Raw genomic sequence first — 72,089 nt, 5'->3', positions numbered from 1 at the left:
TTTGTTTGTTTTGTCTAAACATAGCAGAAATTGAGGTTTGCAATCCAAGCCAGAAGATGATTATGGAGTGACTTTGGAATTTTTTGGTCTTCATGTAATGAAATCCATTTGCACAACAGTGAAGCATGTGCTCTTTCATCTTAACCTGTAATTTTGTTTATTTTGATATTTTTCCAAATGGGAATTGTATTCCAAGGTTACATATGTGTAGATTATATTTAATATGAATCTTATATAGAACATAACTGTAGATCTTATTGGTATATATAGGTGTTTAGTGTATGATTGTCAATACAATTAGTACATTAGGAAGTGTCACTTGCAGACAGTGTCTCGTACTTACAGCAGGATACCCCTAATCAGTTACAAGTTGTACTGTGTTTTCCCTTTACTTTTGTTGTTTTCAGCTGTTGATAATATGATCAGTTCTCTTGTGGGTTTTTGCTTTAAGGAAATGCTTTATAACACATTGCTAGGTCTTAAAGAGTATTGTTCATATTGATCAGGATTCAAATCTGTACAGAGCAAAATGTTTTCAAACTGATTGTAAATAGAACTAATGCTTTCCCCTTCCAACTACAAATGGAGAATCTCTATAAACAGAATAAAAGAATTATTGAAGTGGATCATTGCTATATTTTCTTTTGTGTTTTGTTTTCACAGTTGATGCCTCAGTGAGATCAATTAATACATTTACCTGACCAATTTTCCAAAAGGGTAAAAAAAAGAGCAAGAAAGTGAAATGTCCTGGAAAATCTTGGTTATGTTGTGGAAACACTGAACTCACGTAGCACATGCAGGTTGAAAGACCAACTTGACTTGAACATACACAACTTGTATGTGGCCATGTGCGATATTGTAAATGTTTACCAGTTTGCAAATTATCTATGAAATTTGGTCTTGATATGGTCCAAAAAGTAGTGTTCACTATATTGTCAGCGAGGACATGTTGTTTGCATCCTTAAATATTTTTTTGTCTTGTGAGATCAAGGAAAAATAATTGTTTTGTCGCAAGAGAAGAATGAGTAATGAGAATTGGCAGTAATGAGAATTGTATTGATGTGGAGACAGCATGCACCCAGCCTGGCCCTTTGGATACAGTATTATTACTTCAGAGGCCTGGGTTTGAGACCAGGAGGGATGACTGCTCTACCCCCCCTCCCCCCCGGCCATCCGAGGCATGCCCTAGAAAGCAACACACTACATGGCACTGACCCTGTCTGTAATACAGGCTGGATTATCACAGAAATATCTAGAAAGAGTGACGTTATAGTGATGTCTGACTTGCTTGAGTTGCCTGTAGAACAGCATGTACATTTCCTGAGCATGTGTGCCCACTGGGCTAAGCTAAAATGATTTTCCATTACTGTTATTGTTGTTCTTCTTGTATAGTGTTCAAATCCTTTAAGTAATCATATACAACACAATAAAACCATTTACCTCACAGGTGTAGTCACAGACGCTTGCACTGTTCCCCCAATCTGTGCCTTGAAGTTCCTTGTTCCTCTTCCTTGTTTATCCAGAGCCTGTCCCATAAACCACTTCAGTGACTGGAAAGCTTGGATTTCCTGCCATAAATATTTACTTGACAAAAATTCCTTGTGTTTTTCCCACAGTGTTTTATCTGATGTACTTTATGCATGGCTCAAAATTCAACATGGATGACTACCACAGAATGACAAACCTATGGGTTTTTGCTATGAGATGCAAGGTTGTGGGTAAAGTCTATGAAAAGAGAGGTGCTTCTGTGGAAATGTCTGTGACCATGACCTCTCACTCTGAATGACATTGAATGTCTGATTCTATTTGAGTGTTTGCCTCCATCTTGTGGCCACATATTGTTCACACACGTTCTAAAGAAAGAAAGAAGAATTTCGAAAGAAATTTTATAGTATCATAGGCCTATGTTTTTTTTTTACCTGATTATCACCAGAAAAGCAAAAAATAAGCACAGAAGACAAATGAAAGAAAAAAATGGAAGACGAAAACAAGTAGGCCTACTGTTAACACATCTGTTAACCAAGGAACATGAACTTGCCGTCAATGGTGCAGCTGATAAACTACAGGTGCAAAATGCTGTAGATTATACATTCCATAACATCAGCGTAAGTAGAGTTGCCTCCGCCAAGGAGGTTATTTTTTCATCGGGGTTTGTTTGACTGTCTTGTTTTTTTCGCTTGGCGGTGTAATGGCATGGTATGGCCACATGGTGGCGATCTGAATAGTTTAGGGTTCAAATGTATGACAACCAAGGAAGAACAATACAGGCGGAGGTCTGCGCTGCCGCTCTCTGAGTGCTTTTCAAGTTACACTCTGCTACATCTTGTGTCAATACCAACTTACAAAGAAACAGCTGTACAGGGTTTAATTTGAAAGGAACCGTGTTATGGCCTTAATGAGCATGCGGAAGTCACATACTAACCTAATGGCAGTAGATTGTGTTCACTGGCACTGCAAGCATAGATGCATGTACAAAAAGCAGGGCCTATGATGCACTCACTTGACATAGATTGGTTAGGACACCTGTCTTAGCAACGTTATACTGAATGTGTTTTGCCTGTTTGAAGAAAGTAAAGAAGTAGGCCTATAAACAAAAAACAGTTGTGTTTTGTGTAAAGTACATCATTGCTGCACATCAAATGGTGCGTATGTCTAACATTTATGTGCATTTATTTTTCATGGCCTGTATTTGAGATGAATTTGGACAATGTTGATCTTTTATTTTCCATAAGTTTATTGGGTGTGGGTAAGTTGACCGTTCAACCAAGACATGCTGCAGCAAGACTAAGAGTACAGTGAATGGGGGGAAAAGAGAGAGATGAAGGGAGCGATCGGCTAGTCACACATCTCCAGGTGTAGCCAAAATAAAAAACTATGGATCTGAGACTGAACGATAATCGTCACCCTGGTCTTACTGCGGATGACGCCATCCTGGCACCTGCCTCGAGACCACAATATCAACAAAGCCACACGACTGATGGGAAACTGGTCCCGCAGCATATTGCTCACCTGGGAACATGCCTCTCTCTCTTGCCTGGAATGCCTTGATCCATTCAAAGTGACAAGAAATGGTGACAGGCATTGTTCAGTCTCATAAATGCATAGTTATTTACATAACTTAAGAAAGGTTTAGAGCAAATCTCGTCCCACGTTCCAGACAGGCATGTGTTTAGGTTGCAGCTGAATATAGATGGATTGGCCTTTGTTTAAGAGTTATTTGGTTCAGTTTTGGGCAATCCTTGGCTTGCTGCAGGGCGTTGTGAAAAAGCCTGTTGTCATTGCGTTGTTTTGTGGTAACTCAAAGCCCAAAAGTCTGAGTATTTGAGAGATTTGGTTAGTGAACTACAAGAGCTGAACAGAGGATTTGTTATCCATGGGAAGCAGTGCTTCATAAAGGTGACCTCTGTTATCTGTGATGCCCCAGCCAGAGCTTTTATTAAAGGAACGAAAGGTCACTGGCTACTCTGGTTGATAAGTGTGTCCAAAAAGGCCTTTATATGAAACATAGGATGATTTTTCCAGATGTCAACAGTCAACGCCGCTCTGATTTGACTTTTGAGCTGATGTCTGATGAGGACCATCATGTCATGAGTTGTCCGTTAAAGGATATAGGTATTGGCATGGTGTCATGCTTTCCTCATGACTATATGCATCTAGTCTGTCTTGGGGTAGTACGTAGACTGTTGGATTTATGGTTTAAAACAGGACCTTTGTCTTGCCACTTGTCGGCTCGTCAGATGGAACAAATTTTAAGGGAACTCATCTGCACAAGAGAGTTCATTCCGATGGATTTTGCTCGGAAACCTAGGGGGCTATCAGAGAGGCTGAGGTGGAAAGCAACAGAGTTGTGTCAGTTTTTACTGTACACAGGGCCAGTGGTTCTCTGCAATATGTTGTCAACTCCTGTTTATAATAACTTTATGTTGTTATCTGTTGCCATTTTCATTCTCGCCAGTCCTTCATTGTCTGCAGCTCTTCATGATTTTTTTCAGATAAGCTACTTGTGTCATTTGTAACACACTTCAGTGAAATGTATGGTCCTGAATTTGTTAGTTACAATGTGCATGGCCTAACCCATCTTTCTGAGGATGCTAAACTTCATGGACATCTGGACTTAATTTCCGGATTTCCATTTGAAGATTACTTGGGTAAAATGAAAAAGATGATTAAAACGCCACACCATCCACTGGCTCAGGTTATTCGGCGAATCTCTGAGATGGATCGTTTTGCAGAGAATTACCCTTTAGAGGGAAAGATAAGAGTTGCTAAAAGAACATAGCCATGGACCTGTTCCATCCTCTATGATGGACTCTCAAGTAGTTCAGTTTGAAGAGCTTGTCATTAGTGGTACCAAAATCAAAGAATCAGGTACGGACGACCGATGTGTAAAGACTGGTGACCGCATTGCTTTCAGTGTTGCCAGATTGGGTTGACTGATTTCCGCCCAATCACCCCGCCGTCTTCAGCAAAAAACCGCCCGATGACGTTTTTCTCATAGAGAACCATTGAACTCAAAATTTTATTTACCCGCCTGCAGCTTATTTTCCCCCGCCGAACGATATAAAAGAAGCCCAATTGGGCGGGCACCCGCCAAATCTGGCAACACGAATTGCTTTGATTGAAAACATCCTTCAGTCTCTGGGGAGAATTTACATTGTCTTCAGAGAATATCAATTAATGGAACCTTTTTTTGAGTATCCTCTGAATTCACAGGAGTTGGGTATACATGTGGTAGGGAAAATCTCATCACGGCTCAGTCATTGAGATCAAGGAGCATATTGAGAAATATGTGAGACTACCACATTATGATAATTTTGTTGCAGTGCCACTACTGCACACAAAGCAGTGATGCAATATAGCTTAGCTTAGAGCCTGCTCTGTTGGTGTTGTCTTTGCTGTTTTGATGGTTGAGCATTCAAGCTACTGGCTTTGCTTGGAGTCTGCTTTATTATGGGGCCTAAGCACGATGCCTTTGCTCATATAGACTGCTCTGAAAATAGAAAGAATGTCCAGCTAGGATCTCTGGGGGGGTTGGAAGAGGGGGACTCCGAGAAGGACGTTCCCCAATCCTCCTCCAAAAACCTTACCCCTGCCCCTTTTATCCCCCCCACGTACACAACATTGAATCCCCCTGCACACCCTCCTACCACTCCTCACACCACTGCCACACTCCCTCCTCTCTCCACTACCCCACTCCCTAATTTTGATGATTGGGAACCAGACACCCAAATGGCATGTGAGTGCATTGCTCTGCTGTGTCACCGATTCATATACTTCATATACATACATATCATGTTACATTTTCCTTGTTAACATTGTATATATCACCCTGTAGCAACTTCCCAGACCTATAGATGGGCCCCCCAGCACGTCGATACTGGTAAGGTCAAGTGATTTGTACTTGATTACTGTATAGGGCTAGTCACACCAAAACTGGGCTTTGGCTCTGTGTTCTCACTTGTTCCCCAGGAATGTACTAACATTTATTTTAAGGGATGCAATATATTTTGTCTAGTAATATTTTGTCTGGAAAATGACATGTATGTGTACAGCTATACTGTTCTAGGACTGTCTCTATAAAAAGCTTACGTATTTGCCTCTATCCACTTTTAATGTCTGTTCAATCATAACCGCCACAATCTGCCATGTGCTCAGGAGTGGTGAGGAGTGTGTATGTGTGTACTGTAAGACCATTTTGTACTGTACACAATGTACTGTAATGTACAATGTACTGTAAGACCATTTTCTCATTTTCTAGACATTACTGTTTTGGCTGTACCTTAGAATTTGTTGGCGGCAATGATTAAGAGCAGTGACGTGCGGTCAGGGTAGGCAGGGTAGGCAGTGCCTACCCTGAGTAAATTTCATATTTTAAAAATATATTATTAAAAGCTCACACTGAAGTCACAAACAATACAATTAGAATACAATTTCAATTCTAAAAAGTAAATTTACGTCTTATTTAAGATCAAAAACGCAAACGTGAAGGCTTACACAAACAGCGATTCACAACACTGAACTACGCAGCAAAGCAAACATGCTTGGTTACCGTGGGAACGCCCAAGCAAGCAGTCCCGAAGCTTGCTTGTATTCCAAAGGCCAGGGTAGGCTTTCAAGGTCTCTGCCTATCCTCACCATTCATTTCAATGCTGAGAATTTCGGAGGTTGCGCATGCGTATTACATGATTCATGCGAAAGTGTATGGGGAGCATAAGCATGCTTATTGCCACCAAATATGGGCAAGTCATAGGCCTACTGAGAAAGCCTCTGCCTTGTGGCGGGAGTGCGAGCCAATCACACCCGCCAAGATGCAAAATTGTTACATTGTCAGATTTAGCGCCTTAGGCACCACAATCATCATCACACTGGAGATAAACCATTTTAGCTTTGAGTCAAAGCGAAATTCTGAAAGATATAATGTCGATTATTGTGCGTTTGAAAGGTTTTAACAAACTGGATTACCAGCAGAAGTTGCTTATCATCAGGCAAGGCAGACCAACACCTCCTCTTCGTGACCTCCATCAACGCAAGGGGCAGAAAATCGTCCGTTCATTCCAGCCGGATTGGTACACCAGAGTGGCTTTGCGGGTGTGATGTTAGCAACAGTCTCTTTTGCTTCAGTTGTCTGCTGTTTTCCAAAGATCGGGATAACGTGTGGGTACGTGCCGGCTACACCGACTTAAACAACCTGCCCGGTGCCAAGCATGAACGATCCAGTGCACACATCCAAAATGAAATTTCTTTGAAAACCTTTGGAAAATCCACTCCGATCAACCTAGCTTTGAACGAGGCTAGTCGTCTGCAAGTGTCCGTGCATAATGCAAAGGTTCGGGAAAACCGTGAGATCCTGAAGGACTTGATTCGTGCCACTTGCTACCTCGCAAGGCAGGAGCTAGCCTTCAGGGGGAACGATGAAACCACCGAGTCATCTAACCGAGGGAAATATGTGGAGCTGCTGGACACCTTTGCAGAGAAGGATGAGCGCCTGGAGACGCATCTGAACACCTCCTCGGTGTTTAGTGTATAGGTGACCAGACGTCCCGGTTTTCCTGGGACAGTCCCGATTTTGAGTGGCGTGTCCCGAGTCCCGACAAAAGCCTGTCGGGACGCTAATATGTCCCGGTTTTCACCAACCACTATTGAAGTGTGGTTTTAATATAGCCCGATCACTACCTAAACCCATGTAGAAACTAGAATAAAGCGTCCGACGTATGATTTGTGTGGTTATGTGTGTGTGTGTGTGTGTGATCGTGTGCCAGTCAATCGCAACAGTCTGCACAATCTTTGCAGTCAACGTTACATTGTTTCATTGCCTCGTTTTAATGGCTAGCAGGTCACGCTATGACAATGCTGAAGAGAAAGTCATCATTCTCAATAACCTTTTAGTCCGTGAGCCAGAGGGGTTGGTCTTTACCAAAAAGGTGGCTAACCACACCTTTTCTGAAAGCCTGGAATCTCAGCTTTTCAATTATGTATAATGGCCATCTGACAAGAGTTTCGTTTTCAAAAAATGTTTTCATGGATAGCTATCTGGATAATAGGTGAGGAATGTTTAGGAGTCAGACAGTGCAGGACCTAATCTCTGACTGGAAGTGCACAGAATTTGTGCATTTGCACAGCAATATATAAGACATTTTAAGACATTTTCTCGGGGGTGACACCCCCGAACCCCCAGTACCGTTTGGGCTTAAGGACGGCTATGGAAAAAAGTTTCACCTGTCACATGTTGACGTTACATTTGATCACGCACTAAGTGTCCCGGTTTTAGTTCAGAGATATCTGGTCACCCTAGATATCTGGTTTAGTGGTACATCCAACCGGATTCAGAACGACCTCATCTTGGCTGTAAGCGACATCGTCTGTCAAGACATTCGAGCTGAGGTAAATGCAGCCCCTTTTGTGTCTGTTCAAGTGGATGAGACAACTGATGTAGCCAACAAGGCTCAGCTTTCGGTCATACTGCGGTACGTTTGCCAAAGTAAGGTGAAAGAGGCATTTTTGGGGTTTACTGATGTAAGCAATGATCGAAGAGCTGCTGCTGTAACTGAACACGTTTTGGCTGTGTTGGGATCTTACAACTGCACTGCGAAGCTAGTTGCGCAGACATATGACGGGGCTGCGGTGATGGCATCCGACCTGAATGGAGTAGAGGCAAAAGTCAGAGAAAAAATTCCCGAGGCGATGTTCATATACTGCTATGCGCACAAATTAAACCTTGTGCTTTCACAGTCTGCCAAATCCACCACAGAGTGCAGGGTGTTTTTTAAAACTGTGGAGGGACTGGCATCGTTTTTTAGCAAGTCTGTTAAACGAACGAGGTTCTTGGATGACGTTGTGAAGCTGTTCTACAAAACAAGTCGCTAGATATCGGATTCTGCTGCCAGAGCATCAGTGACACCATGGCCGTTGTGTGTCATCTGACAGAGGACTTCGACTCATTTCACGTCAGATTTGAAGAGAGATGCCAACAGTTGGGCCTACGTGAGGCATCCACGCGGGGTGATCAACCAATCAGAGACAGGAGAAGTGTTCTGTTTCACAACATCTTGGACAACATCTGCACTCTGCATGAAAACAAGGTTCGATCATTATGGGAAGCTGTCGTTCATTGGATTGGTGGACACGTGCAAATTCGAGTACATGTCAAGATGTTTTGATGATGGATTACTGAAGAGCCTGGCCGAGGCATATTCCAAATACTTTGATTTTGTCAGGCTTAAAGCCGATTTGACCGGGCTGTACTGCTCACAGATGATTCGTCAGACGTGCTCAACACCTGCACAACTCCTTGATTTTTTGCACTCCAATGATTTGGTGGTGACTGTGCCAGAAGCGTCCAAGCTCCTCTCTCTTGTCCTGACACTTCCCGCGACAACGGCCTCAGTGGAGTATGGAAGCCCGTTTCCGCCACTTGGTGGAAAAAAACTGGCAGATACTAAGTCATAATTATGAGATGCAAAGTCGTAATTATGAGATAGAAAGTCATAATTATGAGATAAAAAGTCATAATTATGAGATGCAAAGTCATAATTATGAGATAAAAAGTCGAAATTATGAGATAGAAAGTCATAATTATGAGATAAAAAGTCATAATTATGAGATAGGAAAGTCGAAATTATGAGATAAAAAGTCATAATTGTGAGATAAAAAGTCGAAATTATGAGATAGAAAGTCATAATTATGAGATAAAAAGTCGAAATTATGAGATAAAAAGTCATAATTATGAGATAAAAAGTCGAAATTATGAGATAGAAAGTCATAATTATGAGATAAAAAGTCGAAATTATGAGATAAAAAGTCATAATTATGAGATAAAAAGTCATAATTATGAGATAAAAAGTCGAAATTATGAGATACTTTCTCATAATTATGAGATGGTAAGTCATAATTATGAGATTATAATAAAGTCGTAATTAAGATTATAAAGTCAAAATTTTGACTTTATTGGTTGGTAGCCTGCCTTGACCTCGCATCACTTCCTTCCCGTTCAAAACTGTTGCCGGCAGTGTTGCGCACGTTCACACTCTTCAGTAGCCGGCCTACCTAAATCTAACAAGTTAGGATTATTAAAACAATATTTGAGATGGGAAAGTGGTGCTAAATTTCTATAAACTTTATTCAGTGAACGGGTAAAGCCGTCCGTTTGTAAGCAAAATCAAGAAATACGATCTTTTAGTTCTGTTTACCGTTACCTAGCAACCCCAACAACAAGTGACTAAATAATTAGTATTCTTCCATTTCATTACAGTAGGGCGTAGTGCAGCGGGATAATGACCGGTTCACCATGCCTGAGATGTGGGGTTCGACTCCCAGTAGACCTGCTGTTTTTTGCATATCAAAGTATGATCGATTACTTCTTTTTTCTTAGATGACGTTGCCTCGCGGCAAATAAGAGTTTGTGCTTTTTGAACCTATAATATATGACAGGTTCAAAAAGCACAAACTCTTATTTGCCGCGAGGTAAAGTCATCTAAGAAAAAAGAAGTAATCGATCGTACTTTGACATGCAAAAAGCAACAGGTCTACTGGGAGTCGAACCGTACATCTCCGGCATGGTAAACCGACCATTAACCCGCTGCACTACGCCCTGCTGAACTGGAAAAGAAGAATACTAATTATTCATTCACTTGTTGTTGGGGTTGCTAGGTAACGGTAAACAGAACTAAAAGATCGTATTTCTTGATTTTGCTTACAAACGGACGGCTTTACCCGTTCACTGAATAAAGTTTATGGAAATTTAGCACCACTTTCCCATCTCAAATATTGTTTTAATAATCCTAACTTGTTAGATTTAGGTAGGCCGGCTACTGAAGAGTGTGAACGTGCGCAACACTGCCGGCAACAGTTTTGAACGGGAAGGAAGTGATGCGAGGTCAAGGCAGGCTACCAACCAATAAAGTCAAAATTTTGACTTTATAATCTTAATTACGACTTTATTATAATCTCATAATTATGACTTACCATCTCATAATTATGAGAAAGTATCTCATAATTTCGACTTTTTATCTCATAATTATGACTTTTTATCTCATAATTATGACTTTTTATCTCATAATTTCGACTTTTTATCTCATAATTATGACTTTCTATCTCATAATTTCGACTTTTTATCTCATAATTTCGACTTTTTATCTCATAATTATGACTTTTTATCTCATAATTTCGACTTTCCTATCTCATAATTATGACTTTTTATCTCATAATTATGACTTTTTATCTCATAATTATGACTTTCTATCTCATAATTACGACTTTGCATCTCATAATTATGACTTAGTATCTGCCAGTTTTTTTCCAGCAAGTGGCGGAAACGGGCTTCCATAGTGGAGAGATCATTCTCAGCCCTGAAAAGAATCAAGACCTACAGCCGAAACCGAACTGGAGAAGAGCGCCTGTCATCCTTGGCCATCATTTCCATCGAGTCTGCACGTCTGAAGAGACTGAAGAAGGACCGAGAGACATTCCACAATGACGTCATCGAGAAATTCGTGGAAAAAGACAGGCGCATGGACTTCATCTTCAAATGAAGGTAAGGAACTGATTTTACAAATCTATGTGCCATTTTTCTATGTCATGACACATGTTGTGTATCTACCTAATTCTGTAAATGTTTTATCTTTAAAAAAAAAAAAAAAAAAAAAAAACACAGAATGCTGTTCTGCCAGAGAGATCATCAGGCTACTGCATCAGAGATGGCCAGGCCACTTCCCTCCAGTGTTGCCAGATTGGGCGGGTGCCCGCCCAATTGGGCTTCTTTAATATCGTTCGGCGGGGGGAAATAAGCTGTCGGCGGGTAAATAAAATTTTGAGTTCAATGGTTCTCTATGAGAAAAACGTCATCAGGCGTTTTTTTGCTGAAGGCGGCGGGGTGATTGGGCGGATTTCAGTCAACCCAATCTGGCAACACTGCTTCCCTCTTCCACTTGCCTGAGAAGCCCGAGACCACACACACTGGTGTTTTGTTTTTGTTTGTTTTTTACTCTTAATAGTTCAATATGCAATCAGTTTCATTGTTAATGTTTACAAATCTATACAGCCTGTATTTATAGGCACGTGCTGTTCCTTAATGCACTTTTACAGTAGTGTTGCATAACTTAAGTAGGCCTGTTTTGCAAATTCACAAATGATCATTGTTCATTTTTACAAATCTATACAACGGCAAGTACTATTCCTTAATGCACTTTTGCAGCAGTGTTGCCTGACTTAAGTAGGCCTGTTTTGCAAGTTCACAGTGGTTCATTGTTCATTTTTACAAATCTATACAACGCAAGTACTATTCCTTAATGCACTTTTACAGCAGTGTTGCCCATGACTTAAGTAGGCCTGTTTTGCAAGTTTACAGTGGCTCATTGTTCATTTTTACAAACCTATACAACCTGTATTTATGGGCAAGTACTATTCCTTAATGCACTTTTGCAGCAGTGTTGCCTATGACTTAAGTAGGCCTGTTTTGCAAGTTTACAGTGGTTCATTGTTCATTTTTACAAATCTATACAACCTGTATTTATGGGCAAGTACTATTCATTAATGCACTTTTACAGCAGTGTTGCCTGACTTAAGTAGGCTTGTTTTGCAAGTTTACAGTGGTTCATTGCTCATTTTTACAAATCTATACAACCTGTATTTATGGGCAAGTACTATTCCAAGTTTACAATGGTTCATTGTTCATTTTTACAAATCTATACACTGTATTTATGGGCAAAGTACTATTCCTTAATGCACTTTTGCAGCAGTGTTGCCTGACTTAAGTAGGCCTGTTTTGCAAGTTTACAGTGGTTCATTGTTCATTTATACAAATCTATACAACCTGTATTTATGGGCAAGTACTATTCCTTAATGCACTTTTACAGCAGTGTTGCCCATGGCATGACTTAAAGGTATACTATGCAGGATTGGCGATTTTATCGCCGGTTTCGCTTTCACTTTACATTTTCGCTCGTTTTATGCTTGCATATTTCTCTGCAGAGCTTCCCCTACAGCTTTAGTGTGTATATTTTACAAAACTCCTCAATCGGTCAGTCTGCCGTGCCTCTTCATGAGACTTTACATGACACTTCTATTCCTGGTGTAGAGCATGTGTGCGTGCCCGAGGTCTCCTGAAGTTGCAAGCATGGTTTTACCGCTACAGACCACTAGAGCGGCCAAAAAAGACACCGTTCGACCGGTAATGACTCATTTAATCATATAACAGTATGGAACGAATTGATTAACTAAAAAACGTTGCATAGTATACCTTTAAGTAGGCTTGTTTTGCAAGTTTAAAGTGGTTCATTGTTCAGTTTTACAAATCTATACAACCTGTATTTATGGGCGAAGTACTATTTCTTAATGCACTTTTACAGCAGTGTTGCCTGACTTAAGTAGGCCTGTTTTGCAAGTTTACAGTGGTTCATTGTTCATTTTTACAAATCTATACAACCTGTATTTATGGTAAAGTACTATTCCAAGTTTACAATGGTTCATTGTTCATTTTTACAAATCTATACAACCTGTATTTATGGGCAAAGTACTATTCCTTAATGCACTTTTGCAGCAGTGTTGCCTGACTTAAGGAGGCCTGTTTTGCAAGTTTACAGTGGTTCATTGTTCATTTTCACAAATCTATACAACCTGTGTTTATGGGCAAGTACTATTCCTTAATGCACTTTTACAGCAGTGTTGCCCATGACTTAAGTACAGTAGGCTTGTTTTGCAAGTTTACAGTGGTTCATTGTTAATTTTTACAAATCTATACAACCTGTATTTATGGGCAAAGCACTATTCCTTAATGCACTTTTACAGCAGTGTTGCCCATGACTTAAGTACAGTAGGCTTGTTTTGCAAGTTTACAGTGGTTCATTGTTCATTTTTACAAATCTATACAACTAATGGTCAAATGATACAAATCTATAGAAGCTAATGGTCTAATCCGATTCAATGATCTATGCTAGGCTGAAGCTAAAAGTTGTATCGCCAGACTCACAGAATGGCTGGATGAACGGGAACAAGGTAAATATCGATTGTTTTGCTCGAGGGGAGGTGGAAAATGAGCGTATTTCCAAAAATGGCGGAATATCCCTTTAACCTTCAAAACGATACCTATATCTAATGAATTGAACGTCATATTACTGAAATATAAACATTCAAAGGAGTTGAGTTCATCCTGTCATGCCAAGAGAAAAACAGAGAAATCTGCCTCTGAAGTTAACCGTCGGCACCACACTTACGAACGCTTTGTAAGGTCGCCGCTATTACAAGATTTACGGTACCTGTATCAACGACACAGCACGCGGATGGCTTGGTGGTTGTCAATGAGTACATTTACCGTAAACATTGGAATAGAGCGGCAAAAACGAGATGCCTTTCACTTCCTGCTTCCTCTAACTTTCTCACCTCAAGAAACTCACGTTTATAGACTAGAAAAGGTCAGTTTTTTGGCGAAATATATTCATGACCGTACAGTGTAGACCCCCCACTGTTTCAAAACACACACAAAAAAAATTCCACGATTTTAGCACAAGTGACATAAATGGTCATTTTTCTCAGAAACGCCTGTTGCGACAAGCGACTGGTTTTGCCATGGAGTCACATACAGTATATTGTTTTAAATGTGATGGCGCTCTGCTAGAATGGCTCTGTGCAACTCTGTGCAATTACTTATTGGAATTTACATTACATATGTGAATGGCCACTGCCGACCCTGCCACAGACCTCACCGCACGCCACTGATTAAGAGACTGGACTAGCATGCAATAGCCTGAAAAGCTGTGGGTTCAATCAAGGGGGCAGGCATATTCCCGGAAGTAGAAACACGAAATGAGCTGGTGATCAACGCTCTGCTAACTCCCTTGGCAGTGATGGGCAGTAGCGTCGCTACTTTTGTACTTTTCTGTACTTTTTGCTACTATAACCACATTTTTCAGTAGCTTGACGGTAACGTCGCTATTTACAAAACCAAGTAACTTTTCTGTAGCTAAGCTATTTTATTGATCAAGTAGCGCAGTAGCGTCCTCGAAAGCTATTTTCTCCTGGACATTTCTGATGTTCATACATAACAGCGTCTCCTGCAGCCATCAACACCACAAATTAGGAAGACAGCCAGAATGTTTATGTTTCCACGACAACACGCTGGGTACAAGCGCATGCGGTAGGGTTGCCACACGTTTTCCTGGGATTGTTCTCTTTTTTAAATGTCCCGTTTTTTTTGTTGCATAAGCACTTCTATCTTTTTTTAAGTAGGCCTATTACCTGATGTTCACTTCTAATACAACCCAGTAAGCACAAGAACGTCTGCAAGGCGTCTTGCAGATGTGTCCGAAAGGTCTGGAAGGCGTCTTGCAGATGTATTCTAGAGAGCGTTTGCTCATCTGGCAGACGTATCTGATACGTCTTGCTAAGTTCTTCAAACAGCGTTTAGCAGCCGTATCCCAGATGCTCATCAATACGTCATAATAGGACATCCATCTCCCTAACGTCTTACAAAGATCTTATAAAGGTATTAAATATGATAAAGTTCTAGAACTACGACACACATTCTCAGTGAGATGCCGCCGCTGTTTGTAAGATCAAAATAAAACGTTCTAAATGGAACGCGATGTAATTAAGCTGTTCAGATCTTTTCCAGGCGTCTCGGAGACGTATTTGTCTCTATTTGTGCTGACTGGGAATCTACGTTCTGCTCATGCAATCCTAGGCTACTATTTTTCCTTACAGTATCTTGATCCAGCTGCGCGTATTTGATTGGTTAATGCAGCCATGCTAAACGAAAGTTTACCTTAACCATCACGACCAGCCATGTATGAATTGTAATGATATGCGACCGCCTATTATCACGTAGGCCTACATTATTCTCTTCCTTGAAAATACATTTATTTTAATTACAATTTCAAAAGGCATTCTTGCATACTGTAACTAGAGCTAAAAATGTGCTCTGATTTGCATCTGTTTTTTGTGTATTGGGCTATCAATAAATCAATCTTCATATTTTAGCCCTTATCTGACTGAAAGTTGTGTTGATCACTAAAATTTCGTCGACTTGCAGTTTTAATTGAAAGTATCTGCTATGTATCAAGCTACTTTTGACAAGATTTTGTAACTTAGCTTGCTACATTTTTATGGGTGGTAGCTTCTGTGTAGTGAAGCTGAATTTATTGTAGAGTAGCTTGTAGCTTAGCTCACTACACAAATCAAGTAGCTTGCCCATCACTGTCCCTTGGACGGCCATAGATTTCAGATTTTTTTGCGATCCCATAACTTCATGTAACATGTGCCCTTTGTCTCCCTTATAGCTTCTGTGTATTCTATATAGGGTATCGAAGGCAAAATTAATTCACTTCTTCCCCGTATATTACGTTGGTTTCCCGTAAAGAAGTATTTTAGCATGTCTGTTGTAGGGAAGCTAACGTTCGCCCGTAATGTTTGGATAAGAAGCTGAGTGTGAGCCTGCACGAAAACCATGACGGAGAGTCATTCGCAAGATCAGTGAAAATGCGTGTAGCCTACGGTAGCCTACTGTTTGATATGGTAAAGCATTACCTAGAGGCAAGTACACATGATACAAATATTAAAAAACGAACGTTAACAATTTCAGAGGTTTTCGTTCTATCAGACGAGTTACAGCAGGCTAACGTCACAAAATGAGTTTGAGTCTGCGCAGTACGATGAACAGGAAACACATTTTTGTTTCAGCCCCCTCTCATTGAGAACGACGGAGTCTGTTTGTCCATTTCTTTTAGTTCTATGGGTTCAATTCACAGCTTCCACCGTGTGCCCTTGAGCTAGACATTTAACCCCAAGTTGTGCCCGGAGACAATGTTGACAATAATTTAATTTATTCTAAGTCACTTTGGATAAAAAGTGTCTGCAAAAAAAAAAAACTAAATGAATATGTTCTAGGGTCAGAAACGCTGGCTAGGCTACTTCAAATAGACTAACCCAGAGATGACCGGAGCACTCAGATTACTTAATAACTTCAGAGTGACTCTGAGGAAGACGCAGAGCGTTGAAACGTCAGTCTTTTGTGCACGACAATAAAAAAAAGTTATTAAGTAGGGCTGGGACTCGATTAAAAAAATTAATCTAATTAATTAGAGGCTTTGTAATTAATTAATCGAAATGAATCGCATTTTAATTGTAAATAAATATATGACCTGAGAACAGTGAGAAGTATTTTTTTTTCACATGGATTTTTAGTACTATTTTCACATGGATTTTTCTACAATTGGATAATGACTGAATACATAGGCCTAAGCTTAAGCAACAAAAATATTGTTTATTAATAAGTCCAACAGACCAGTGCAATTTATGCCATAAAGTGTAGCAATACCATATTTAGAAATAGTACATTTTCAGAAATTCATGTAGCCTATAGATAGGTAGACCTTCTGTAAACTATAATACTGTGATATCCTGTTAATTGTGTCACCTGTTACCTTGAGTTGAGTTCATGAAATTGTTGTGTCCCTTTAACCCTTAGATGCATAGGCTACCAATACCTACACTCTTCCATGAGTGGGGTCAAAAATGACCCCAATTAGAATGCATGCGTTTTTTGCTGTAAACTCAAATAATGTCTTTCATTTTGGTTAAAGATGATGATTTTTATTATATATTTGTCAAAAAAAATATTATTTCATGTTGGACATATGATGTATCACTTTCTATTAAAATTTTATTACAAAACAGCTTTTAGAAAGGCAAAAAAAGGTAAACATCCTAAAATTATCTCAACATAGGTGAATAGGGTAACATTTTTAACTTCGAGATATCTTCATGAAACTTTACCAGTTGAATACTCACATAAATAGGAGAAAAAAACGTATTACAAGTTTTCTGTATTTATGTTTGAATATGCTAATTAGGTCATGTCTAATTAAATATGCGCTAATTTGCATATATGTTTTGATGCGAAGAATCTGACCATTGGAAAAAGCCAGGTTGAAAATTATTTTTTTGTAGTGTTAATATATCAAATAAAAAAACATTTCCAGAGGTGATTATGAATATCTTCTTTTGTTATCCAGTAAATCAGAAAATGCTGCCAATTGGCTTAAAAAATGGATTTTCGCCCTATTTTTAGGCATAAAAAGTTATACAAATCAGGCCAAGAAGGCTATATCAACAAATCCCTCTGTAAATATTGCTTGGTGAATTCTGCTTCACAATGATAGGAAGAGTGGACATCGAAGGATCAAAAAACGACGTCGCTATGAACGCTTGGCCGTCACATTATATGATGATACTTAGATTTATGTTGTTGTGTAAAAATAGCCTTCAGGATGGTGAGACTGCTGACATGAGATGTGATAATCAACAGTAAATGTATACCTGACTGCCACAGTTGATAAAAATCAAAAGATCCTAGGGTTAGCTTTTGAAATTCCATAGAAAATGCTTGGGGTCATTTTTGACCCCACGTATGCGGATCGGTGGTATTGATACAAAACATGAAATTACTTTAAAAATATAACAATTAGACACAAATCCAAATGGCCTCATGTCAAAGACAACCTATTTGAGGAATACATGGAAGGTTAAATGAAAAAAAAGTAAAATTAAGAAGATACTGCAAGAAAACAACCTCTGGGGTCATTTTTGACCCCACTTATGCATCTAAGGGTTAAGGGGAACTGGGGGGCGGAGTTTACGTGTGTGCTTGTATGCGGTTCTGAGTGTGAAGTTTCTTTTAGGTCTATGAAAGTTGGACATGGAATTAGGTGCGGTGGGTTACTGTTATAAGCGTGAGTTGTGGCTGTAACAGCAACTCGGTTGCTATTTGTTTAATAAATAAAGCTCAGAGGTTTCCCTCAAGTGTCTGGAGTATCACAATACTTTGTCCACGCTAGCAGCTAGCTGCTTTATGTTTTGCACTGAGGTGATACCTGCAGTGATACGTCCTTGTTGCATAGGTTGCACACAACCATGCTCTTATCTACGCTTCCATCCGTTCGTTTTTTGTAACAACATTTCCCATCCACGGGGCCAACCAACAAGGTCACATCAGCTTCTTTGTTCATGTTCACTGTGCCACTGTGGTTTGTTTTGTCTGAACCGAACTCATGCGCGGTACTTGGTGCTCCGGTATAATCGGTCCGTCTGAAACTCATCCAGTGAGAAACGTTCCGCGGTGCAAAAATAAATAGGCATAGCCTACGATTAAAATGCGTCAATTTTTTTTAACGCATTAATGTTTGTGTAATTAATTAATCGTAATTAACGCGCTAAAGTCCCGGCCCTATTATTAAGTAATCTGAGCCAGCGTTTCTGATCCTGTGGTCCTGGACTGTGAGCACCGACAAGGCTTGAGCGCAAGTGACACCCCTTCTATATGTTCTAGGGGTTTGAGGTGTTTGTTATTTAATTTTAACATATAGTCAACCTATTTTTCAAGTTTTTACAAGTTGAGGGTCTACCCCTTCAAACAACTGAAGAAATTGTGGTCCTGGAGCAGAAGCTCCAGAATCATGCATTTAAAGACAACATGGTGAGCATGTAATCCCAATAGTTACAATTGTGAACGGAAAAAAAAAAAAATCTTGCTCCTGTGCCTTTAAAAATGTCACTGGATGAATTATCAATGCATTTTCCCCAAAAATAGAACTGTGAAAGGGTCTCAGTTAAATATGTACAGTGCCAAATGTGTAGTGGAATCTGTCACATGGTCAGAGCTGGTTATGTGCATTTGGTTGCACCCTGACCAGAACATTTCCATCCAAAAGCTCCCAAACTAAAGCTTAGAAAAGTATGTAAACAAAGGGCAAAGAGTTTTGGTACACATAATCTTTAAGGTGTCTAGTATGGAGGGATTCAATTGAAATATGTGGACTTTGTTCAGCGTTCTCATAGCATGAGTGAACATGATGACGTCACAATTGTGACCGATGGGAAACTACATAGTCCAAATTCAGGGATTTTCTGTGTTTTTTGACACACTTCATTGTGCAATCATCTAATTTCCAATATTTTTTTATTTTATTTTTTTTTATCAGAAACTTAATCTTATATGGTTGTTTTTCTTCTAAAATCTCTTTTTAGATCAATTATCTGGCCATTATTGGCGGAGCAGATGTCCGGGACTGCACCTGGAGAGTTTTGGGGCGGGTCATCTTCAATGGGCTGGCCAAGAGCCTCAAACTGGAGGGGGGTAAATGGAAAGACCTCCTTGGCCAGCCTCCGACTGAGGGAGGTGATCGTTGGTAAGTATATTCAGGCTCATACGAAATTTTGATATCAGATATTTGTTACGTTTAGCTCAGAACGCAACGAACGAGGACACAGACACGGAATTTGCAAAAATAATTAAATTATTTACTTAAAGAGAAGGAAAACTATATACAATGGGTTAGGCAGTAAGTCAGTTGTGTTAAGCAGTGTCGGCATGCAAGGTTAGTGTAACACAACATGAATGCAGAAAAATAAATCAAACATCATAATGAAGAACAAAGGCAAAGACGGTAGACAATTGGAAACACCAGCCATAGTAGCCCGAGCGCCATCTTTTCAAACTCCGGCCTTTTAAGAGTCAGCAAATCAGGTGTTGTATTGTATTTATGTATCCATTCCATTTCTTTTTCCCATTTTCATTTATACCAAAGCTGCAGTGAGAAAAAACCCTTTGTCAGCTGGGGCATCGGAGGCTTCAGTTGAGGCCCTCATGAAGAGGTGGCTGCAGTTGGCGAAAGCCCGGGAGGGAGGAAGAAAGAGGAGGATGCTGGCCCAGCAGGGGACCACATCAGCATGAGTGTGTGTGTGTGTGTGTGTGTGTGTGTGTGTGTGTGTGTGTGTGTGTGTGAGTGTGTGTGTGTGAGTGAGTAAGAGTTTAATCAGTTTTGGGGTGTGTGTGTGTGTGTGAGTGAGTGAGAGTTTGTAATCAGTTTTGGGGTGTGTGTGTGTGTGTGTTAATCATTTTTATTATTGTGTGTGTCTTAATCATTTTTATTATTGTTATTGTATTGTTGTATTGTTAATGTTTGTTATGTATTGTTAATGTTTGTTAAATACAAGTTTTTTTTTTTCTAAAACATTTCAGTTTATTGTTGTTATTGATGTTTGACCGTTTCTGGCCCAGCACAAGCCCAGCTGACATCAGTTATGTAGTGTGTGGGCCAGTACTGACCTGCTGACACTCTGCCAACACTCAGCTACACCAGTTATGTAGTGTGTGGGCCAGTTGTATGGTATAAAATCCTTGCCAATAGTTTTGTGTGTCTGTAGACATATTTTGAGTTTGTAAAAATGTTTTGTAAACTTGCAAAAATATTTTGTAGTTGTAAATTTTTTTTGTGCATGTAAAAATTATTCGTACATCTGCAAATCCGTTTTGTCACTGTGTGGAATTTTTTTTGTGAGTTTGCAAACGGTTTTTGCACGCACAGTTTTTCCCTTTGCAAGTGCGTATCTGTTTTCTACAGAAACGGAGCAGATCTGCGGGTACGAAACAAATGTACAAGTGTGCAAAACTTTTTACCATCGCCAAAAGTCATGTGACCTAAACAGCCAATCACCGCACCGCTTACTGAATGGCTCGCTCACAACACTCAAAGCAACGGTATTCAGCTCTCTGTCAAGTTGGCTGCTCCTCTAAATGGTAAGCAGGCATTTCTTTATCTAACGTTAATGTCTTATTGTGAAATTGTACTAAATTAAATTCTGGCATGTTTACAGTCTATGTGCATCGTGCTGTCTAACTTACAAACTCATTTTGTGCTTGTTGGGCCAACTTATGATAAGTAATATTATGCTAGCTGGCTAGGCTACTTGCTGTTGTCAAATCAATGTTCTACGTTAGTTATGGCTGTTCATCATGCTAGGTTAACGTTACATGTCTCATTTATAATTAGGCTTGCCTTAGTTATCAGTAAGTTACACTTTATTATGTGTATAATTTACAGTTTCACTTGTAAGTAGCCTTCCGTATCAGTTGAACATATTGATCTAACTATCATCTTTTTCCTTCTGATTCTGATAGGTGTCGAGTGGTCAATGGATGCTATACTGAATGGATGGCAGTGAAGCACAGCACCAAGAGAGAGATTTTGGGTGCCTGTGTTGGGTGTCCATATTGGCTCTCTCTCTGTCAGGCACAGCATACTGTAGGTCAGAAGGCATCAAGGTAGCAGCTAAAAACTGTTTCGAAAAGCCTAGCAAGATCTCAGCATAGCTGTGCTTTAGGTGCATTAGCATAAAATCGCTAATTAGCATAGTCATGGTAAATTAATTGCTACTGATGTGTAATGACCGGGCAATTTCTGGAAATGCTTTAAAACCCTGACCAGCCAACGCGGTTCACTTGTTAAGACCCCGGGGATGGTGTTGTGGAGGAGAGGAGTCGAAATGTGAAGTATAAACATGCTCTATGTTACCGACAGCTGTGCACAGCACACGTGAATTTCTAAACTAATATAAATGCACTTTCAAACGGATGAGACGTTGTCAATGGTTATTTGAGCAAGCTTGTGTAACCTGAACCAGGCAGCTAGCCATAGCCAATGTGTAGCCTAATTTATCCAAGGGGGCAGCGAACGTTCTGAGAGTGTAGACTAGGGTTTCTCAACGGGGGCGGTACCGCCCCCCAGGGGGCGTTCGGACAGTGTTGGGGGGCGGTGTGGACGAGGCAGCATAGAGGGGGGCGCTCGGGCACAAATGGGGGGCGTGAATCACTGTTATTCATCTCAACTTTTAAGTACCTGACAGCGACTACACATACAGTGTTCATTTGAATTTTGATTAAAACAATGTCTTTGTGCAAATTATTGACTTAATGTCAATGCTACTAGTTGTTTCTCAAACTATGGGCCGCAGACCGGCACCGGTCCGCAACGTGAACACTGCAGGCCCACGGAGCCACAGAGTGAAATTATTCCTGGCGCTTCGTCTGACTTGCAATTGATCAAGCAATCGCCGACCGACAGGAAAATAAAACAAACCTTTCTGCAACCAGGAAATACTCGCTAATTTGGCGTCTTCAAACTTACAGGCATGCCATTAAAGGAATACGCCACCCAAAAATGAAATTAAGCTAGTCTCGGTCACCCCCAGAGTTAGAACAGTGAAAAAAACCCGGGCATTCTCCTGCTTTGGGAGCAGCGATGTTAGCTTTAGCTTAGCACAGTTGCTGTAGATGAAGGGTGTCAGTGAGCACGTCCTCCAAAAAAGTGACCGAGACGTCTACATTTTTTTCTAAATATATCTTGGGAGCCGTGTGTTCAAAACGAGTACAAATCATAATGCAAAATCGAACGAGACTATTACCTGGGCAGATCTTTACTTGGAACTACAGTGCCTATAGAAAGTCATCATACCCTTTTGAAATAGTTACTTTTTTTTGTCTTACAGCCTGAAATCAAAACCTATTTTAAAAACAATCTTTTTCAGTTTTATTCACAAATTTAGCTGTACAACATCAAAATAATGAAAAAAAAGTCAACAGTTCTGAAAATTAATAAAAAATTAAAAACTAGAATAACAGGGTTGGAAAAGTCATCATACCCCTGACTTAATACTTTGTAAAGCTTCCTTTTGCTTTCATTACAGCCATCAATCTGTTTGGATATGTCTCTATTAATATCAATTATCAATTTTTTGTGCGGAAATGTTAAAATTTAGTCAAATTCTGTAGGGAATGGCGATGGACTGCTCTCTTAAAGTCAATCCACAGATTTTCTATAGGATTTAAGTCAGGGCTCTGATTTTGCCACTCAAGGATATTCACCATCCTATCCTTAAGCCACTGCTTTGTTCTTTTGGCAGTATGTTTAGGATTATTGTCGTGTTGGAAGGCGAATGACCTCCCCATCCTCAGCTGTCTAGGAGAGGGACGCAGGTTTTCCTCAAGAATGTGGGTGTACTTGGCAGCATCCATTTTCCCTTCTATCCTGACCAATTGCCCAGTCCCCGCTGAAGAGAAACATCCCCAAAACATAATGTTGCCCCCGCCATGCGTCACAGTAGGTATGGTGTGTTTTGGGTGTGTTTGGGTGTGTATACTGTGTTTGGTTAGCGCCTGGAGCTCAGTCCAAAAACTTCAATCTTAGTCTCCAAAAAGTTCGATCTTATAGTCTCATCTGACCATAAAAGCTTTTTCCACATGGTAGCAGAATATTCCAGATGTGTTTTTGCACTGAACTCCAAGCGCAATGTTTGGCGAAAACCAACACAGTACACCACCCAAAACACACCATACCTAGTGTGAAGCATGGTGGGGGCAACATTATGTTGTGGGGATGTTTCTCTTCAGCGGGGACTGGGCAATTGGTCAGGATAGAAGGGAAAATGGATGCTGCCAAGTACACCCACATTCTTGAGGAAAACCTGCGTCCCTCTCCTCTCCGTTAAGAGGATCATAAAGAGGCTAGGGGGCGTTTGTCCAAAAAAGGTTGAGAAACACTGGTGTAGACAATATGGCGGCCGCCATGCTAAAAAGTAGACCGTGGCTAGCTGGCCATTCCATTGAATCCTATGGGGTGTAAGCGCCACTTTGACATCAAATAACGTTGCAGCTGAAGCGTTTTAAGCCTTTATATGAACATTTTCTATTGTCGGAGTGCATACTACATTGTGAAATTGGCGTCATAATCTCGTAACTGTTTTATCGGCAGAATAATAAACTTTTTTCCGAAATCAATGCTAACATGGGAATGCGCATGCGTCCATAGAGAGTAAAGCGTCGCCATAGGTCAGACTCGGTCAGACTACGTGCCTACGTCACATGTACGACACCTGAGCCTGCGCAGGAGACCTATGACGGAAATAGAAGACCTAAAAAAAACGTTGCTTCCTCGGTCTCTGCTGCTGTCTACGTGATAGCTCTGTCCATATATTTTACTGTCTATGAATTTATCCTGGCTGTAGATAAAGCAGGATATGTTTTTCCCAATATTTTACCAAATGAATAAATAAATGTTCAAGCGACGGAGACGGAGATGTCTGGCGAGTTTCGCCATTGACATTTCAAAGAACAGTCGCCAATTAGCCAACTATAGTGTGAACGCTCGGGAGGAGCCGCCTAGCCTGTGGTAGGTTTAATTTCTCCCTTTGCCCTGTACAAGAAGCAGACATAATTTTGTTCCGTCCTTGCTACGAATATGCTTAGCTAGCTAGATTAAAACTGTTAACGTTACTAGTGCTCATGCAGTACAACGTTTATAGATATGATGCACTGTAGCCAAAGCCTTCTTTGACTGTAGCCTGCTAAATATATCCATGAGACTTGCATGATCACATCTGTTGACTTTCCATGTCAAACGAAGCGAGCTGATTGGCTGACTGGCTGTTCAGGAAGCAGTGCTGCGATTGGCTATTTAGGTCACATGACTTTTTGGCGATTGGTAAAAAGTTTTGCACACTTGTAAATTCGTTTCGTACCCGCAGATCTGTTTCGTGTCTGTAGAGAACAGATACGCACTTGCAAAGGGAAAATCTGTGCGTGCAAAAACCGTTTGCAAACTCACAAAACTTTTTTCCACACAGTGACAAAACGGATTTGCAGATGTACGAATAATTTTTACATGCACAAAAAAAATGTACAACTACAAAATATTTTAGCAAGTGCACAAAACATTTTTACGAACTCAAAATATGTCTACAGGCCCCGGCAGTGGTGCAACTGGCTGGGGCACCTGCACCGTACGCTGGCGACCCGGGTTCGATTCCCGCCCCGTGGTCCTTTCCAGATCCCACTCCGACTCTCTCCCACTCACTTCCTGTCATTCTCTCTACTGTCATGTCCAAATAAAGGCATAAAAAGCCCAAAAAATAATCTTTAAAAAAAAATATATATATATATGTCTACAGACACACAAAACTATTGGCGAGGATTTTATACCACAGTTCTGGCCTGGGGACCAATATGGAATGAAATTACTGAAAAACGTTTGTATGCCTGTAGATTATAGTTTGCACTCGTAAAAAAAACTAAATCGTACATGAAAAATCATGAAAAAATGTTTTTGTGTCTGTAACAAAGTTTTGAGCTTGTAATAAAAACCTGTCCTTGTAAGAAATCTTTTTTTTATTACAAGGACAATAATACAACACAAAATCCTGGTACGAACACAAAACTTTTTTGGAATTAGCCAATCACCATGCTATCTCGAAGTAGCCAGCCAATCACAACACTGCTGATTGACCTTCCAGTTAGCAAATCAACGCCTAGGCCATTTTCAAAAAGAAGCGAGTCCGCCATGCAGTCTGCAGGTGTCTGAGTCTGAGGGAGAAGTGCAAAAAGGTTGAACTCACTTTGCAAGTAAGTGAATTTGAACGTCTCACAAGATATATTTAGGGAAAAAATTAGATGTCTCTGTCACTTTTTTGGAGGACGTGCTAACTGACACCCTTCATTTACAGCAACTGTGCTAAGCTAAAGCTAAAAAAACGCTGCTCCCAAAGCAGGACAATGCCCGGACAGATTTTAACCGTTTTTTTTCACTGTTCTAACTCTGGGGGTGACCGAGACTGGCTTAATTTCATTTTTGGGTGGCGTATTCCTTTAAAGCATTTCCAGAAATTGCCTGGTCATTACACATCAGTGGCAATTAATTTGCAATGACTAGCATGCTAATAGCGATTTATGTTGGTCAAGTTACTTGGAAAAAGTAATTAGTTACTGATTACTTGTCCAAGAAAGTAATCCAGTTACTTTACTGATTACTTTTCCCCAAAAGTAATTAGTTACTTTACAATTACTTTACTTAGTTACTTTTCAAAAACACACTAAGGCTACACAACCTGAATATGCTATAAAGCAATACACCTTTCAGCCTAATTTTATCCTTTTTGCATATTCCATCATGTAAAATAGAATCAAATGCAGTGTTGTGCATAAACAAGTTCTGTGAACTATGAACTGCATGCAACACATTTGTAAATAAAGAACGTGAATTCCTTCAGATTATGTGAGAGCGTCACTGCTGAGTTTCAATTAAACGTTGCGCAGTTAACCTGCATGTCACGCTCCAATCTTTCATCGATGCTGCGGATGTAACAAAATACATGCTGCATTGTTGCAACAATATTCGGAACGGGTGCGCTGTCGTTGGTAAAATAAAAACAGTAAGTCCTGTGACAGCGGCCGCATTCTGCGCCACCCCTCACTCAAACATACATACTGTAGATTCTGTATAATTAACCGAAGAGTCGGACCTCCGTCTGGCAAACCTCATAGGCTACCGCAGGGGTTATGTCTGAAAGCGACTACAGAGAACGCAGATGATGCAGGCTCTATTATTTACGGACATTTTGCTCATTGTCTCGCAAAGACTCCGACGGTACAAACTTAATTATGTCCACCGAAAACAAGTTCGAACGTCAACGACCCCAATTTCGAATTTGAAAAGACATTTGAGTTGAAGCATCAGTCCAAAGCATAACCCAGCTAACAATTTCTGGTTAGGAGAACGTTTTTAGAACGTTTTTTTTCCTGGTTAGGAAAACGTTGCCTGAAAGTTGCGAAAGTTGCCACAAGGTTCCCCAGGAAAGTTTTCTTGACGAAAATACAACGTTTTTTTCTGGTTGTTTATTTTGGTTAGCAGAACGTTCTCCTACCCTTTAGGGAACTTTACTATATTTGGTTGCATTAACGTTCCCCTAACCTCCCAGCAACAAAGTGTAAAGGGGGGAAAAACATGTAGAATTATCGTGACATCGAGGTATGGCTCCGCTGTACACTTGCCATCTGCGGCGACAGCCCATCTGCATCCTGGGAGAGCAAACGTCTTACTAAGGCAATGACATATACCACATGTATGTTGATTATCTTACCATTACCTGCTTGCTGAACTGCGACGAGTACGGCCCGTTACCATGGATTTGTGTCAGCTAAGTATTTAAATGCGGTTAGGTCTAATACTTTCTTGTCTACGGTGTCTTTTCCTATAATAAACGATTAGTCAGATCAAAACATAAGCAGAGCAGGCGCTAGCCTAACACACTGTTTCAACATTCAAAACGGGCTGTTTTTATTGCATCGTATGCCATTAAAAGTCCTCGGTTCAGAATTATGATGGATTTTGGTTTATTTTGTTTTAAATTGGGACTGGGAATTGTGGGATAGGCTGAGTGAACAGCACAGTAGGCCTAACATAGGCTATAACTTGGACTGTGTGTTAATATAAAACAATTCTCCCCCGGGAACATTGTGCTGTTTAAGATGCAGTCTCAACGTTTGAGAAAGAATTCATTGGAGTCCTCATCATCATATTTTCATAACAAATAAAGCTTTAAAAACATGAATGCATTTCAGATGCCACTCTAATCGATTATGGATTAATCCAACACTGTTCGTCAGATTAGTTAGCATGAAATCGTTGTGTGCCTGCCTGGGACTATGGCTAGCTAGCTCTTCCACCCGGTTTACCCTGTAGGCTAGCCTACAGTGTTTTTTATAAGCCTGTTGGACTTAATGGAACAAGTGCATGGAGAACGATGTGAAGAATGTGATCGATACCATACAGCCAGTATCCTACGTGAGTAACTTTATCTCTGTGTTATCCAAATGTCTTAAAGTTAGCGAGGTTGAGTCTGCTAAAACACCAACACCCCAGAACTCACGGACCCGAGATAGAAGTTTAGCTTCTTCTCGCGCTGGCCCCTTTAGCTGACGGGCTGGCTCTGGTCGGCCGAATATCAATCCAACAGAGGGGGGAAGAATAGAATAGGGCTATATGTCGATTTTGCAACAAATTATTCCGACTTTGCAGTGTGGCTGCTGGCCGTGTTCAATTGGAAACTCATAGAAACTCTGGGGTGATTTTCATCAACAATAATCAACCCCACGCACATAACCAGAGAATACCGATATGGTTATACAAATAAGATAGCCTACCAAAAAACAACTAAGTAGCAACGTTGTGTGAAAAGAGAAATGCAACCACAATATAACGTTTTTTTCTTTAGTTGTAATAACGTTCGGGAAACTTTGATAACCTGGAGCTAACGTTCTCTCCAGGGTATTAGAAGGTTACTGATAAACTAACCACAGGAGAACCAGCGGCTAACGTTATTTGCTTGCTGGGATTCAACCAAAATATAACGTTTCTTTTTTTTAGTTGTAAAAACGTTAGGGGAACGTTATTTGTTTTGACAACCTGGAGATAACGTTCTCTAAACGTTATTAGTAGGTTGCTGAAAAACGAACCATAGGGGAACCAAAAGCTAACGTTAGTGAAAGTTAGCAGAACGTTAATTGTTTGCTGGGAAGTCATCGAATGAAATGAAAGTAGAAAGAACAATAAAAGTGAAGTAAAGATAAGCAAAATAAGTCCAAGTCCCGAACTATGGGAAAAGTTTAGGAAAACCCCAACTCACGTAGGCTATTAAATGCAGCATGGTCATGCTCTCTCCCGCACTCTGTGGTCTCGTCTGTTGTTTACATCTCTCGCAATGCGTTGGACATTATACTGATTGTCACCAGACAGTCTCTCAAAGCAATTAAAATCGCAGTTTAGTAACGCAGTAACGCAGCCTAAAGTAATGGTAATCTAATTACTGATTTTGCCATTGTAATCCCTTACTTTACTCGTTACTTGAAAAAAGTAATTGGATTACAGTAACGCGTTACTTCTAACGCGTTACTGCCCATCACTGATGCTAACGCACCTAAAGCACTATCAAACCTAGCTGAAGTTGCTGCTGTAGTATATAAAGGATTAGGCTACTGACTTTACTCTCAAATCAAGGCAGCTACGTGACGGCAATGATCGCCAACGATAACCAGGAAAATGAAGATAATAAATACACGTGAAATATTAATCTTACCTCAAGAACTGTAACCGTATCACCATAGATTTTGCATACGCCGGATGAACTGATACCCCGCAAAGCTTCAAAGCGGAAAGTGTCTGATGTTAGCGTGGGAAGGGCCTATAAGGCTGCGTTTAGACTGCAGATCGGATATTATGCTCAATTCCGATTTTGTGCTCATATCCGATTTTTTTGATTGCATGTTTACATCTACTTTCGCCAGTGACCCAAATCCGATCATGTGTGTTTACATTTGCCAGACACTTGAAATGGCCCGCATGCGCATGGGCTAAAAGTTTATTGTAGGGGAGAACCAGCACAATCGTAACATTTTTTTATTTTTTCAGATCAAACTAGCTTTACACAAAGACGATAGACTTGAGAGCAGTGAAACTTGACCAGAACAGAGTCATACATCTCTACTCCATGAATGTTGAAACAGAATGTAACAAATATGTTGCAGTTTGTTAATAACTTAACTTAACAGTGACATTTAGGCTACCTTTGTTCCAACCTACACAGCCATAAAAAAGTGCGGTAGGCTACAGTTGTAACAGTATAGAGTCATGGTTGTAACAGTGCTAAAATCGTGAATCCTATAACATATTTTAACACAAAACACTACTGGCTTAAACAATGAACATCTGTTTTCATATATAATCAACAGAAAAGGTCCAAATGTATGACTGTTAAAGCTAGTTGTATGAGTGATTAGCCATTGCAGACCATACGGTATTATGCTAGCTCACAATAACCTTTAAATAGGCTTATTTTGGTCATCGACTTGATAAAACCTGTTAATCTAGTTGATGAACTGCTTATTTCTTACTTGTCTAAAGGCTGGCTTACATTGCACGATTTTGGTCTGTTTTAACAGTCGGCGACTACTTTTCCAAAATCGGGCGGAAATCTTGACAGTTGTACTAGAATCTCGGCGCGCTCCCGTCATCTAAATCGTTTAGTGTAAGGTGCCAATCTTAGCGGTTTTAAGTCCGTCGGAGTCAGTCTTTTTCTAGTTTTGCCGTTACGACAATATCAAACATGTTTGATATTATCGTAAGTCTTTTCAGTCGTGGCTCATGCAAATAGTGACGTGAACATTAAAAACCAATAGTGACCTCGGTCGACGAACACGAAAACGGAAGGGGCAAATAGGCGACAGCTGTAGCCTGTATGATTATTTGTTATTTCATTTATTATAATTTATAAGTCGGCTATTCTACGTGACAGAATAACTCTATATCTGTTAGTGATGTCACACTATCAAACAATGCTGCAGAAACGCGAAAAAATGTATTTGATATGAGTAGCCCATCATGTGAGTTCCTGTTGATGATGACGTATAGCCTAGTGCACGATGGAAATAATTTGAAGGAATCTAGCAGCAGTCTTGTAAATGGTGACCACAGTCTTTGCAAAATCCTAATCTGAGACTGGCCTGTGACTAGTCTGTGACTAAAAACTCAATGAATAGTCTTTAGATGTGAGAGGGTCTGAGACTGTAGTCTTTCAAAAATCTTTTCCAAATCTTTGCAAAGTCTGGCAATGTAAGGTAGGCTTTAAGCGCAAAATTGTCACAGATTAATGACGTGTGGGACGCATTGCACTGGAATATCCGATTTGTCTGTTTAGACCAGGGGTGTCCAAACTGCGGCCCGCCACGCACTTTAGTGCGGCCCGCGGAGCATGTATTAGTTTATTATAGATATGGCCCGCCACACTTATCATTGGCTTTTCGCTATTTCTTTCCAGCAACAACGTTGTGGTTAACATTACTGCAAACTCCTTTACACTCTTCTTAGAGAATGTTTACAATGTCAATATCAAAACAGCATGTTACATAGAGATGATACTCTTTGAAATCTCTATTGCAGCAAATCTAATTTGCGTTGTTACGTACTCATAAGTCATAACGTTACTTAAACGTTGGCTAATTGGGAATGCGTTTTAGCGCGCACGAAAGGGAGAGAGCGCGCCAGCTGGCTTGTCATTGTTGATATCTGTTATCTCCTTCTTATAAGAAACATTTAAAAGAAAAATGTGAAGACAACAGTAGTTTCAATACTGAGCAACGGTGATTAGGCACAGCAGGCACTGAGTGGAGCCGGCAAGAGTCTTAAAGTGACAGTGCACCATTTATAAATTAATTAAACAGCCTCATATTAACCGTATTTCTTAATAACTTTGTCATTATTATCATTGAAATAGTTATGTATACTGCATTGTGTACATGTCCAATGGGGGGGGGGGGGGGGGGGTTATGGCCCACCGGTCAATTTCCAAGACCCATTGTGGCTCTTGAGCCAAAAAGTTTGGACACCCCTGGTCTAGGGGGATGAAATTATAGGTGTATGAATGTGTGTCGGTCATATGTAAGTGAGTAGAAGTGGTATGCAGTGCGGTGTGTCCAAAATATGTCTGTGTACGGAGAGGGAGATGCAAGGGATGGCGATGGCTTGCATGCCCACACCGGTACCAGGTGAAGGCAATCCCTCTTAATTAGTGTCCCCACTGCAAGCCGGCAAACTGCCCGTGTGACCACAAGGAGAATAGCAAGCGGCCTATAGGGGGAGCAGAGGGGCGTCACAGCGGCGCAATGTTAAGTCTATGGGGAACATTTTTATCGTTTTTAATTCATAGTTCAAAAAGTATAAAAGTTACAAAGTTGAAAAATACTCACATACTCACATGTTAAACGGTTGATGCTGAATTAGACGCACAAAATCCGTTAGAAGAATAATAAGAAGAACTGGGATAACAGTACTCTAATTAAATTTTCTTTGCCCCATTCAGTTAACCTAATGATAGCTGATGGTTCTGTATTCGGCTTAGGTTGTATCAAATTGTCTGGTTCTTTGTCGTACAGTGATTTCAAACAACAGGGCTTTGGATTTGTGCACACTCGATTTGGCCGTAAATGGTACTGGAAAACTGGTCTTGAAAGTCCTTAAAAAGTGCTTGAATTAGGCCATGAAAAAGGTGTACGAACCCTGATAACCGGACCGTCTGAAACTCATCCAGTGAGAAACGTTCTGTGGTGCAAAAATAAATATGAATGAAATGCGTAAAAAAAATTTAACGCGTTAATGTTAATGTGTAATTAATTAATCTTAATTAACACGTTAAAGTCCCGGCCCTACTTTAGACATCTTAAGCATGCAACTCATATGATACAAAATCACTATTTTGGTTCACCAGTGATTTTATGTAAGTAGGCTAATTAAGAAAATAGTTTCTGGAAATGTTTTCGTACAATAAAACGTGCATACATTTGAAAATAATTAAAAGCGTTAACCTCTTATTTCTTGCTTTCTTTCACCGTCTCTGTTTAATGCTGGGGGTTGCTTTCATGTTTAATGTTAACCAACGGCACACGATACTGAATTAAATGAGGATTTTGGTCAATCAGCTGTGATTTAAAAAAAAAAAAAAAAACTACATACTATTATTTCAACTAGAAAAGCACTCAGAGAGCGCAAACCTCCGCCAAGCCAACACATAGCCTAACAGCCTCCTGCATCCAGACGGTGATACGGATCACTCCCAAAATTGAATTGTGACTTTTTGAGTTACATTGCGAACAAACAGACGTAAGTGTAACACAAGATTGTAGGTGTTTGTTTACTCAACACTGATGGTGCTTTAACAATATCCAAGTTGCTAAAAGTTGATCAAAGTATTTATCAAAATGTTTCATGTGTTAACATATGCTTGTGTGAAAAGTGAAACAACTTCAACTGTTTTACACAGAAGCAGATCTACCACAGGCGCTAGGGGGAAGCGAGACAGCTCATTGAACCCGGAATGAATCAAATAACCATTCCAATGACTCCAAAGCTGATCAGTTAAGGTAAATTAAGCTTAAAAAAAACTTGCTTAGTTCACCGTTAACTCTACAGCATGTAGTTGTGCATAGTTCACCTTTAACTCTACAGCATGTAGTTGTGCCAGCCGCCAACAATATTACGGGGGGTTTGCACTTGTTGAACTATGTGTTTTTATATACCCTCGGCGAGGCTTTTCAAGCTTCGAAGGGGGGTTTATGTGGTAAATATAATGATAATGTACCATCAAGCAGTAACCAGATGTTATCATGTCCATACATAGTTAAAGACCAGGCCTCGTTGTATGTAATCTAATAGAAGCGCCCATTGAGATTAATGATGGCTATTATTTTTATTGATAATGCGATAAACTCATCCACCAATATGATTAATTGACTACGCGCTAATAGGCCATTTACATAACGGCAGACACCTGACTGTGATTGGCCATGTTACGTATGAAAAGAGGTGGTGTCCAACACCACTATAGACTCCCATTCATTTAGGTCTCACTCACGACCCCCCTATGAAAACTATGGGTGAACTGCAACCAGTTTTCATAGAATGGTCAATAGGGAGTGAACAGGCTCTCCGAAAACAGGCTCTGTACACACCGATTCAGGCAAGAACAAGGAAAACAACTGATTTAGAAGTGTAACTAACATCAAAATGTCTGGTCGTTGTTTAGGTAGTTTTTTTTTTTTTAATCTTTTATGGTTCAGGTAGTTTTTGTGATCTTTCATGGTCAGTTCCTTTGCGTAGCTTAACAAACCAACTAATGTTCGTCTCTATGCTGCGCATGCATCCATTTCTGTTTATAAACAGTAAAAGGATCTATACAGTTTTTGATAATGGTACGGGGACCACCTGTCGTGCCTTTACAGACCACTAGGGGGCAATATTTCAGTCTTTGAAAATCCTGTTCTACAAGATCCTCAACCTGCTGACATTTGTGTAACACTACAGTTTGATCTGAATAGTGAACTATTAACATGAACTACTGATACCCATAACACATTAGAAGCTGTCCACTGTATAGGAGAAAGACTAAAGTAGACGTTTAAGGTCTAAACTGACTGAACATTAACATTAGAACATTTAGCCTACTGGATTTTCGTATACTTTAAAAGATGAAGTCCCCCAAAATGTATCATTACTGCAGTGTGACATTACATCAAATCACATTAAATAGTTAATGGCCAGAGAAAGCAAGGAATGGATTTGCATCAATGATGTCTTAAAATGAATGTTTTAATGGAAATGACAACAGAGAGGAATGTGGATCTGATTTTACCAGAAGACATAGATACAGAGATATATTCGCCAAGGGCCCTTAGGTGGAGAGAAGCTGATGGCCATGGTGCTGAAGCCCATTTTGGGTAAGGCGAGGATTGGCACTTCCTGAAAGTTTAACATAGGAGCCATAGGGTTAGGCTTACATTGAAGTTTACTAGTACAGTCATTTCCTGCATATAAGCCACATCGTGTATAAGCCGCAGGACAGTGTTTTATGCCAGAAACAAAACCATATTAACACCATATTAACTGCCCCCCGTACTAACCTCATAGCGGAAGAAATTTAGCAAAATCAAATTATAAGCCGCGGCTTATAGTTGGGAAATTAGGGTATGCATACGTATGCATACAGTCTAGAACAAATAGGATAACATTTCATCAAATTACTATAGTGATTCTTGTAACAATCACTTCCATACTTATTCATGTAACTATCACTTTTCTTGCGTGAAAAAAACCCATAATCATTTAAATGAAGCAGCAATGGAGGATTTCTTGCTAATATTCCTTATTCTAAACCAGCGAGCCAGTGCCAGTTTGATTTCTTTCGTTCTGAGGCAGTAGATGAAGGGGTTTACAAGAGGAGGAAACAGACTGTAGAACAGGATTAGTGTAAGGCGGATATCTTCGTTGATGGAGATACGTGCTATGGTGAAAATGTAGACTGTGCAGCGTGGAAGATAGTAAAGACTGATAATGCATATTTGTGTGCTGCAGGTGGAGAAAGCTTTCCATCGGCCCTGTGAACTGGCTATTTTCGATACACTGATAATTATATGGACATACGTGTAGACAATGAAAGCCAAGGGTATCAGAAGCACCAACATAGCTATGGTGAAAGAAATCATTGTCTCATATCTGTGGTCAGCACATGCTTGGGTTGTTATAGAATGATGATCACAATAACATTGATGGATTCGATTGGGCCCACAATACGGAAGCATGTAAGCGTAGGTTAACGAGATGCTTGTAGGAGCCATGGATAGAATCCAGGCAAAACCATTTAGGGTGGTCATATTGCGATTTTTCATCAGCATAGGATATCTGAGAGGAAGACATATGGCCATGTAACGATCCAAAGCCATAATCCCCATGATGTAAGAGTTCAGAGTGCCAAAGCTGTGAATAAGTCCCATTTGTAAGAAGCACACATTGAAAGCAACAAATTTGTCATCAAACAAGTATCTTGAAATCATTTTAGGCAGAGCTACAGTAGAAAATCCTATATCAGACAGAGCCAAACTCAACATGATAATGTACATCGGTTTGTGGAGGCTCGGCTCAAGCACAAATGTTACTACTAGAAAAGAGTTCCCTACAACTGTGATAACATACACAAAACAAAATATAAATGAGACCAGGCCATGATATTCAGGGTGGAGCGTTGGAAAGCACACAAGGATAAACTCTTTGATCGTTGTTCGGTTTTCTTGAAGCATTCTGTAAATAAAGAAATCAACATAATATTCACATGAGAATTAATCCTCCTGTTGTGTTCAAGGTCAAATTTGACCGATTTGCAATTATTTTCTATCAAAAATATTGTTTATTTATTCTGACTATCATTCAGCTCTATGACTTTATTAACATCTGAACAGGGCATCTGAACACACAAAACACATTTTGATCATTTTCATAATAATTTGGGTGTTTCATTTAACTTTAGCACACCCATGTCTATTCCCAGTTAGAAATTACTGACCATAAATGAATGAGTGAGAAAATGGTCAATGTCTATAATTGAGTCCAGGCACATCCCTATTGTTATAACGAGTAAATGCCCCTAAAATACATATTTGCCAAAACATTTGGAATACAACTTTCAAAGACACTACGTAGCGATCATCCTGCTGCAGTGATCCTAAGTCATTTGAACCCCCTTCTTACCTCACGGTAGATATGATACCATGGAATCTGCCAAGGTGGTAGCCTACCAGAGAATGACGACAAGAAATTGATTTATCTAATTTATATAAAGTGGATGTGTCATGAAGGGGGAGCAGTTGTTGTGTATTGCCTTTCCATGTTTCTAAGGTAATACATGCCTCTCACTAGTCACCATGGCAGCAGTTCCTTCCAACCAGTTCTTTTTTGAGCTTACATTAAGGTCAGGCTCCTGTCTAAAGTTGTGAACAGACCTCCCCAGTTCTATTCAGTTGTAGGCTACCCAATAACACAATCTAGTAGACCAGACCTAAAGATGGGCTTAATCTCAATGTCTCCTCTAAACTATAAGCCCTGAATCCTTACACACTTAACTGATCTGTCATAAGTCATTAAGTTTGTGAGGGTGTAAGGATTAAAAATTCTAATAACAGGGATGGGATAGCACCTGTGATCATTAAATTGACAACACAATAAACGTTGCAAATACGCTTCTGTTTCCGTTTTATGTGAGATGTTTACTGATGTTTTTTCAAGCTTCTGGCCTCCCTTTGGATAACCCCTATTGACCCCTTGCTGAAACGTCACAAAGTGACGTGACAGCGCCGGACGGCACCATGCTGGACGGCGGAAAGATAGGAGTTGTACGGCAAATTACATTAGGGCAATTCCATATCAGTTGGAACAGGTCCGACACCATGGTCCTCAGTTTTTCCTGGTTTTTGGTCCAAATGTTCCTCCATGTCTCATTAGAAGAAAACCAACATTTTAGCTTGGTATATTGTTTAATTTCTGAGATATGGCTCTTCAAATGTGGATAGACGTGTCCTAAAAAGGCTGAAAATTCCTGTATTTAATGAGCACCACTTTTTTTAAAACCCCTCTCCTCTCTTTAGTAAACTACCTCTTCAACAACGACTTCAAAGTAAATCCGACAGCAGTCCACTGCTAAATCTGGAGGTTCGTATTGAGAGGGTAGAAGTTTTTAGGACTTTCAAGGGAGGGAGAGATAGCCCCTGTTTGTTGCTAGTTACGAGTGGCAGTAGGCTAGTCCAGGCTGCGTTGTTATAGTGATGACAGAGTAACTTTGTGTGGAGATGTGTGAGGGAGGGAGAGAGACAGCGCGCGTGTGTTGCAGTCCCCCCCCAATCAAACAAACAAATAAATAAATATGCATTCGTCACTTGGCTTTCTCAGAAATGTTCTTTACGCCTCGTCACTGGAGCCACCTAATAGAACTCGACAGTCAAAGTGGTATCTAGCTTTCTAACATCTATGGTACCATGTATTTCACGTGACAACGCTATGAACTATAGGTAATTTCCTTGAGTAAAGTGTTCAAAGATGCCAACTTCGGGAAAGGGAAGGGTGCGAGCGAGCCCTCAAGCACACAATTAATTTAGCAGTGGGACAGTCCTGACGAAGTTTGCGGGAACGCACATCAAAGTGTGAGTACGTAAGGGGAGACATTGAAATTCAGCCTGTCTGTTAAGTCTCGTATGATTGGGAGTTGGGAGCATAACTAGAAAAGCACTCAGAGAGTGCACACCTCCGCCTGTATTGTTCTTCTTAGGTTGCCATACATATGTAGGGCTCCAGACTAACTTTTTGCATTGGTTGCACTGGTGCGCCTAGCTTTTTTTTTTTTTTTAGGTGCACCAGCACAAAATTTAGGTGCACCCACATTTTTCATTGCATCGCCTTTAATGCCAAAAGGTCACCATTTATCGCTCTCCTTTCATATAATGTGAATGTTTTTTTTAACAATAAGGCGTAGAAAAAGCTTGTCTTTATTTGAAACACAATATATAACAGGTATGCATATTCTTTATAAAGAATTATAAAGATTTATATATATATAGTATATATATAATGCTTTATATATTCTACATACTGACATTTCTGATATTCATAACATTCATGAATTCATATTACAACTCCGCCTCAAGCTGTCGGCTTGAAACCTCAAAAGATTGTAAAGTAGCATTAGTTGGCTAGCTTATTATAGTCTACTACTGGTTGGACTGTTGAGTTTCCCCATGTGTGTTTAAGTTTCAAGGTAGGCTAATACTTTTTCTCCTTGGGACAGGCCCTTTTGAGTCTTGGAGTTGGAAAACATTGAGATGATCAGCCAACTTGAATGCAAGAGTTTAAATAGAATGTGTGCAGTATGCTATGATGCTAACCGGATTTCATTATAATTTAGCTAGTCGTCTTCTATGCGTCATTGATTTCACGATTGTGAATGTGCATGTCGAGGGGCGGGTGTCCATTGAGCGCGCACGAGAGAGAGAGGGAGAGCGAGAGAAAGCGGGCCTGGGAGAGAAGGTTTACTTCTAGTTTGGTAACGTTTCACGCATAGTCTACTATTAAAACTTGCGACAGAAATGTATGATTTCACCTGAGCAGTGTCAGGTGCACAAGTGCGACCTATAATATTTTTCAGGCGCACTCTTACAATTTTCTTACCAAATTGGTCGCACTCTGGAGTCCTGATATGAACCTAAACTATTCAGAATGCCACCTCGTGGCCATACCATGCCATTACACCAAGCGAAAAACATAAACGCCTCCGAAATCCCGACAGTGATACGGATCACTGGCGGAGGTAATGATCAAGCTGTTGGCTGTTTAATGTCATAATTACAGCCACAACATGGACCAGACCAGTCAAGATGATTTCAAGCATGTTTGACATAATTCAATCTGTCACCCAAACACACATAAAAATTCCAACCGCTATTGAATATCATGACTACCATTGACTCCCTCAGACAAGATGATTGTCAAGGACATTCCATCCTTTCAAAAGTCCGGACGTCTGTTCTCAACTTAATTGAAAGGGGAGGCTCCGAACCATGAGTACGTTCATAATCAGCATCTCTTCAGTCGGGTTTGGCACCAAGGAACAACGCACCACCAAGACTTATACTGCATCACCAATTCCGAACCGACGAGAAGTCAACATTACCCAACTCAGACAAGAGCTGAGGACACTCAGAAGCCAGAGTTGAGTATTGTGTCTCATCGTTTGAAAGACTGGTATCTGTTTTTGTTATGCCATGTGTAACTCCACCTCTTCACAACCTCCTACTTCTAAATGTAAGCATGGTCTGGAACACTCTGAGGTGTATACTGCCCCCATCAGTTCCATTTATTCTAGCATCGGTGCTTACGGTATTTAAAAAAAAAAGGGGGCACTGTCCGTGTTTTTTCATTTTAGAATGGAAAGGTATTGCAAGTATCGGTTCTCGTGATGTCCCTATTCGTGACTAGCGGGTTATTCATAGCCACGTTAACTCTGTAGAACCTTGCGAATGTGCAAGATGATGCCGCTGGACATATGTCGGACAGGGGTACTCCCCTTAGGGCTTTCCATGATGTTGCCACGCTCCGGGTTGAGTGGCCGCTGATGGAGGCTGGGATTGGTAGGCCCCTGCTGTCATAGACCTTGCAGATTACCTCGACAATCCACCTGGACCGTCGATGTTTTGACAATGCCTGGCCCCATCTTGGCCCGGAATGGCAGACAAAGAGTGATTCTGACCGCCGGAATCCAGTGGTTGACTGAATATAGGCCCTTATGCTGCGTTCCAGACCTCATCCAAACAAGTAGGAGGTGGGACGTACCCTACCTAAAATGTCCTACCTCCCACTTCAAAGCGTTCCAAGCATTTTGGAGTGGGAGATTTAGAAAACATGGGCGACCGCCGTAACGTTAGCTTATTAGGCTAGGCTAACTGTATAACGTTATAACTACTTTCACAATACGTTGTATTCTTTGTTGACACAATTTTAAGCCATAATATGAAGAACAAGTTAATTACCATGTCTAAAACAACCCTACCCTAAAGTTTATAGCGTATTCCTTGAAGTTACCTCTCACGGAGCATGTCTCCATGGGCGCCGCCATAACCCTTCGACTTAATTTTATTGAGGTCGGGCCAGGTCGAGCTCCTACGAGTTCGCGAGTAGGATGTTCCACTTCGACAGGCTTTCCAGTGCACCTTTCGTAGTTGGAGGTAGGATAAATCCCACGTCCCACTAGTTTAAATGCTGTCTGGAATGCACCATTAGAGCCCGGACTGGGTACAGCAAGTCTGTGTTTCCCCGCTGTTCGTCCTCCCCGGTTGGAGGGCTACATGTAAATGGAGGGGTTGATTTACAAACGAAGAGGAGAAAGTCTTGGGTAAAAATGATGGGTTAGGCCACAATGTGACCCCCGTTTCTTCCGGGGCCCAATTGGAGGCACTCACGGCTCAGTGATAGAGTGTAACTCCCCCACCCTCCTCACCGATGCCATGGCCAACAGAAAGGCAGTCTTCAATGATACCCGTTTACCCTCTTTGTTCTCAAGAGGTTCAAATGAGTGCTGGCACAGCCACAGTCCCAGGAAGGTGTATGGCTCCGCTGTGGTGGCTAGAGTCACTGTGTCCCCTTCAGGAAATGCGTCATCAGTGTGAGGTAGCCCGAGCTCCCTTGACTTACCTTGATTAAATGTACAGATATCGCAGTCTTAAGAGGGCGAAAACGCAGCTCCAACCCGTACGGTTTCAAGTGTTTGGTGAGACATCCGACTCCTAAATTCTATCTTGATGTGACGCTCAATGCTGAACGCTCTTTCCACATCACAGTTAGAATTTGGCAGTACCAATAGTACCTTCATCAGGTCACCTGCCTGAATCTCAACTGCCCAGAGCTCACAGATTTTACATAATCCAGGATTTCTAAATGAAGTTGTTCTCTGGCATGAGGTTTTACATCAGCTTGGTTCTCTGGATTGACCACTGACAGATTTGTCAAGATTTGGTCTCTCGTTGGGAACTTTTCCTTTACTTTTTGAAAGCTTCTGACATAGAATGCTCTGGCATCTCTGAATAATTGCTTTGTTTTGTGAGTGGAGAGTGCTTCCTTTCTTAGCAAATGCCTCCTCGTCAAGAAACAAAAAGTTCTTCATCTGGACAGTGAATTTCAGGGTTGCTCACATCTATCTCCTGCAGTTTCATTTTTTTTGGCACAATAAATCTGCCGGCTATGTCATGCAGGAGTTTTTCCACACTGTCGTTTAACTTGAAAAGAGCTGGTGCCTTGTTTTGAAAAATCAAATTAAATTTATCAAAGCACTGCCACTGTGTAACACTGTGGAGAAAACAAGTGTAACGTTTCAGAGTTGGGTCTGTCAACCTCTTCTGAATGTCACAGCAGGATTTCTGATTATCACTATGTGATTCAAAACTAGATGTACCACAAAGTGGTACAAAATATGACCACCTCTCAGGTGATCCATTTCTGGACGGCAAGAGGATGATCCATGTTAAAGGTCCCAGAGAATGGAAATCATTTTTTTCTTGGTTTTCATGAATTATGAGAGGTTGTGCATAAACAAAGAGCTATCATGAACATGAGGCATGGTTGTGCCCTCCTTCATATGGAAATCTTGAACTTAGAAATAGACACTAAAAAACGGGCGATTCAGCGAAACTGCTTGCTTGTGATGTCAGACCTCGCAAAGCCATTGAAGTTCAATTGGGGTTGCCAAAGAGGGCGCCATTTAGTCAAACAGACCATTTCAATACCCAGCCTAAATATATGGTTTTAATTAGTCTTGTAAAATTGCAATTGAGTTTATTTTTTTAAATCAAAGTTGAATATATACTATTTTAACATCAGAGAACACAGTGCAATACTCAATTCATCCATTCTCTGGGACCTTTAACAAATAAAAGAAACCTTTTTGCCAGACTATACAAAAAAAAGCATTTAAATAAGTTTTATTTAATTTAGTCATTCATTGTCATTTACAACATTTACTCAGAAACAATGCACATCAGACAGACAAAAAGCAAAAACTGAACCATGCTATGTGAGACATAAAATATAGTTAGATACAATAAGTCACACCTTTGCTTGTCTTCATGTTATTTGTTTGAACGTGAACACACGAGGAAAGACCAACACATGCAACACACAAACAGGGTGGCCACATACAATACACAGGGATTAACGCATGAGGTACAACTAAGGGACGACACATACAATGGGTGAACACAACATCAAATCACACCTCAAACAACATCTCCTGAACCCTCCCGCTATTGGAGCATTCCACTATGCATAATTGTGTTCTTCACAACCAGGATAAGGGCTTATCCTTGGTCCTGATATCGAACCCAATAAAAAAACCATGATAATTCCATGTAAACGCAATCATTGTTTAAATCAAGTTCCGGAACTTGAACATGAAGATGGGGTTGAGGCAGCAGTGGGAGAAGGCCACCAGGCGACCCACATAAAATACATAGTCCACCGTGGTGCTGACGGCACAGTTGCCGAAAGGCTTCAGCTGCCAGAACACCAGAGACTGCAGGAACAGGGCCACGTTATAGGGTGCCCAGCCCAGAAAGAAGAACACCACAATACACTAATCCAGCGAAACACGGAAGTAACACAAAACCGCCATTACTGCGTGCCTGGCTGCTAAGAAATTAGCTCGTTGGTTCCATAGGCGGCTGTTGCAGAAGTTAGCTGTCATTAATACACGTCTTAATACCTTATGGTGTTAATAAATTACCTTCATTGGTAAGTTTTGGTACAGTCTGACATCATTGATCCAATGTTCCCTTTCACCTGACATTTTCATTCATTAGCAGTCCTCTCGTTAGACATTCTCTGACAGGATGCTTTCATTGAAAAGCACAGACAAGTGTCACTCGTCACACTCGCAGGCACGCAGTAATGGCGATATTCAAGATGGCAGCGCCCATAAAATTCGCGCTGGATTAGTGTATAATGAGGATGAGCCGCACGGTCTTGTGTCTGGTATGGGAATTGGGCCAAAGGTGTCGGGGAAAGATCTGTGTGTAGCAAAAAACTATGACCGCAAAAGAAATGAGGAAAAAAACATTTCGCTGATAAGTCTCTACCAGTTTCCATTCGGTGCTTTCATACTCGCAGTACAAGGAGTTGTCATTACTAATTTCATAGCTGGTCTTGAAGAAAAGGGCTGGGGTGGCAGCCAGGCAGCTGGCCACCCACATGACAGAAGACATCACCACGCGGTAGAAGCTCTTTCTAGAAATGACCACGGACATGGGGTGGACCACAGCCAAATAGCGATGGATGGTCATGGTGGTCACGAAGATGATGCTGCTGTAGTAGCCGACGTCAAAGATGAAGCTCACGGCTTTGCACGCGGTCTTGCCAAAGATCCAGTCTTGGATTTCGTAACGGGCCCAAAATGGCAGCCCCAAGGTGAATATGAGGTCAGACAAGGCTAGGTTCAGTAGGAAGGCGTTGGTCATGGACTTCAGGTTCTCATACTTCACCAGGATTATAAGGATCAATATGTTCCCAAGCACACTGAAAATGATCACCACAGAGAAGAACACGATTGTGACTATCGCTCCAAACTTCTGAACCTCTGTTTTAACGCACATTTCATCTTCATATTCTCCACTGTAGTAATCTGTGGAAGTCTGGTCAACCTCATGTTCATAATAATCTGCTGTTGTGAGATCAGTCATCTCTCCTGAAAAAAAACCATATACTTTTATAAAAAATATATATTAGGCCTACAGCTTGATTTTTATCGAAAGTTGTTCCAAAGTGCGTTTGGAAAGAAGCTTCTGCCAAATAGAAAAGTCACTAGTCTGGTCACTTGTCACTAATGGCAAATAGCAAAATTAGGCCTTCATCCCTGTCAATGTTTTTACTTCAGATGTTTTGAGGGCTATATTTTATGACCCAAAGTCTGAAGTGTGACACATATAGGGCGAGACTGAAATCACGTTTGCTATTTTCACAGCCTTAAAAATCATGATAGTGTGTGAGACTGAAGCACTGACTCTACCCAAAAACAGTACTCGGTGTCTCTTTTTCCCTTACCGGGTCTGTTTGTCTTTCCACCATGGGATTTGTGGCCGCATGGCTTTAATGCAGGCGTGATGGATATCACTTTAAATATACACCCTGTGTTTTAACAGAAATACCCCTTTTAACTATTAGTTCCGTCTGACCCTGTCCATGTCTCTGTGATAATTTTTTCAAGGGCCCTCTAGGTGCCTGGTCCAGTCAAAAGACTCATCCCTTTTCCCTACCTTTTCCCTATTATGGCAGAATACTATTTTACTCACCGCTATCAGAAGGCAAGGCTGGAGATTGGTTTCTTAAAAATGCAGTAAAAACCTTTGCACTTTTTCTAAAAAAAAAGTAGTTATACAGACAAAGAGTACTATTGCAGTAATCACACAGATACGCAGAGTCTAGGCGCGCAGGTTCTGATAGCCTTAAACTCTCATTTATCTTACTTTAGACACCTCTGTGGGTGAGGTTGGTAATTTCCTGTTGATTATGAGACAGCTGTAAGCAGCCCTCAGCATAAGCCAGGCCTTGTCGCGATCTTCTTTCTTCCCCTGTTTGACAAGAACTGGTTTCCGTCAGTCTTGTGGTTTTGTATCATGGCGTAGCTGGGTTTCTCTAAATGACTGTTACATTGAAGCCACGCATGAGCTTCTCAGAAGTGAGAAGTGTGGTTTATACTGTAAGCACCTGGCAGCCATGGCACCAGAACTCAATTGCAAGCATCATAACAAAGAATCTGAATACTTAAAATTGTCAAATTAAATTGAAATTAAATCAGGCAAGTATACAAGGAATTCGATCTCTGCATTTATCCCATCCATGAACTAGTGAACACATGAAGCACACACTAAATTGGAACAGTGCGTGAGGAGATACAGTAGGTGCCGGCATTTCAAGCCGTGGATACGGTTTAGGAGAGCAGTGCTCAACTAGCCTGGCATAGCCCTCCGTAAGCTCAATTTTCATTTCCCTACAGCGTTACGTCTGGGTCTGATCCCGTTGGACTCAATTTCTCAGGATGCATTCCATCCTGAGCAATCAGCGAACAGGGGGGATGGGGGGAGGCGGGTGATGTTGACGATGATGTCGAGCATGTGCACGTTGTAGTCTCCATAGCTGTCACGACCAAACGTTAGCGATTGGGTAAAATCAGGCCCAACCGTTTCAAACGTCAACAGAGTTTACGCCTCCAGCCTGAAATCGATTCTGAATGAAGTAGGTCCAGATGTAAATGTGTAAATGTAAATGTGTCTGATGGGGGTAGCAATAAATTGAGTATATTGTTGAAGGTGGAAACATTCTGTCTGCTTACAATAAACATTCTGTTTATTGGGACAAATTGACACTAACAATATAAAAAAATAACCAATATTCTACGATGCTTTCACTGATTATTCCATGTCAATTCAGTACAAAAATATTGGATTCATCATTGTGGTCTTTGTATTCATTTTTTGTCCAACATTGTGTCACTTAACATTACTACAGTATTATATGTCCATACATACATGACTATCATACAAAAATTTCATACATACATGACTATCATACAAAAATTTCAGTCTGATATTTTCGTTTGTTGCTGAGATATGCCTTTTCAATTATGGATAGACACGGCCTGGAAAATTGTTGCTAGTGATGCTAGTGATAATATGTGAAGCACTTTATCCATTTCAGAAAAAAGTAAATAAACATGCTTGTTGATATCAATCACTCAGTTTTGTTACAGGAATATTAAAGGAACACTTCACCGTTATTTCATATTAAACTAGAAAAGCACTCCGAGAGCGCAGCTACCTCCGCCTGCATTGTTCTTCCTAGGTTGTCATACATTTGAACAGAAACTATTCAGATCGCCACCACGTGGCCATACCATGCCATTACACCACTAAGCTAAATACATAAATGCCTCTGGAATCCCAACAGAATTATGGATTAGTCCCAAAATGTAATCGTCTCTTCCCTGGGTCATGTCTGACCTTCCCTGAAAATCTCATTGAAGTCCATCCAATATCTTGCTGACAGACAGACAGACAAACAAACAAACGCCGGTCCCCAATGAAAACATATACCTCCTTGGCGGAGGTAAACTATGTTATTCCCTTAACTAAGACGAGTTGATACATGCCTCCCACATTTCAATGCGTGCACTCACTGGCGTAACTCACTGAGAAAATAAAACATGGTGTATTTCTAAGCAGGTAAAAGGGCTAACTATATTGTGTATTATCATGATATAGCAACAATGGAGGACTTCTTCACAAGGTGCATCACACTAAACCAGCGAACCAGTGTTTGTTTGATCTCTTTTGTTCTGAGGCAGTAAATGAACGGGTTTGCAAGAGGAGGAAACAGACTATAGAAGAGGATTAGTGTAATGCGGAGATCAAGGTCAATATAGAGTCCAGCTATGTTGAATATATAGACAGTGCAGCGTGGCAGATAGTAAAGACTGATTATGCACATTTGTGTGATGCAGGTGGAGAAGGTTTTCCACCGGCTCTGTGAAGTGGATATTTTTGCTACACTGACTATTATGTGGATGTAGGAGTAGATGATGAAAGCTAAGGGTATCAAAAGCACCAGCATGGCTTGTACAAAGGCTACCAGCTTTACCAAACTGGGGTCACCACACGAAAGTGTGACGACAGAATTATGATCACAGTAACACTGATAGATATGGTTTGGCCCACAATATGGTAACATATAATTCAAGATGGTCATGCTGCCAGGTGTAATAAAGGATATTGCCCAGGCAACACAATTAAGGATAGTCATGGTACGATTTGTCATAACCACCGGGTATCTGAGAGGAAAACATATGGCTATGTAACGATCCATAGCCATAATCCCCATAATATAAGAGTTCACAGTCCCAAAGACATGGACCAGTAACATCTGTGTGAAGCACGCATGAAATGGTATGAATTTATCACCAAACCAGTAAAGTGCAATTATTTTGGGCAATGTAACAGTGCTGAATCCTATGTCAGACAGAGCCAAACTCAACATGATAATGTACATAGGTTTATGGAGACTGGGCACATACACAAATGTTACCACTAGAACAGAGTTCCCTACAACTGTGGTGACATACACAATGCAAAATATGAACGAGACCAGGCCATAATAATCAGGGTGGAGAGTTGGGAAGCCCACAATAATAAACTCTTTGATTGTTGTCCAGTTGGTTTCCTGTAACATACTGTAAAGAGAGTGGAGAGTCATAATAGATACATATGTTAATACAAGTACAGTACAATAGTTTTAAGTATATTCACAGTAAATACTATTACTAAAATCTACCGGCTAGTTCTGACCTTGTTTTCCATCAACACACTTTCATCTCCCAGCAAGTGAAATATAGAGTTAAGTCTTTCCTATCTGTATGTTTAAGTCTAATCCATGGATATTTTACCTTATAGTGTGCCTCAGTCCTGTAAGCGAATGATTCCAAATGTAATGTGTTTCGGTGCGGGGCATGTTTTATTTTTATATCATCTCATCATATCTCTCGTCAAGCCTCATGGGTGACAACCAGCCACTTGGTCTGATCCAACAAAGATCCCAGAGTTATTGGTTCTGTAAGAAACTAATCTCTGATTGATCTAAATATGGGTTTACAAGACTTGTATATTATCACGTTCTTTATTTGCATTTTACTCAGTCACAACTTTTTGTGATTTGGTGTTGGCAAAATTATTTTAAAATAATCTTTAATCAACCAACCACCTCTTAACATCAAATTACTATTTTGATTACTTTCTATCAGGTTTTCCTGTTAATTAACACAACACTGAAACAGCTATTGTTAAGGTTTTAGATATGCTTCAATACAGATGCTGGCAAAACATCAGTCCTAGTGTTATTGGACCTTAGTGTAGTATTTTCTATACAGTATTTTCTGTGTAGTGTTGATCATAGACAAGATAGAACATTTGGTTGGATTTATAGGAATAGTTATCAGTTGCCTCAAATCATGGGCCTACATGCAATAAAATGAGTTTTTTACTTGCCACTGGCAACTGTACCGCATGTTTTTAAAATTACATACTTCTACAGTATGTTAACATTGGAGAGCAATGTCAAATACTCAGTCAATTTATTTAATATAGCCTATAGTTTATGCCATCTTTAAACATACAGAATTCACAAAATAACAGGTTTATTGCTGTTGCCCAGGTTTATTGCTGTTGTTTTTTTAGAAGTAACATGGGCAGGTTTCCATTCATTTATTTCACTGTGTACTGCCTGTGGCTCGCAGCATACATTTTCTCCTCTTTGTGAAGCACAAATAGAGGTGGTGAGTCATGTACTGTATGCTTTTCAAGTGTTTGTCCTATTTCTTTCTATGCTATACAGCAGTGGTGCTCAAAGTGTGGGGTGGTAGGCCCCGCTAGTGGGGAATACAGACATGATCGGTGGGGCCTGATGAACTGGAGGATTTTGGCTTTCTTTCTTGACAATGATCATAGATTTTAAAACAAAATAGCCACACACAAACCTAGGAGTCATAAACAGGCCGATACAATTATGAATCTGACCGGACCAAGATGGCAAATGTAATGTGGAACCAAAATGAAAAAAAAAAGAAAATGACATGTTGTAATTTTGCTGGATTGATGTCAGATGGGGCTTGAAAATTCCCCACTTCCAAAGTGGGGAATGACAGAAAAAAGTCTGAGAACCTTAAAGGCCTACAGCATTGCACTTATTAATGGACAGCCAGAGGCATTGGTCCTTCTGAATGCAGCTGCATTGTTAGACTGTGATTTTAGGTGTGATTGGATGTTGCTTGAGTGTACCATTCCTTGACTGATTGAAGTGTTATCAAGACAGATGAGTACAAAAGTACAAAAAGATATGCAGATTTTAAAATAAGAATAGTGAATTTAGAAATATTTAGCCATTAAATTAAATCGTATAACAACAATTTCCCCCCTCTGTGGCACACCCACTGCACAACTCTTACAGCTGCTAGATTAGGAGACTGTGATTAGATTATGAAGATATTTAATAGCCTATGTTAAAGTCTACATTGCTTGTTTATAATAGCATTAGACAAAGAAAGGTATAGAAAAAGTAAATAAACATGCCTGTTGATAACAATCATTTGATCTGTTACAGGGATATCCAAAGCATATAATTGTTTCCATACATTGCACCTCTTGCTTGTGTAGCGCCCCCTAGCTATCTGGCTGTTAATTGGAGTGCGCTCCCCGAATTCTTACTTACAACTTTTAATATAAGGTTTTAATCAATGCTGTGTGTAAATAGGTAATTAACACTATTTTGAATGTACTAACACAATAATAAAGCTTTTACACTTAATTACACTAATAAAGCATGTACTAGTATTTAAATGTAAGCTAGTATTCAAATAAAGTTAACCAAAAGTAAATCCTGTGTGAATGTACTTAATCTCTTAAACAGACCCTTAGCAATGAGATATGCAATAACCACTTTTAAAAGTCATTGAACCATTAAACTATCAAGCATCAACATTAATTATTCACAAGTCAAACACAAATACGTTTCACTATTTACTTTTCAAATATAGAATGCACACGTTCAAATAGCACCGTAAACAATGCACATAAATCAGTAGGCTACAATGCAAATAACCAAAACCTATAGCCGGCAAAAGCTAACTAAATTGAATGGGTACCCAACCAGTTTTAGGAGTTCGAGGTGCAGGCCTGTATCGAGGCTTGGGTTCGTAGAAGCCAAAATCAAAATGGCTGCTTCGCGCGTGGCGCAACAAAAATAAAACAACTCACAGTCGGGCAAGATGTCCGCTCCCCTTCTTTCACCACGCAGCGTGGGGCTGGTGATACGGATGGGCGACGTCTCTCCTGACGGAGGCTGTAGCTTCAATAAGCGAGGGCGTCCGAGAAAGCCACCAAGACGAGTGGCCGGGCAGGTCTCTCGTTAGCAGTCTCTCAGTCCAGTCGAGCTAAATCTGGCTGACTAGCTCTTTCCACTCGCGGGAATTCCGTGTTGGATTTCACAAGTCTCTCCACGTTAAACACGATAATAAGTCCGGTAACAGTAACGTCAAAGAACAATAGTATACACATAAAAGACTCACGGTCTGTTCATCTACCTGCATATACTAATATTCACTTTATACGTTGTGCTTTTCTAATATGTTCTACTGGCAGCTAGACTGCGCAGCTTCTCACACTCGTGTCTTCTTCTTCTCTCTTTTCGTTCTCCTCCACTCACCCACTTCCTACTCCAACCTGACCTCTCACCCCGGATGCTGATTGGATTCATATCAAAAGGTAAGTAAATTAAACTAACTTATTTATTTATTCTTACAGGTAACCTTATTCTCTTATGTATCACATTTTTAACCTTTTAACAATGACAATAATAACATTATGAATTAGTATTCATTTTAACATTTACATTATGATCATTATGAATTCACATTCCATGTAAATAAACAAACATGAAAATAAACTTATAACCAAAATTCTATAGGGTTACATCCTCCCCTTACTAAACGTCTAGATGTCCTCATCAGACACTAAAACATCTTAACACCTTAACTCTGAATCCTGTTTAAAGTATTAAGCCTTTTAATATGCACTAAAGGAGTTTTTAACCCTTTGCAGACGGCACGCTCTAAAATCGGTACCCCAGTACCGATGACGTTGAGTCTAATAACTCCGCCATACTTCAACTGATTTTATTAATGAAAACTTCCTCATAAACGTCACATCATAGGCTTTACAGTGATATGATTGGTTAAGGGATTTGTGGCGCGAAACTGTTTCACTGCTTGAAGAGAAAACAAGAAGTTGAAACGTCATTCTGCCTGCTGAATCTGAAGGAGCAATGCCAGCTGTCACCATACATCAGACATCATAACGTCGTTTGAAGGACAAACTGGTGGATCAACTGAGGTAAAACAGTCTTTTTATCTGTTGTTATCAATACCTATCCACGTTATTACTTCAAAATCGTTTTTATTTAGCTATTTTACCAGTAATTGCACTGTGAGTGTGTGACCGTATGCGTTCACTTCAGCTCGCGATATTTGCGGGTGTTTTAGCAAACTGTATCTTTAGTAAAATGTTGCCATTTTCTATGATTTTTGGGGGGTAACTATATGTAAAACATGATAAGCCAACTACTACGACTATCACCTTAGATATGTATTAAATTTGAACAAAATAGCCTGTCATGTAATGCTACAGCAACTCATAACGTTAGCTGTAGGTTCTCGCTCCAGAAATATTGTCCACGACGCGTCCTCCTGTCCTGACCAGTGTATTTCAAATTCTCTATCTATATCATCTCATGTGAAGGACACCTGATTGGTAGGCTATTTTATTCCCAAATAAACCAGTTATTTCGTTGTTTTTATTTAGCCATTTTACTAGTAATTGCACCGTGTGTATATGACCATTTGCGTCTGTGTTCACATCAGCTGGTTGCTGGTGTTTTAGCAAACTGTTGTCTTTAGTAAACTGTTACTATTTTCAATGATTTCTTGGGGGATAACATGGAAAACATGGAAAGCTAACTACTAGGACTGTTACTTTAGATATGTATTCAAGTTTGAACGAAATAGCCTGTCAGGTAATACTACAGCAGTCATTACCGTTAGCACGCTAGCTGTACATTTCCAGCTCCAGAAATATTTTTGGTTCGACATGCCCGCGACGCGCCCTCCTGATCAGTTTTGCTCAAATCTATCTATCTATATCACCTCATGTGAAGGACATCTATTGGTAGGCTATTTTATTCTTAAATAAACCAGTTATTTCGTCGAAATATGTACCACATTTTACAGTTATATGCAGCAAAGTTGGCTAGCTTGCTAAATATGATCTGTCAAACTTGAAAGGTGCTAACGTATCCAAACGTTATGATTGTGCCAAGGGTCTAACGCAAGGTTTTCGTTTATTGTCGGCTACTTTTGTATGAGTGCATAACTGAAGACGTGTAGTATAGTGTCATAACTATTGCTTAGGTCGTAGAGTATAGTGGCGATACTTGCAACTAACGTTAACATGTTGTGAACTGAAGTGGGTATTTTCTTTACTCCACGTCGAGACACAATATTTCGTCTTTACGCTGCCAGGAAATAACACGGTGTGTGTGTGTGTGTGTGTGCATACATGCGCTCTCTAGATGGTTTCTGTCGTATATTTTCCTGCTCAAGTTGTCTTATATCGGTATTGGTTTGCAAGCTGGTCTATAATGTTTAGTCAAGGATTTAATACTAACTTGCTTCAAGTGAGTTCACAGGCTAATGTTATTTCTCCAAATCATCAGTCAGCCTTCCAGGCAGTGACCGTGTCTGTAGTGAAAAAGGACATAGTTAGAGGTGACTCAGATTGTATTGTAAGTTATTTACAGGCTTTTTTTTTTCTCCTCATTATTTTAGATGGAGGGGGAGAAGAGCCAGTATGCACGGTTGATGGAGTCTCTCTGGAGACAACTGACTGCTGAGGAGCTCCAGGTCATCGGTGAGCATCAACTACAGGATCATGAAGGGATGGACACTGCAGAGGAGGAGTACCTAGATAGCCAGCTACTGAGTGAAGAGGATGTGGAAGAAGAGGAGAGTGATCTCCCATCATCCTCAGCTGGGTAACTATGTTTGTGTGTGTGTTATTTCTCCAAATCATCAGTTAGCCTTCCAGTGACCGTGTCTTTAGTGAAAAAGGACATAGTTAGAGTTGACTCAGATTGTATTGTAACAACCAAGTAAGTTATTTACAGACTTATCTTTTTTTCTCCTCATAAATTTTAGATGGAGGGGGAGAAGAGCCCGTATGCATGGTTGATGGAGTCTCTCAGGGAAAGGAGACAACTGACCGTTGAGGAGCTCCAGGTCATCGGTGAGCATCAACTACAGAATCATGCAGGGATGGACATGGAGGAGTACCTGGATAGCCAGCTACTGGGTGAAGAGGATGTGGAAGAAGAGGAGTAGGAGGGGAGTGATCTCCCATCATCCTCAGCTGAGTAACAATGTTTGTGTTTGTGTGCACACGCGCGTGCGCAACTGCGCATGTGCACATTTTTTATTGTTACAAGGGCATTACTTGTTATAATAATGACAGGAATAGTGGTAACAGTTTCATTACATTTACATTTCTACTAATTAACATTCTTATGACAATCTATTTTGGTTTTGGTTAGCCATTCCCTGACAGGCCCATGTCAGGTAGAAAGCGTAGACGCTTGTTACAGTGTTGTCTTCTTACTCTTGTAGTTCTAGTAGTTACTGCTTGTTTGTTTTAGTGTTATACCTGGGTTCCTAAAGATTTCATATAGGCCTAATTGATCAATTTTAAAATAAAATGGAAAACATTTTTTCCATTAGAAAACTTGTGTCAGTGTCTTTTCTCTATTCTTGTTTTTGTAACAGAATGATACACAGAGAGAACCATTCTCCATCAGCTAGTCTTTACTTCACCTTTAGTCTTTCCTCACTCACAAAGGTTATTGGCTCTTAAGGCAAGGTAAAACATGCCACATTTAGCTATACAACTGAGATGGTTAAATACACTTATTTTACTACATGACCAATATATCTGTGTATTTTGGAGTTGAATTTTAAATCGGGGAATGAAAGCATTCTACTTTTTAAAAATTCTACTCGTCACTTCAACTTGCAGTTATGAGTAAATTGATCATAACTTTTGAACCAAAGGTAATGAATTGATTCTGTTTCTTTCACTGAAGAGAGCACAACATTGTCTATATCTCACACACTATATCTGTGATAGCTATTAGGTAAAACATAAGATTTATCTTGACAAATATATGTTTTTGTGTTTTTTAAGGTTGAATTTTGAAGGTCTTGTTTAAAAACAATGTATGTTACACTTAAACTTATTAACCATGATGTATACCATTTTAAAGGGCTAGTTCTTCTGATCACAATGATGGGTATATTATATCTCTAGCATCTAGCATATCCACACAACAAGCCTTTTTGTGTCACGGGGGCATCAGTATGAAAAAAACGGAATGTTTTGTGCCATCTGCAAAGGTCCAATAAATGTGTCATAACATTTGAACAAAAGGTGACAGATTGGTTCTGTTTTTTTCAGTGAATAGAGGACAAAATTGTGAATCTCCAATATACTCTAGGTTTTTCTCTACCTACAACACAAATTGGGGAAAAAATGAGATTAATCTTGACTAATTGCTATTTTCGTGTTTTTTGGGGTTGAATTTTAAAGATATATTTTAAAAATATGTATGTTCTCTTAAAAGTTATTAGCTATATTTTATACCATTTGAAAGCCCTATTTCTCCTGATTACAGTGGTGGGTATATTGTATCTCTGCCATGTAGCATAATCACACAATACACCTTTTTGTGCCATGAGGCCATTGAGTATGAAAAAATGGAATGTTCAGTGCAGTCTGCAAAGGGTTAACCTAACTTAGTTTTTACCTAACTTAACCCTTTAGGCGCCAGAGGTTTTTTCCAAAAACATTCAATTTTGACATATTAATTTCAAAAGGCTTTAACTTAAAAGTGATAAGAGATAGAGACTTTCTGTAAATTAGAGAAATATTAAGGATGACCCAAAGTTTATGTAGGGATTAAATGTATCCAACTAATTTGCATATTATGACGTCATAATGATGTCATATGATGGCGGCCATCTTGATTTTTGCATTTTTATGATTTTTTAAAAATATTATTATAAAAATATTAATATTATTATTAATAATATTTTTGCTGACAGACATACACAACACCAGGACATGAAAACACAAAAAGAACAAACATTGTACCATACTGAATGGTCAGGGAAATAGTAAATCATCATAGGCTACTAATAGCAAGATGATGGGAATGATGATGATGCTGCGAATTTATGTAGCAGGCCTTTTGCCATAGAGATAATGAATCCCTGTTCATACAGGTGATACTTCTTGTAGTGTTTCATGGTGTGGTACCTCTAATTGCAGGGCACAACACAAAGGCCCACCACACACTGCTTACACCTGTATTTTGTCTGACTGTGGCCTTTAGATCTGCCACTTTGAGTTTTTTTTTATTATTATTATTTTTCTTTTTTAGTTGACAGACATTCACATCACAAGGACATGTACACACAAAAAGAACACACATTGTGCCATACTAAATGGTCAGGGAAATAGTAAATCAATAGTGTAATAAATAATAAATGGAAAGATGATGGGAATGCAAATTTCTGTAGCAGGCTTTTTATTGTAAATATAATGAATCCCTATTCATCCAGGTGACACTTCTTGTAGTGTTTCATGGTACTTCTCATTGCATGGCATAACATAACACCCCACCCCACAGTGCCCACCTGTTGCCTATTGTGTCTGATGACAGCCTGTAAGTAAGGTCTGCCACGCGCGCCTCCCGAGTGGAGTGAGTCAGCATGGCTGTTCTTTCTCATTCTCCTTGCGACTGCCTACACTGCTGCTACGTTTCCCCAAGCTATCCTATGGACACTTCGGCCTCGTCTAACACATCTATTGATATTAGACAAAGGCTTCACTACATTACCGTCCTCCTCCGATTATGGAGAGGCACACGGTCACTGTCGAGGGAGCATATGGCTAGCGGGATATATATATAAAACACATATTGCCCCGGCCATAAGCTTTCGTTCTCCACACAACTAACACGTAATGAGGGTCTGCTAACTGTTTCACGATATGCCTACTTCTCATTGCAAGGCATACCATAAAAAAAATAAACCCACACTGCCTACCTGTTGCCTATTTTGTCTGACGGCACGCTGGATCTGCCACGCGCGCCTCCCGAGTGGAGTGGCTTTCGTTCTCATTCTCATTGCGACTATACTGCTGCTACGTTGCCCCACAGTTCTGCTATGGACACTTCGACCTTGTAAACACATCTATTGATATTAGACAAAGGCTCCACTACATTACTGTCCTCCTCCGATTATGGAGAGGCACGGTCACTGTCGAGGGAGCATGGCTAGCGTGATATAAAAAAACAAACAAACAAAAAACACATTGCCCCGGCCATAAGCTTTCGTTCTCCACACAACTAACACGTAATGAGGGTCTGCTAACTGTTTCACGATATGCCTACTTCTCATTGCAAGGCATAACATAACAAAATCAACCCACACTGCCTACCTGTTGCCTATTTTGTCTGACGGCACGCTAGATCTGCCACGCGCGCCTCCCGAGTGGAGTGGCTTTTCGTTCTCATTCTCATTACGACTATACTGCTGCTAAGTTGCTCCACAGTTCTCCTATGGACACTTCGACCTCCATACCGACATACCCAATAGTGTTAGACAAATTCTCCATCACGTTACTTGTCCTCGCAATTATGGAGAGGCACAATGAAAACGAAAGGGCAAAATGGCTAGCACGATAACATGGCAGAGCCCCGACCATTACTGTCGTTCTCTACACAAATAACACGTCTGATGAGGGTCTTCTAACTTCCCTATGAACACCTAGACCCATGAAATAATGTTCCTAACACTGACATTGGGCAAAGGATCCACGTTTGTGCTTGTGTAGGACTTATCTCTCACTTTGTCCAGCTTCAGCATTGCTAGGCGGAGACGCGTGTGAATAAACAAATCCCCGTCATCTTCTGAAGGCAGATATTTCCCTTCAGAATCACTGTCAGCGAACAGAAGACCCAACACTTCATTCCTGGTAAACTTTTTCCATGTGTTTAGACGATTATCTAATGCTAATACTCGTTTACGTTCACAATACCGCTCTAATACAATGGCTCACACGCAAGCTAGCTCAGCTGATATTTCGCATTGGTTTAAAGTGCCCTTGCTCGAATATTTTGTATAGAAGCATGACGTAATTCTGAGTCGGGGACGTAGTATGACATGTCTGCCAACTAGTGGCAGGGAGTTTGAACGAAATTTGACACCCTATTTGACAAAATCGGCCGTTTTATCCAGTACCGCATCTTGTCGACTTAAGTCGACGGTGGCGCTTAAAGGGTTAATGATAATGCCTCTATGAACTATTGTTATTGGTTCCTCACTGGCTTTACCAGGCTCATCATAAGTAAGTCTCAGAACTGGTTTTACTTGTCTTTTCTCTGTTGTTCTTGGTCTAAGTATTCTATCTACTCTTGGTTTGGAGCTCAGTCTCTCTTTTGGTGCACAGACAGGGGTTCTCGCAACATCCAGGTCTGCTTCAGAGTCAGAGCATTCCGTATCTGTGACTTCATGACTTTCCGCTTCATTTCTGTCTGGTTCACACTCCACGGCTGGAAGATCAGGACTGGGGTCTCTGCCATCTTCATCACCGGAGCTCTCAGGAATCCTATCAGAGACTTCTTTTCTTTCCAGAAGGCGGTCCACATACTCTCTGTACGGCCTGTGTGGTCGGTCATACTCCACATCAGATGAATCCGTTGTCTCTTGGACCTCTTCAGGTTGTGTTGTCATCTTCGGTCTTGGTTTCCTTCTTGTTGACCGGGTTCTCGGTCTCGCAGGGGCTTCATCACATGCTTGATCCTCTGGCATTCTCACTGCATGTCCAATAGGTAGCAGGTGATCGCGATGGATGGTTCTAACATTTCTGCCTCCCTCAGGCCTCACACGGTAAACAGGCAAGTTTGGCAGTTTTCCCACAACCACATGAGGCAGTGAACTCCATCGGCTCTCAAGCTTGTGCTTCCCTTTTAGTCCTAAGTTTCTCAGCAGAACCCGATCTCCCTCTTGTATGTTCTGGAAACTAACTTTCTTGTCATAGGCTCTCTTGTTGCGTAGGTGGACCTTGTCTGCTGCTTGACTCGCCAGCTGGTAAGCCCTTTGCAGGTCACGCTTCAAGTTTGCCACATACTGAAAGTGGTTGGCGTCCTCATTCCCATCATTTGATGTTCTGAAGCACAGGTCTACTGGGAGTCTTGCCTCTCGGCCGAACATCAACAAATAGGGAGAGTATCCCGTGGCGTCACTCTTGGTACTATTGTACGCATGTACTAAGGATGCTACATGCCGACTCCAGGACCTCTTCTTTTCTTGGCCAAGAGTAGCCAGCATCGAGAGCAGGGTCCGGTTGAAACGCTCTGGCTGGGGATCCCCTTGGGGATGATACGGAGTCGTTCGAGATTTCCGTATGCCCAGAATGGTCAGAAGCTCTCTTATCAACCGAGACTCAAAATCTCTGCCCTGATCTGAGTGAATCCTTGTGGGCAGCCCGTAGTGTACAAAATACTTCTCGACCAGGATCTTTGCCACGGTCAAGGCTTTCTGATTCCTGGCAGGGAAAGCCTGAGCGTATCTGGTAAAGTGGTCTGTCACAATCAGTACATTACTTATGCCACTGCTATCTGGTTCCATTGACAAAAAGTCAATGCACACAAGGTCCATTGGACCACTGCTGACAATTTGATGTAGGGGAGCAGCTTTCTTGCACGGTGTTTTGCGGGTAATGCACAGTCCACAATTTCTGACATATTCCTCCACATCATTCGCCATCTTCGGCCAGTAGAATCTAGCTCTTAGGAGGTCAGTGACTCTTTCTACTCCTAAGTGGCCCATGTCATCATGTAAAGAGTGCAACACCAACTCTCTGTATTCCGCAGGCAATACAAGCTGTAGTGCCTCCTCTGCAGCTTTCTTACTCGCTCGATACAAGAGTCCATCTTTCATAACTAGTCTGCCTACCTCCCTCTTCATCAACAGCATCTCAGGATCTAACTTCTTGTTACTAGGCCAAACCCCCTGCTTTACAGCCTCAATCACAAGCCTGATCACAGAATCATTCCCCTGAGCTTCAATCAGATCAGCCTTTGACAGTTGCTCCAGAGAGCTTAAGCGTAGCTGCGATGGAAAGGCATACACATCAGGGATACATGATGGTGAAGCTCCTAACTGTTCAACATATCCGGAGAACACATCAACTTGCACCCTTTTGCAAATGGATTTCACAACATTCTGTGACATACTATCCCATTCACCACACTCGGTGACATCAGCTATGTTACGAGACAACAAGTCAGCATCTATGTTGGCTTTTCCGGGCCTGTACTGTACATCAAAATCATATGTGGCCAAAGCAGCAAGCCACCGATGACCGGTCGCATTGAGCTTAGCAGTAGACAACACGTATGTCAAGGGATTATTATCAGTGCGCACCGTAAACCTGGCTCCGTAAAGATAATCATGAAATTTATCTACCACTGCCCATTTTAGAGCAAGGAACTCTAACTGATGGACAGGATAACGCTGTTCTGGCGAGCTCAATTTCCTACTGGCGAATGCCACAGGTCTTAATCCTTCCGGATATTCCTGGTACAGAACAGCGCCAAGCCCTTTGAAGCTGGCATCGGTGTGCATCACATACGGCTTATTGGCATCCGCGAAGACCAACACAGGTGCATTGATCAGACACTGGATAATGCGCTTGAAAGCATCGGTACAGGACTGGTCCCATCTTTCATTGAATGGTTCAGATTCTTTCAAGTAGGTCTTTGTCTTGTCCAGGTCTTTTTTCTTTCCACGCTGTGTGGGCGCATAGCCTTTTGTCAGTTCAGTGAGTGGCCTGACTATGGAAGAGTAATTCGCAATGAAGCGTCGGTAATACCCACAGAACCCAAGGAAAGATCTCAATGACTTTAGGTCTGTGGGTCTAGGCCACTTAGCGACTGCCTCTATTTTGTCAGGGTCAGTGGCAACGCCATTGGCAGACACAATGTGGCCCACATATTTGACACGTGGTTGGCAAAATTGACATTTGTCCATTGACAGTTTCAGGCCTACCTCCTCAAGTCTGTCTAACACCCGCAGGAGGCGCTCTTCATGCTCTTCTAGCGAACGTCCAAAGACAATGAGATCATCTAAGTACACCAACACCTGAAGGAGATTCATGTCGCCCACAGCTTTCTCCATTAGTCTTTGGAACGTCGCAGGTGCTCCAGTAATGCCTTGTGGCATTCTTTCGAATTGGAAAAATCCAAGAGGACAGATGAAGGCGGTTTTCTCCTTGTCTTCATCCGCCATTGCAATCTGGTAATAACCGCTCCGTAAATCTAGAACGGAAAACCACTTACTCCCAGACAAGCAATCTAATGCGTCATCTATGCGCGGAGTAGTGTGTTGGTCGGGAAGAGTACGGCTATTCAGTGTCCTGTAATCAATACACATCCTAACACGCCCGTTCTTCTTTCTGGCTACTACAATAGGAGATGCATACTGACTACGCGACTCTTTAATAATTCCAGCTTTCAATAACTCTTGCAAATGCTTACGAACGTCGTCAATGTCAGCTGGAGCTAGACGTCTTGAACGTTCCCTGAATGGCCTCGGATCCGTCAACCGGATATGATGTTCTACGTCTTGGGCCAGGCCAACATCCCATTCATGCAAAGAGAACACACTAGCTCTCTCACACAGCTTTTGGCGCAAGCGCTCTTTCCACTGATGAGGTATAGGCGAATCACCAAACTGAATCAACTTGGGATCTAACTTGGTTGGAACATTCAGTGACGCTGTGTCTGTCTTTGGGGAGGGCACCACTGGATCAGCATGACATAGCTGCCCTAACACAGTCCCCACTGGGATAACCGTGTCTCTCAGTGACTCATTCTGTATCAGAACAGTTAAGTGGTCAACATCTACAGCTCTGGCAGGTACAACCATAGGCTGTAGCAGTACCCCAGACGGTAAAGGAACAGTAGTGGAGGCCTCTACCATCAGCATGTCTCGATCCAAAGGTGTCTTCAACTCTACTTCGCAGATAGCACAACACTCGCCACCAGGAGACAAGGTAAGGGAACCCGGACCCATCCATCTCACGCATCCCACTTCATCCTCTTCTCCCTCAGCGGTTGACTGGTTTGCAGGCAAGACGGAGTCCTTTGATTTTATGCCGAGTGTCTGTGCTATGTCCACTCCTGCAGTATCTTTGCACAGTTTAGCCAACCTCTGAAACAGATTGGCGTTGGTGCCTAAGATTACAGAAATCTGCTCAGGACTTTGAGGACTTGGACAAATCAAAGCCAAGACAGAATTGGTCTCATTCGTGCCTGTGACTTTCTCTGGAAACTCCATATCCACCACTACATATCCAAGGTAGGGATAACTCGAGTCACTCAACCCCCATATCGCCAACCCGGACACTGGTTGGATCGGGACATCAGGTAAGTAACGCTTGTACCAAGGCTCAAAGATAATGGTGACTTGTGAGCCACTATCAAGAAGCGCGTCACACTGTTGGCCATTTATCTTTACAGGAACGATTGAGGAAGGGCCAATCAACCCCTGTGGAATATCTCTTTTCAGTGTGACCACCTCACTTTTCTTAGCAGCACACACAGTGCTACCGCTTTGTGTTCCCTGAGAAGATACTTCACCCTGTTTAGCTCTTCTAAGAGACCGTATCAACTTCTGAATAACTTTAGTCTGATTCTCTGTGTTTCTACATTTTGCAGAAAAGTGTCCATTTTCGCCACAGCGATAACAGAAGTTTCCATCTGAGTCGCTTGTTTGTTGTCTGGTTTCACTCTGTGCAGGTCTAGCTGGTTCCACTCTCAACGCTGCAGCAGGGGCATCAGACACTTTTGACTGTTTCGCTGTCATCTGATTTTGCAACTTTTTCAATTGTTTTTTCAATGCAGCTACTTCAGTATCAGCACATGTCTCAGGAGTGGGCACTTTTATCAATGACTCTGATTCCTTGCTATCGGCAACTGTGTGGCAAGATTGGGTTGCCATAGAAGCAAACATGGACTTAAGTTCTTTCATTTCTGATTTTAAAGCCTGAATATCCAACTGTCTACTATCCATATCAGCGTTTGCATGGACTCGCTGCACAGATGAATTCAGTTTCATTCTGGAAGACTCATATTCTTCTTCATTGCGGATCTCACTCAAAAGCTCCAGAAAGGATGGTGGGCTTTCCTTCCGTTCTCTAAGCTTAAGCTGAACCAACATCATGTCTGAGTGAACAGCACCTCTAAGCAGCTGTTCGACTCGAGCACGATTTGCACGGTCAAGGGGAAGACCTCCACGACGAACCACTTTGGTCAAAGAAAGTTCTAATCGCCTTAAATAATCAGACAGTTTCTCCTTCGGTTGCTGTTGTAGCAGCCGAAAAGCAAAATACAGATCTTCACCTGTCTCCGCAGATCCAAAAGCACTTTCGATGGCCTCTAGACATTGAGCCGGACTAACATCACGGTCAGCGGTCCGTACAGCCTTTACCACCGCTAATGCAGGACCCTTAAGACTCTCCATTATGCGCCGCCTCTTCTCCTTAGAAGAGCAATCACTCTCCTCTACCATAAGGCGTGCATGCTCGAGCCAATGCTCAAACGACTCTTCCCCAGTTGGGGTCGGCAACGTTCCCGAGAAAAGCCGCAAACGACGATAACTACTATTTTCACCTGACGGTTTCTCCATCTTTACTAGTAAGTCACTCACCGCACGAATAATAGACTCAGCCGAGCTACCATTTCCAGCATTCCCTAACAAATTCTCCAATGGGCTCTGAGGATTCTCATTCAACCCAGAACTCTCAGATAACACAGGACCATCAGACACCATCACAATCTGCCACGTGGCTGTTCCACCACTAGGCAACACTTCAGAGGGAACCTTACCAGGCTCTACCTTCTCTTTGCACTCACATAGAACAGTTATACGGTTCAGCTTTTCGTTGAATGCGCGCCCTCTCACACGCACTCGACCCAACACTTTGATGGTTTCCATGGTTTCTTCAATCTGTGAGATCTCTAGTCCTTCTGGAACAAGCACCATGAGGGTATGAGCCTCATCCAATCCCTCTCCACGGCACCATGCTTGGAGCTCTTTTACTAATGCTGTGTGTCTACTCTGAGCCATGTTCAAATAGGATTGTATTTTACTATTCACGAAGCTGAGTTGCTATTTTCTTTAAGTGACTAATAAAATGCTAAAGAATTAAATTGTCTGCTAATTAGAAATGACTAATTACCTAATTAAGCATTAATTAAACCCATCCCGGACGAGCCCCCATTTTATGTAGCGCCCCCTAGCTATCTGGCTGTTAATTGGAGTGCGCTCCCCGAATTCTTACTTACAACTTTTAATATAAGGTTTTAATCAATGCTGTGTGTAAATAGGTAATTAACACTATTTTGAATGTACTAACACAATAATAAAGCTTTTACACTTAATTACACTAATAAAGCATGTACTAGTATTTAAATGTAAGCTAGTATTCAAATAAAGTTAACCAAAAGTAAATCCTGTGTGAATGTACTTAATCTCTTAAACAGACCCTTAGCAATGAGATATGCAATAACCACTTTTAAAAGTCATTGAACCATTAAACTATCAAGCATCAACATTAATTATTCACAAGTCAAACACAAATACGTTTCACTATTTACTTTTCAAATATAGAATGCACACGTTCAAATAGCACCGTAAACAATGCACATAAATCAGTAGGCTACAATGCAAATAACCAAAACCTATAGCCGGCAAAAGCTAACTAAATTGAATGGGTACCCAACCAGTTTTAGGAGTTCGAGGTGCAGGCCTGTATCGAGGCTTGGGTTCGTAGAAGCCAAAATCAAAATGGCTGCTTCGCGCGTGGCGCAACAAAAATAAAACAACTCACAGTCGGGCAAGATGTCCGCTCCCCTTCTTTCACCAAGCGGGTAAAAGTTAGCAGCGGGTTTGATATTCGCTGGATATTCGTTTTTGAAAGACATTTTCTCATTCTGATTGCTGACATTATCTCATTCTGATTGCTGTAGTAGTTGCCAATGGTAGTCTGCTACTTACTACAGGTAAAGTTTTGCTGATATCTGACATTATGGTGAAACAGTACACATTTAAAGTTTTATAATAGGCACCAAAAATTAGCAAAAATATATTTTCTCATTCTGATTGCTGTAGTAGTTGCCAATGGTAGTCTGCTACTTACTACAGGTGAGGTTTTGCTGATATCTGACATTATGGTGACACAATACGCATTTAAATGTTTAAAATAAGCACCAAAAATCAATACATATATATTTTCTCATTCTGATTGCTGTAGTCGTTGCCAATGGTAGTCTGCTACTTACTACAGGTGAGGTTTTACTGATACCTGCCATTGTGGTGACACAGTACACATTTAAATGTTTAAAATATGCACCAAAAATCAAGAAATATAAAAAATGCACCAAAAATCAATGAATATATATTTTCTCATTCTTATTGCTGTAGTAGTTGCCAATGGTAGTCTGCTACTTACTACAGGTGAGGTTTTGCTGATACCTGCCATTGTGGTGACACAGTACGCATTTAAATGTTTAAAATATGCACCAAAAATCAATAAATATATATTTTCTCATTCTGATTGCTGTAGTAGCCATTGGTAGTCTGCTACTTACTACAGGTGAGGCTTTGCTGATACCTGCCATTATGGTGAAACAGTATGCATTTAAATGATTAAAATATTCATCATAAATCAACGAAAAGCTATTTTCCCATTCTGATTGCTGTAGTAGTTGCCAGTGGTAGTCTGCTACTTACTACAGGTCAAGTTTTGCTGATATCTGACATTATGGTGAAACAGTACGCATTTAAAGGAACACGCCACCCCCAGGTGAAATTGGGTCACTCCCCGCAGTCCCTAGAGTTGGATAAGTGAGCCAAAGCGTTTTGTAGCCGACCCAGCCACTGTCCTAATCTAGAAACGCCCCGTTAGCCTTATCTTAGCATAGTCGCTGTATTCCAAAGTGTCCGGTTAGCATGTCGTTGCAAAAGTGAATCAAATAGCTCAAGATTTTTTATAAGTATTTCTCGTAACCTGTACATTCACATCGAGTGCAAATACCAATGCAAATTCACACGAAGGTATTTACTAGACCAATTTAGATGTGGAACTATTTTCGGGCATTGCACCGTCAAAGCACAGCTGCCAGGCGCAAAGACACCACTAGCATCTGAAAACCCTCAACTTCCGTCAATACACTAACGTGACTACAAAGTTTTCCGCTACTAGGCAGTGACAGGTGGGCTTTTTCTAAGACACCACACAGCACCGCAGCTTCAATACACCATAACTATAACCATGTAGTTGCAGTAAGAGAAGAAGTTGCAGTAAGGTTGTTAGTTACATTAAAATTATTTTAACATCTATTGAGGAAAATGATTATTTGCTGCGCTGCGATAACTGCTTTGAAGGGCTGCGATAACAAGCAGAGGACTACACGAACATAATGTTTCACAGAATTCCAAAACCATTGGAACAAAGAAATCTTTTGCTTGCTGCCCTCGGCATTCCTGCAAAAACACCAGTGGATAAAATCAATCGATATTGTGTTTGCAATGAGCATAATTTTCTAACCGGAGGACTACGAATAGAAAATGCAGTAGCCTATGCTACGAGAAAGATGCTGTTACATCTGAAGGATACAGCCGTCCCATACATTTTCAGTACAGAGGCAGAACAGTGTTCATCATCCGTGCCTGTAAGTAGCCTATAATTTCTATCCTTCTGTAGCGCCGAGGCTATCGCCCCCCTGGACTGCTCTGTTTGTTTCCCCTGTGTCTCCTGTTTTCCCGGTCTGTGCGCGCGCGTGTGTGTGTGTGTCTGTGTCTCCCTCTCCTTCCTGTGTCATAGAATGTGTCAATCAGTTCTGATGATTGGGGGGAATATTTAGGGGATCAGATAGGCTAGTTATTGATAGGGGAGGGATTAGAATAAGGGTTCTAGACGTTTACTAAGTTTTATCAGAGTTGAAGTGAATTACGTGCGAGTGAGTTGTGTAGAGTGATTGACGAGCGATTGGCGTGATTTAGCAGTGAGTTTGTTGTTTTTGAGTGGACACCTCCTGCTGCCCTCAATGTGTTAGTCTGTACAATTTATTAGCAAGAATAAATTACCGGAGTTTGAAACGACATCCCCTGTCTCCTAACCTCTCCTCGGCGCTACACTTCCTTAGGTTATACACAAAGCCATCGATAGATATCGATGGCTTTGATTATACATTGCTAACGTATTGACGGAAGTTGAGGGTTTTCAGATGCTGGTGGTGTCTTTGCGCCTGGCAGCTGTGCTTTGACAGTGCAATGCCCGAAAATAGTTCCACATCTAAATTGGTCTAGTAAATACCTTCGTGTGAATTTGCATTGGTATTTGCACTCGATGTGAATGTACAAGTTACGAGAAATACTTATAAAAAATCTTGAGTTATTTGATTCACTTTTGCAACGACATGCTAACCGGACACTTTGGAATACAGCGACTATGCTAAGATAAGGCTAACGGGGCGTTTCTAGATTAGGACAGTGGCTGGGTCGGCTACAAAACGCTTTGGCTCACTCATCCAACTCTAGGGACTGCGGGGAGTGACTCAATTTCACCTGGGGGTGGCGTGTTCCTTTAAATGTTTAAAATATGCACCAAAAATCAATAAATATATATTTTCTCATTCTGATTGCTGTAGTAGTTGCCAATGGTAGTCTGCTACTTACTACAGGTCAAGTTTTGCTGATATCTGACATTATGGTGAAACAGTACACATTTAAAGTTTTATAATAGGCACCAACAATTTTCAAAAATATGTTTTCTCATTCTGATTGCTGTAGTAGTTGCCAATAGTAGTCTGCTACTTACTACAGGTGAGGTTTTGCTGATACCTGCCATTGTGGTGACACAGTACGCTTTTAAATGTTTCAAATATGCACCAAAAATCAATGAAAATATATTTGCTCATTCTAATTGCTGTAGTAGTTGCCATTGGTAGTCTGCTACTTACTACAGGTGAGGTTTTGCTGATACCTGCCATTGTGGTGACACAGTATGCATTTAAATGTTTAAAATATTCACCATAAATCAACAAAAAGCTATTTTCTCATTCTGATTGCTGTAGTCTGCTACTTACTACTACTATCAAAGAGTAATACGTGTGTACCAACACAGTTGCATGTAACAGCTGCACTGCTACACGTTTGTAACTCTTTGATGGTATAAACCTGTTAAGTGTACCAGTTAATAACGTTCACGCACATATGACATGTATGTTGTGTCTTTGATGTCTTGGAACATGTCTGCAATTACCCTACAGTACGTAGCACATGTATCAACTGTGTTGGTACACTCTTATTACTCTTTGATACAGTGGCATAAACCTGTAACAAGGTTGTAGCAGCACAGTTGTTACATGTACACTGAAGACAATAAGGCCTTGACTGGAGCTAAAAATGGTTTGTATATCAAATCTATCATCACCAGATTTACCCCATCCAGCAGGTCTCAGGTCAGCCCTTTGCCTCTGATGATAAATGTAGACAAATTGGTAAAGTTTTGTAAAAGCACTCAGTATTACAATGTAACAACTATATGTAGGAACCCACAAATACTTAATGATAGAATGATAGTACCTGACAGTGTATTACACAGGTTGTACCACTGTACCTAATTAGGTAGGTACACCGTAACATTAAAATAAAGTGTTACCAAATGTTTAAGATATACACCAAAAATCAATGAATATATAGTTTCTCATTCGTATTGCTGTAGTAGGTGCCAATGGTAGACTGCTATCCGTCTATGCATGAATTGTGAATTCTGCATCTTATTTATTATTATGGTATTCATATTTTTCATTTAAGTGTCACTGTTTATTATTTTTTACTTTATTTATATCTTTATTTAAGTGTCTCTTGTTATTATAGATATCATCCTTCTTTAATATTCTGTAATAAAAAATGACTCGTTGACAATGCCATTAGTGTGTTTTTCAGAATTGTTCTTACCCTGTTTCATTGAAAGTCTCCCTAAGTAGAAGCCTACCATTGGCCACAGGCCAACAACAGCAAACAGACGATGAATATGCAATTTTGTTAAATAGCAGCCTACCACTGGCAACTACTACAGCAATCAGAATGAGAAAATATATTTTTGCAAATTTTTGGTGCCTATTATAAAACTTTAAATGTGTACTGTTTCACCATAATGTCAGATATCAGCAAAACTTTACCTGTAGTAAGTAGCAGACTACCATTGACAACTACTACAGCAATCAGAATGAGAAAATATATATTTATTGATTTTTGGTGCATATTTTAAACATTTAAATGCGTACTGTTTCACCATAATGTCAGATATCAGCAAACGTGACCTGTAGTAAGTAGCAGACTACCACTGGCAACTACTACAGCAATCAGAATGGGAAAATAGCTTTTTGTTGATTTATGATGAATATTTTAATCATTTAAATGCATACTGTTTCACCATAATGTCAGATATCATCAAAACTTGACCTGTAGTAAGTAGCAGACTACCAATGGCAACTACTACAGCAATCAGAATGAGAAAATATATTTTTGCAAATTTTTGGTGCCTATTATAAAACTTTAAATGTGTACCGTTTCACCATAATGGCAGGTATCAGCAAAGCCTCACCTGTAGTAAGTAGCAGACTACCAATGGCAACTACTACAGCAATCAGAATGAGAAAATATATATTTATTGATTTTTGGTGCATATTTTAAACATTTAAATGCGTACTGTGTCACCACAATGGCAGGTATCAGCAAAACCTCACCTGTAGTAAGTAGCAGACTACCATTGGCAACGACTACAGCAATCAGAATGAGAAAATATATATGTATTGTATTTTGGTGCTTATTTTAAACATTTAAATGCGTATTGTGTCACCATAATGTCAGATATCAGCAAAACCTCACCTGTAGTATGTAGCAGACTACCATTGGCAACTACTACAGCAATCAGAATGAGAAAATATATTTTTGCTAATTTTTGGTGCCTATTATAAAACTTTAAACGTGTACTGTTTCACCATAATGTCAGATATCAGCAAAACTTTACCTGTAGTAAGTAGCAGACTACCATTGGCAACTACTACAGCAATCAGAATGAGAAAATGTCAGCAATCAGAATGAGAAGATGTCTTTCAAAAACGAATATCCAGCGAATATCAAACCCGCTGCTAACTTTTACCCGCTCTTTCACCACGCAGCGTGGGGCTGGTGATACGGATGGGCGACGTCTCTCCTGACGGAGGCTGTAGCTTCAATAAGCGAGGGCGTCCGTGAAAGCCACCAAGACGAGTGGCCGGGCAGGTCTCTCGTTAGCAGTCTCTCAGTCCAGTCGAGCTAAATCTGGCTGACTAGCTCTTTCCACTCGCGGGAATTCCGTGTTGGATTTCACAAGTCTCTCCACGTTAAACACGATAATAAGTCCGGTAACAGTAACGTCAAAGAACAATAGTATACACATAAAAGACTCACGGTCTGTTCATCTACCTGCATATACTAATATTCACTTTATACGTTGTGCTTTTCTAATATGTTCTACTGGCAGCTAGACTGCGCAGCTTCTCACACTCGTGTCTTCTTCTTCTCTCTTTTCGTTCTCCTCCACTCACCCACTTCCTACTCCAACCTGACCTCTCACCCCGGATGCTGATTGGATTCATATCAAAAGGTAAGTAAATTAAACTAACTTATTTATTTATTCTTACAGGTAACCTTATTCTCTTATGTATCACATTTTTAACCTTTTAACAATGACAATAATAACATTATGAATTAGTATTCATTTTAACATTTACATTATGATCATTATGAATTCACATTCCATGTAAATAAACAAACATGAAAATAAACTTATAACCAAAATTCTATAGGGTTACACTTGAAACAATCATCTGGGAATAGCAGCAATGGAGGACTTCTTCCCAAGGCTCACCACACTAAACCAGCGAACCAGTGTTTGTTTGATCTCTTTTGTTCTGAAGCAGTAGATAAAGGGGTTTGCAAGAGGAGGAAACAGGCTATAGAAGAGGATAAGAGTGATGCGAAGATCTAAGTTCATGAAGAGACCTGTAATATTAAAAATATAGACAGTGCAGCGAGGCAAGTAGTAAAGACTGATAATGCACATTTGTGTGGCACACGTGGAAAACGTCTTCCACTGGCCCTGTGAACTGGCTATTTTCACCACACTGTAAATGATGTGGACGTACGAGTAGACGATAAACACTAGGGGTATCAGAAGCACCAGCATGGCTAACGTAACGGCAACCAAATTCGGCAAGCTGTAATCAGCACATGACAGTTTGACTACAGAATTATGATCACAGTAACACTGGTAGATAAGATTTGGCCCACAATATGGTAATGCAGCATTCAAGACAGTCATGGCGCCAGTTGTGGTGAAGGAGAATGCCCATGCAACACAATTTAGAACAGTCATTGTGCGATTTCTCATGACCACAGGATATCTAAGAGGAAAGCATATGGCTATGTATCGATCCAAAGCCATAATCCCCATGATGTAAGAATTAACAGTCCCAAAGTAATGAACCAGTAACATTTGGGCAAGGCACACATGAAATTGAATAAATTTGTCATTAAACCAGTATCGGGATATTATCTTAGGTAAAGTAACAGTGCTGAATCCTATGTCAGACAGAGCCAAGCTTAACATGATAATGTACATAGGTTTATGGAGCTTTGGCTCACACACAAATGTTACCACTAGAAGAATGTTCCCAATGACTGTGATTATATACACAACACAAAATATGAATGCAACTAGGCCATAATGTTGAGGTTGAAGTGTTGGAAAGCCCACAAGAATGAACTCCGTGATTGCTGTCCAGTTGTTCTCCTGTAACATACTGTAAAGGAAGAGTGGAGAGTCACAAAAAGCACATACAACTGTGGACACTCAGTCAAGTACAGTACATAGGCTACATAATGCTTCACATTTTTAAAAAGCATTTGCCATCTGCTTTTCAGAACAGTTACATTCCTGCATTTGCATTAAGTTTTTCTTTGTCTGTATCCTTAAACCACAGTCTAACCACAGTCTTACCACACACACAATACCTTCAAGCGCGCTTACAGTAAATGCTGTAAGGCAATGACTCGACGATGCAAAAGCACACTTAAATTGAGCATACATATAATGTAAGTGCGGAGGGGCATGTCTATTGTCAGGTCTCATGGGTGATCATTCCCCATTCCCCCGTTTTTTTTTCTTTTTTTTTGTCATGTGCCTTCTTCTAATGATACCAGATTTAAAGTTTTCTATAGGCTACATGCAAACTGAACAGACGTCACACATTACTGTCTCAATGAATAAGGCAAATAAACTAACACACTGATGATGAATATCTTCAATATGCTTTTATTTTCTCCCCCATCTTTTTACAGACACAGACTTCAAAGATCCTTTCACTCACCCTGTTTTTGTTTGTTCTCATGGATGACTTTTTTGGGGGGTGGGGGTGGGGGGTGATTTATTTGTTAATGACCAATGTCTCTGTGTAAGTGCTTTGGGTTGCAAAGCACTATGGGTTTAAAAGCACTATATAAATGCATACTTTACTTTACTTTAGTTCTTTCTGAGGAGGCTAAAGAGCTTTGGGGTGGGAAAAAAAACTCTAGTGAACTTTTACCGCTGCATCATTGACAGTATCCTGACTGGATGCATCACAGTGTGGCTGGGGAACCTGCTCATGACCTCGAAGTGTTGTCAAGGACTGTCAGGGCTGCATCCAAGATCATTGGGGCTGACCTCCCTCAGCTTCAAATGATCTACTGTACTCCACACGCTGTCAGAGATGCCAGCCATCCAGCTCATTCCCTTTTCTCTCTGCTTCCCTCTGGCAAGCGCTACCAGAGCATTACCACCCACACCACACGATTCAGAGATAGTTTCTTTCCACAAGCTGTCAGAATACCGAATGGACGTACTCATGATGTTTATTTAAGCTTACAGTATACATGCAAGTATAGTGGCTGTGTGTGTGTGTGTGTGTGTGTGTGTGTGTGTGTGTGTGTGTGTGTGTGTGTGTGTGTGTGTGTGTGTGTGTGTGTGTGAGAATGACTGTATGATGTGTGTAGACAGGTTGGCTATGTGTGGCACTGTACAATCCTATTTCAACTCCCCTTATGTTAAGGCCCCCCTCCTACTACCCTACTGTTTATTTACCTGTCCTTAAACTATTGCAACTGTGGCACAAGAATTTCACAATATTGCAAAAGAATATATTGAAATGTGAAACTTGAAACGT

At 40.6% G+C, this 72,089-nt stretch overlaps 5 protein-coding genes and 1 long non-coding RNA gene across 6 annotated transcripts in view; 2 read left to right on the top strand and 4 right to left on the bottom strand.

The window, feature by feature from the left end:
* Positions 1–626, top strand: part of ubl3a (ubiquitin-like 3a) — a 24,978-nt gene extending 24,352 nt beyond the window's left edge. The window contains exon 5 of the mRNA XM_062537041.1: positions 1–626. This exon is cut by the window's left edge and continues 1,256 nt beyond it. The gene's annotated coding sequence lies outside the window, so the exon portion shown is untranslated.
* Positions 627–34,798: 34,172 nt separating this feature from the next.
* LOC134080846 (olfactory receptor 2AT4-like) lies at positions 34,799–35,773 on the bottom strand. Its single transcript, XM_062537457.1, has one exon. The coding sequence runs from the start codon at positions 35,771–35,773 to the stop codon at positions 34,799–34,801; it is 975 nt and encodes a 324-aa protein (XP_062393441.1).
* Positions 35,774–42,416: 6,643 nt separating this feature from the next.
* LOC134080845 (C-C chemokine receptor type 4-like) lies at positions 42,417–43,741 on the bottom strand. Its single transcript, XM_062537456.1, has 2 exons — positions 43,009–43,741; positions 42,417–42,638 (listed from the first exon to the last, which is right to left on the bottom strand). Exons 1-2 carry the CDS (start codon positions 43,739–43,741, stop codon positions 42,433–42,435), a joined length of 939 nt encoding a protein of 312 aa, XP_062393440.1. The 3' UTR covers positions 42,417–42,432.
* Positions 43,742–43,789: 48 nt separating this feature from the next.
* On the bottom strand, positions 43,790–47,282 carry LOC134080844 (olfactory receptor 2AT4-like). Its single transcript, XM_062537455.1, has 2 exons — positions 46,368–47,282; positions 43,790–43,843 (listed from the first exon to the last, which is right to left on the bottom strand). The coding sequence occupies exons 1-2, from the start codon at positions 47,280–47,282 to the stop codon at positions 43,790–43,792; spliced, it is 969 nt and encodes a 322-aa protein (XP_062393439.1).
* A 3,618-nt stretch (positions 47,283–50,900) lies between these two features.
* Positions 50,901–53,171, top strand: LOC134079608 (uncharacterized). The gene is made up of 3 exons (XR_009939095.1): positions 50,901–50,992; positions 52,483–52,688; positions 52,852–53,171. It is a non-coding gene; the product is annotated as an uncharacterized LOC134079608 (long non-coding RNA).
* Positions 53,172–69,709: 16,538 nt separating this feature from the next.
* Positions 69,710–70,687, bottom strand: LOC134080843 (olfactory receptor 2AT4-like). Its single transcript, XM_062537454.1, has one exon. The coding sequence runs from the start codon at positions 70,685–70,687 to the stop codon at positions 69,710–69,712; it is 978 nt and encodes a 325-aa protein (XP_062393438.1).
* Between the last annotated feature and the right edge of the window lie 1,402 nt (positions 70,688–72,089).

Source organism: Sardina pilchardus, chromosome 5 (genome assembly GCF_963854185.1).
Source record: "Sardina pilchardus chromosome 5, fSarPil1.1, whole genome shotgun sequence".
NCBI classification, from domain to species: domain Eukaryota; kingdom Metazoa; phylum Chordata; class Actinopteri; order Clupeiformes; family Clupeidae; genus Sardina; species Sardina pilchardus.
The sequence above is the reverse complement of the archived record's forward strand: the minus strand, read 5'-3'. Positions and strand labels throughout refer to the sequence as shown.

What these genes read in the sequence shown, in the direction of transcription:
- LOC134080846 (XM_062537457.1), bottom strand. Translation starts at nt 35,773, where the DNA reads ATGCTTCAAGAAAACCGAACAACGATCAAAGAGTTTATCCTTGTGTGC.
- LOC134080845 (XM_062537456.1), bottom strand. Translation starts at nt 43,741, where the DNA reads ATGACTGATCTCACAACAGCAGATTATTATGAACATGAGGTTGACCAG. An exon ending in GACCGTGCGGCTCATCCTCA is followed by an intron (nt 42,639 to 43,008) that starts TTATACACTAAT and finishes CGCTGGATTAGT; the next exon opens with GTATTGTGGTGTTCTTCTTT.
- LOC134080844 (XM_062537455.1), bottom strand. Translation starts at nt 47,282, where the DNA reads ATGTTACAGGAAACCAACTGGACAACAATCAAAGAGTTTATTATTGTG. An exon ending in AAGAGATCAAACAAACACTG is followed by an intron (nt 43,844 to 46,367) that starts GTTCGCTGGTTT and finishes TCTATTTGGCAG; the next exon opens with AAGCTTCTTTCCAAACGCAC.
- LOC134080843 (XM_062537454.1), bottom strand. Translation starts at nt 70,687, where the DNA reads ATGTTACAGGAGAACAACTGGACAGCAATCACGGAGTTCATTCTTGTG.